At 40.9% G+C, this 51,269-nt stretch overlaps 1 protein-coding gene and 4 long non-coding RNA genes across 9 annotated transcripts; 1 reads left to right on the top strand and 4 right to left on the bottom strand.

Moving 5' to 3' along the window:
- Nucleotides 1–6,946: 6,946 nt before the first annotated feature.
- On the bottom strand, nt 6,947–8,696 carry LOC135430070 (dolichyl-diphosphooligosaccharide--protein glycosyltransferase subunit 1). The gene is made up of 2 exons (XM_064684608.1): nt 8,070–8,696; nt 6,947–8,016 (listed from the first exon to the last, which is right to left on the bottom strand). The coding sequence occupies exons 1-2, from the start codon at nt 8,629–8,631 to the stop codon at nt 7,226–7,228; spliced, it is 1,353 nt and encodes a 450-aa protein (XP_064540678.1). The 5' UTR covers nt 8,632–8,696; the 3' UTR covers nt 6,947–7,225.
- Nucleotides 8,697–16,992: 8,296 nt separating this feature from the next.
- On the top strand, nt 16,993–17,942 carry LOC135430071 (uncharacterized). 2 transcript variants are annotated; one of them, XR_010436547.1, is made up of 4 exons: nt 16,993–17,066; nt 17,135–17,301; nt 17,356–17,529; nt 17,594–17,942. It is a non-coding gene; the product is annotated as an uncharacterized LOC135430071 (long non-coding RNA). The 2 variants fall into 2 exon arrangements; XR_010436546.1 differs by having other exon boundaries at nt 17,610–17,942.
- An 835-nt stretch (nt 17,943–18,777) lies between these two features.
- Nucleotides 18,778–20,152, bottom strand: LOC135430069 (uncharacterized). Of its 2 annotated transcripts, none has more exons than XR_010436545.1 (5): nt 19,650–20,152; nt 19,523–19,576; nt 19,290–19,446; nt 19,190–19,220; nt 18,778–19,128 (listed from the first exon to the last, which is right to left on the bottom strand). It is a non-coding gene; the product is annotated as an uncharacterized LOC135430069 (long non-coding RNA). The 2 variants fall into 2 exon arrangements; XR_010436544.1 differs by having other exon boundaries at nt 19,523–19,588; nt 19,650–20,148.
- A 194-nt stretch (nt 20,153–20,346) lies between these two features.
- On the bottom strand, nt 20,347–21,150 carry LOC135430066 (uncharacterized). Of its 2 annotated transcripts, none has more exons than XR_010436541.1 (3): nt 21,045–21,150; nt 20,782–20,853; nt 20,347–20,708 (listed from the first exon to the last, which is right to left on the bottom strand). It is a non-coding gene; the product is annotated as an uncharacterized LOC135430066 (long non-coding RNA). The 2 variants fall into 2 exon arrangements; XR_010436540.1 differs by lacking the exon at nt 21,045–21,150 and adding an exon at nt 20,911–20,995 and having other exon boundaries at nt 20,348–20,708.
- Nucleotides 21,151–21,404: 254 nt separating this feature from the next.
- LOC135430067 (uncharacterized) lies at nt 21,405–22,316 on the bottom strand. 2 transcript variants are annotated; one of them, XR_010436542.1, is made up of 5 exons: nt 22,245–22,316; nt 22,023–22,162; nt 21,747–21,964; nt 21,523–21,688; nt 21,405–21,449 (listed from the first exon to the last, which is right to left on the bottom strand). It is a non-coding gene; the product is annotated as an uncharacterized LOC135430067 (long non-coding RNA). The 2 variants fall into 2 exon arrangements; XR_010436543.1 differs by lacking the exon at nt 22,023–22,162 and having other exon boundaries at nt 22,245–22,259.
- Between the last annotated feature and the right edge of the window lie 28,953 nt (nt 22,317–51,269).

Genomic DNA, 51,269 nt, shown 5'->3' on the forward strand with positions numbered 1-51,269 from the left:
AAGTAGCGCTTTCGCGCATCGGCTTGAATTAGAGTTTATATTTAAGGGCAATTTAAGCATTGGCAGGTTTGCAGCCCTTATTGCGTTGCTTCGCAAGAGTACGAAGTTGTTTATCAATGATTTCGAGATTCTTTATTTGTTCATTTCTCCTGGGGCGTTGTCGCTGTCTTGATAAGATCTTCTTCTTTTCCTTCTTCTGTTGTCGTGCCCGGTACTCAGCTATTGTGAGTGGGCGTGGTCCATCGTTGGGGTACACCTCTAAAGCCTCTTGCAGGCTGGGTGCATCCCTTTGCTCAACAGGAGCAGCCTCTTTCAGTCCAACGTTGCTCATTTACCTCCCGCGTTGGTGCAAAGGGCGGACTGCCTCTCACACGTTTGGTATCTGCTGCTGCTGTCCGGGGCCTATGGGCTCAGGCGGTGCAGGTCATCGCACAGGCTGTCTTTGGTTTACACGTTCGTGTCATCTGTTAAGTTGCTTCTGTTGTTGTTGTTAAATTTGCTTTCTCAGTTGTTGTCGTTGATTCAGATTTTGTTAGTTGTTGATGTTATTGATTGTCACTTTCGACATGTTTCACAATGTATATTGCAATTTTCGATCATTTCATTGGCGTCATTGAAAGTGTAAAACTAATCAATCTTTGTTTGACGCAATTCATTATGCATTATTATTAATTTATTTTAATTATTTTTTTTTTTCATTTTTTTTTTGTAACACAAACGGCAAACCACTGTCACGGTCGCCATGTAAAATTAATTAAACAGTTTTACTTTTATTGATAATTTATTGGCATACGTCCTAAGACGTTGATGATATTTTATGTTTGTTCTTAAGTCTAACATTAGAGTTTTGTATATAAGTCTCAGTCGCTGAGTACAGCGGCAGAGCGGGAGCATGTATATGTATATGCATACAGTTAAAGCATATACAGTGAGCATATATGTATATATCGTAAAACAAAGAAATGGTATTCGGCAGAATATGCAGACGTTGCATATTCTGCGATATGGTCACGCCACTTATGAGTGGACGATCATATTTCGAATGCACTTTGGTTTGCGATATGTTTAGAAACAAAGTGTCGCTAAATGGGTTATTGTTTATTTGATCTCATATACCCTTACATTGGTTGGGTATGTACAAGAGGCGGCGGTAAGTGGTGCGGACTGGTGCAAGTTCAACCCTACCGAGGAAACTTTTATTTTTTTTTCCACTTAGTTTTATTACCGTTAAAGCAAACGAGCTCGTAGCGCGAGCTGCATTTGGTATTGTTGAAAGAGGTTTCAGGGGATCCCCTAGTCGGGAACTCCCGACTAAAGCCTCTTACTTGCTCAGCTTATTCTTATTAAAATTTGCAGTCCATTTTCTTTATTCTTAGTTGAACGTCTCACTTAGATGGTTTTCCTTAGAACTACGCATGCTTCAGTCTCTTCTCTGTTTATCTTCTCTTCTCTGTTTATCTTCTCGGGACTTCAGTTGTTGATGATTTATTGATCAGCCCTCGAAGTTGCCTTGGTTTTGTCTCCGCTGACCGAAGAGCTAATGAGGCTTTGGTGTCAAATTTATGTGTGCGCTGCACTTGTTGTAGCGTTCTTCGTGGTTTTTCTTGATTTTACGTAGCGTTACAGTTTTGTCAAGTTCTTGACAATTATATGTGTCCTCACTTCACTTGTTCTTTGGTACGTTTTTTCTAATTTTTGTACGTTTTGGTTGTGTTTTTTGTGCAAAGTTGGGCGCCAATTAATCATTCACTTCGCGGTACCGGGAATATTATTAACGGTTGTGGAATGAGTCGTTTATTATACCAGGCGGACGTGCTCTGGTGTATATCAAAATCGAAACTAAAACTAAAGACAATTGATACTTAGAGCTAGAGTCGGCTGAGCCGTCTTCCGTGTCAGCATCGCTATTGCTTGCGCCTCGTGTGGCGTATCGGGCAGCTCTAAGAATTTTTGCTGGCCGATATTACGTAATGTCAGCATCGTAGGCCTCGTGGGGACGGAGCAGGAGTTCGTCGCCTCGGTTTCCCAGTTGAACTGCGGGGTGTTACTTGTTAACTTATATACTATTCAAGAAGCTACATGTCACGTTTGGTGACTCCAGCTATATGATATAGTGGTCCAAAGCAGAGGATTATGCATACACACGCGGAAAAAATATTTTGACAACACTTTTCATAATATGTTCTTTATTCCCATTCATAAACTGAGCTTAGCTAGACAAAATGATTTTGTCACTGTTTCTATTAAGTTCGCATAAATCAACTTTTAATTGAAAATCAGACCATTGTTGCGGCTTAGTTTAGTTGAGAGATTGTTGTAGCCGATAGAAATAATAGTGAAGTATTACTCTGGTATTTCACTGCAAGATATTAGTAAATAATACAATATTTCACGTCTAACGATCTATTACCAAATAAACAAATAAAGAACAAGTAAGAGGCTCTAGTCGGGAGCACCCGACTAGGAAATACCCTAAACCCTCTCCTACGAACACCAAATTAAGCTCGCGCTGCGCGCTCGTTTACTTCCGCAGTAATAAAAATACATTTAAAAGAATGCAATTTGCGCTAGCTGCTGCTAGGACATGCGCAGCCAAAACACATAACTTTTGTGTTTCTTAAACGATCTTGATAAAATTTTCGACAGTACATCTATTGTGCCATAGAAAATTTGTGCATTCTCAAAAGTCAATTGCATTCAAATTGTGTCTTAAATTGGTGGGTAATACAAGTTGGATTAGTAACTTGATTTATAGCTTTTTGGTGGTAGCGGGGAGGTGGCCATAGATATATATGCTATTTTAGAAGCTACATGTCAAGTTTGTGACTCTAGCTCTTATTATTTACCAAAATTGCTCAAAGAACTGGATTTCGATATCAAACTCGATCTGCGCGGGAAAAAGGAGGACCTACAGCTAAAATTTCAAGTCTCTAGCTCTTATAGGTTCTGAGATATTTGCGTTCATACATACGAACGGACGGACAGATAGGCGGATCAAGAATATATATCCTTTATGCGGTCGGAGATGCTTCCTTCTCCCTGTTACATACGATTGCACAAAAACATTATACACTTTTTACCCATTTTCAATGGGTTCAGGGTATAAAAATCCCCCACGAAAAAAGCATTACACGTTGTGAAAGACAACGGAAGCCAACCGATAAGACAGATATCTATATTTTGCGGCAGTTTAAACAGGATGTCTGATATTCTCTTTGATCAGTTGCCAAAGAATTAAAAGAAGCAGCAAATGTTGATGTCAGCAAAAGGACAATTCGTAGACGTCTAAAGGAAGCTGATCATGGTACATACATCTAAACATCTCTATAAAATGAAGCGCCTTGAGTTTGCCAAAATTAGAAGGAGATTTCATTGTGTTATATCCACAGCTTCGTGCAGTCTGTACTGAAACGGCTTCGAAAAATTAAGAAAGGGGATGATGTACATTTTATTGATTTATTATAAACAGTTGGTAAAAAATGTTGTTGTCAAATTAGTTATGCAACTTCATTTGCGAAAAATACATTTTCATTTTTCATATCTTACTGTTTGAATATGTTGTTAAAAGATAAATACTATACCTATCTTCCACAAGTAATAAAAGTTTCTTCATTGGACATATAAAAAGTTACGAAAGAAAATGTTCATTATTTTTGTCAAAATATTTATGCCGACGTCCGTATATATAAGGACCATCAGTCGCCGACTAACACTCGTCGCGAGCAGACGTCAGTTGCCAATCAATCGTGCTCTTATCAGTTCTTTTTCCATCTTCGCTCTGATCTTCTGTTTTGTGCCCACACTACATAACGAACCGTTTGTTTCACTTATAAAAACCCCTGCAAAACTCCACATTTTTTGGGTACCTATTCCCAAAGGTATTATTGGAAACGAGCTAGCCGATACTGCAGCTAAATCCATGTCGAAGTATCCCACCTTCACGGTAATCCCATCCGCTGCAAAATGCTATTCAACACCATATACGATCTCAAATAATCGGCAGCTGGTCATCTTTTCAACACGCTCGCCTGCTGACCGGAGACTGCAAACCTAATTGTCCGCTATGTGGTCATGAGCTATCGACCACCCATATTCTAAATACCTGCCGAAAACTGGAAAAGATAAGGAGAACCCACTTACCTACCACACTACTATCGACCTACCTATCCTTAGTCTCACCCTCCAATTTAGATAAGATTTACAACTTTATAAAAGAATGCAACTTAACCAGTCAAATCTAAAAGAAATTATTTTAAAGGAGAGCTGAAGGCCTGGACGCTAGCGCTCTTTTGTAGTAATTAATTATTGTATTATTTATAATATGAATGTATTTTAGTTAATCCTAATAACAATAATAAAAATATAAGGACCATAGTGAAACGTATAATCCTTCCTATAGCAGCTATATGATATAGTTGTTTACAACTGTTACTCCAGTTCGGGTAGAAACAGACGGTCGGAAATGGCTATATACACTGGGTTAATGATGCTGATCATTAATTGAAATACTGTTTGTCCTAAATTAATGAATTACTGCATAATTTTTAACATATATGTCAAGCGCATTATAGAGCATTCTGAGCCTTGATTGGCGCTTAATAAATTAAAAGATAAAAAATATAAGTACTTTATGGGGTCGGAGATGTCTCCTTCTTTGCGTTTCATTCTTTGGAAAAATTACAATACTCTCTACAAGAAAACAACTAAAATACGAGTACAAATGAAATACGAATTGAAATATTAACCTAACCACCGCAAAAAAGGACACCAAAATGTCAAGTTGAAAGAACTAATGCGAACTTTGAGAAAAAAGTTGCCAAACTCGATTTGGCAGTGTGCGAATACAAACATACTATTCATTCTACCACAAGGAAAAAATCAATTGACCTTTTTTGACAGATCCGTCCATTACCTTTAAAAAACAAGTAAGAGGTTCTATTCGGGAACTCCCTTCTAGGGGATACCCAACCCTCTTCTTCCGACACCAAATGCAGCTTGCGCAACGCGTTCATTTGCTATAGTAGCTATAGTATAAAGATAAATTAAAAAGGAAAAGTTCCCTTAACAGGGTTCGAACTCGCAACTTACCGCATTACGTGCTGCCGGTTCTACGCAATAGCCACACCAGCACGGTAGTGTTTGAACTCATAGCAGACCGCACTACTTGCAGCCGCCTCTTCCCAACATCCACACCAATAACTGAGTCTTCATGAAAAAAAATAGCAGCACAGAAAACAATACAATCGCAATTGCAATGCTGTTGATAGAATTCAAGGCAGACGCGCATGAATGTGTGTGTGTATACATGTATAAAGAAATTTCTGGCTAGCTGCTGCTAACACGTGCGCACTTAAAACATATAACTTTTGTGTTTCTTAACCGATCTTAACGAAATTTTTGACAGTACATCTAATTGTCCCATTGATTATTTGTGTATTCTCAAAAAGTCTATTGCTTTTAAATTGTGGCGAAAATTGATGGGCAATACATGTTGGATTATTAACTGGATTTAAAGTTATGAGGTAGTAGCGGGAAGGTGGTTATACCTATAAAATGAAAGATGCTTGATATATATGTATATACAATTCTAGAAGCTACATGTCAAGTTTGGTGACTCTACCTCTTATTATTTATCAAACTTGCTCAAAAAACAGTTTTCGATATCGAGTTTGGAAACGGGGCAAGTTATCGAATATCGGAAACAAACTCGATCTGCGCGGGCACTAGGAGGACCTACAGCTGAAATTTCAAGTCTCTAGCTCTTATAGATTGTGAGATCCTTGCGTTCATACATACGGACGGACGGAAGGACAGACAGACGGACATGGCTAGATCGACTCGGCTGTTGATGCTGATCAAGAATATATATACTTTATGGGGTCGGAGATGCTTCCTTCTCCATTTCAATGGGTATAGGGTATAAAAATGCATATGGATCTGCATATATAGATGTAATATACATTGACTGCATATACATATGAGCTTACCCACTTTAAGCTGGTATAAAAGTACAACAAAATTACATATTAACCTAAACCAAAAAATTAATGTGCATATTATCTGCATATATGTATATGCATATCTATATAGATGGCAAAAACATATGAGCTTATCCACCATAAGCAAATATAAAAGTACAACAATATTACAAATTTACCTTAACCTACAAAAATATAATTCATTTAGATCTGCATAAGATAGTACAACAATATTACACATTTTCCTAAACAAAAAAATAAATTTTCATACGGATCTGCATATATAGACGTCCAATCGATTGACTGCATAAGTACATTAGCTTACCCACCATAAGCTAGTTTAAAAGTTCAACAATATTAAACATTTACCTAAACCTACAGAAAATTTTCCTATGGATCTGCATATATAGATGTCCAATAGATTGACTGCATATATGTATATATGAGCCAACCCACTACAAGCAAATATAAAAGTACAATAAATTTACATATTTACCTAAACCAAAAAAAATTGTCATATGGATCTGCGTATAAAGATTTCCAATCGATTAACTGCATATGCATATGGGCTTACCCGCCATAAGCTAGGATAAAAATACAACAATAACAAACATTTGCCTAATCCAAAAAATAAATTTTCATATGGTCTTTAATAGGTTCTGATATTCTTGCGTTCATACATACGGACGGACGGACAGACAGACGGACATGGCTAGATCGACTCGGCTGTTGATGCTGATCAAGAATATATATATACATATATATATATATATATATATATATATATATATATCTCCGGGGTCGGAGATGCTTTCTTCTGCCTGTTACCTACATTTGTACAAATACATTATACGCTTTTTCCCATTTTTAATGGGTTCAGGGTATAAAAACATAATACAATCATTATAAAAAATCAAAACAAAGTAACACTAGTATTTAGATTACCATAACAATAATAAACGAGAAAGTAATGATAATCTTCGGTACGACCTTATTTATTTATTTTATTTTATTATTTTTATTTTTATTTTGCAGATATTTTCAGCCTGCAACAGAAGACCTTAGCAAAGTTTCATGACAACTTTGAAACTCACATACTAGTTTATAAGTTACACACTTTATGACAAACGATGATAATCTACAAGGGTATAATAAACAACCAAGTTACGTTATTGTTTTGCTTTTTATTTGCTTCTCGTAAATAAAAGGACATATTTTAGATATTAATGTCTTATAACGCATTATTTCTAATCTTTATGGAAATGAGATGTAAGAGAAAAGTCTAGCCGAAGCAGTACAATAGTAAAGAGAAATATAATGTAAATAAATAAAATAACTAAAAATGGTTCTTGTAGCAGTGATATCTTTGAAAATCTGTATGTAAGAGTGAATTGTGAAATGTGACTTTCCACTAAATTTTGTTGCGAGAAAGAAACGACAGGACGTCCCACAGTATCCAAATAGGTATGAATCAGGTCGTTTTGACGACGTTTTATGCTATATGGTGTTACAAGTTCAATATTTGATGAACCTTCTGGTAATATTATTGTTACAACGGCTTCATCGATTGACATATTGTCGTGAATATGGTCAATAAGATGCATTTTTAGCAAATATTCGTTGCCTGAGCTGAATAAATACTCATAAGAGGGTACATTGTAGCCAAGAATGTATTGAGTTTTCCATCCCCCAAATAATGGAAATCTAGGACGTAATTCTAGTTCAACCGAGTCCCGCAATAAATTCATATTTGATGTAGAAATGTTACCATTGGTATCACGATAGTATACACCAAATGCGGATGCTGGTAAATATGTTTTATATGACTTAACAGCTGATTGTCCAGATCGACCATCTTTTTGAAAATCATAACGCGAAAAAGATCCTTTAAGTTTAGCACCAGTGTGTGTCATATGAATTGACTCCTTGACGGCAATATTACCCCAATGTGATACTTCAATAGTACGACCCAATGTGTTAACAGTCAAAAATGGCGATTGATTTTCATAGTGAATAACCAACTCCTCTTCAGCTAATCCTAATAAATATTAAAAATTAGTCATGAAATTTAATCGAATATAGTGAACTTACTTTCGATGTTTTCATACGGTCCCAAGAATATTTTATTCGACGATACTAAAAACGGCTTTGTTTGGGTATGTGATAATATATTTGACGAACTGAGTATTACGTTGGTTTTTTGCGCAAATGTTGGGTATTTGGAATAAAGGTAAAGACTACCGACAAATTTGACTAATTGTTTATCATTTTGTTTTATATGTGATGGATATGCTAGTATATTTTTAGTAGAAACTGTTTCTATGAGTAATGTTTGCTTAGAAGAAAATTCGGAAAAAGTAAGATTAAATTTTAACAGGTTGCTTCCATCTTCATGATTCTCTTCAGTTCCAACTTTTTTATTAAATCCATCTTTGACAGAAATGTAAGATAAGTTTGGCTCTCTTACAATAAATTCATAATCCTTTATAGGTTTTCCGGATGTCTCTTCGACTGTTAATTTGTATGTTGTCTTTACGAGTTGTGAAGTAATATCTATAGTTCTTTCCACGTTTTTATTTATTACGTCAGCTCTTGTCGAATTTAAGACTAAAGATATAATCATCACAACATAGAAAATCCAATTCGTCTCCATTTTCACGATTTTTGACACGTATTGCTTAATGCGGCAAGATTATTTAGTGCATTTATACATACACAGCTCGTTGGTCGCAATCGACAATGTTCAATTGAACTGCTTTATTTAGTTCCGATTTAAACTAATTTCCACAAACCATGTGCGTCAAGTCAGCATCGCAGTGCCGAACTGTGTAAAGGGCTAGTTAACAGTTTTTGATAAGAATATCACTTAGAAGTAAAATCATATAAAAAAGGTCGGTTGATTAAAACTTAAAGTTAAATATGAATAAATTTAAAATGCATGTTAAAAACACTTAAAATAGTGGCTCCAAATTGAAAATTACTAATTATCTTCTTTAAATAAGTAAAAAGTGTACATTTTAAACAAAACTTGCGAAAAATAATCAAAAAGTGCAAACGTAGCCAATGGAAAGGTGACGTTTATTTTAAAAGCCCATTCCTTTTCCAGTTCTTTTAATCATTTTCAAACTTTAATTTTCAAATCTTATTATTTTTTTCTTTTCTCTTTTTATTCCATTTCTGTGCTGAATTTTGTTTTTATTTTTTTTGTTTTTAATTTAGTCTCACTTTGTCTTAATTAAAGAGTCTTTAATTTAGAATAAATAATGATATCACTTACGTACATACCTTCCATCTCCAAAAGCGCTTTCGTTGATGTACGGCGACGACTTGCTGAAAAAAACAACATGGCGATCATCACAACGGAGAATTGGACAAAAAAATTAATAAAAGGAGAGAAAAAAAAATTGAAAAAGAATGGACCAATTGAAAAATTGCAAGTGGTCTTTTGGAGATAGTAAAATTGTCAAATTTAAGACACTTTTAAAAGTTTTTAGCGTGATGCGCCTAAGCGATTTCAATAACGCACATGGCGATCATGATACCTTGATTTCTGGCTGTTACACTTGTATTTTTGAGACAAAACAAAAATTGAGTTGAATTAAAATAAAATTTGTCCTTTACACCGCGTTACTTATATGACGCAGCCAATAGAATTATCACCCTTAAGACGAAATTCCAAAATATATGCTGCTACACCGCCGACGTTTGCTGCTTAGGTGCGGAGTAGTGCTGATTTAGCGATAATGGAGCGATAATAGTCTCTCCTTGAAACTCCACTTTACGGCAAAGTCAACTTAATGCTGGCAGCGCATTAATTAATCTCCGGCGGGAACATCTGATCGGGGGTTCGCAAGCATCTTAGGCGAATTCAATGATTTTAAATATTTTTTTTCGGCAGCAATTTAGTCTGCACTACGTTCGATTGGTTCTTAACTTAGCCTGCTACTAAATTTAGGCGGGTAGCAGGCGTTAGTCCAGTACTTATTTTTTATCTCGTACTACGTTCTGAACTCCTACTGTATTTGGAGCTCATACTAAGGACCAATCCTGTAATTAGACAGGAATGCCAATCTTTCTAAGACTAAGAAAAAAACCTTGGCCAACTTACCGCTATTTGGGCTTGGCACTTTTTCAATATTTTACAAAAAATTGTATTTTCCGTAATCTGGTACTTATATGGGCGGCAAACAATATAGACGGCGCGATTAAAAGTTTTTCGCACTTGCTCTCGCGAGCACAACTGTCTTAACTGACGAACAGAATATAAAAAGGGTGCTGGTAGAAAAGTTCGGCTTAACAAAAACTATTAACATGGGATAGTGGAACATTCGCCATTTCTAATTTCTTAACATTATATGAAAACCACTCTCTCCATTTCCACTTTTTCCTAACTTGCACCGCCAATCCTGACTCATAGGTGGCGCTATATACATATACAATATTCGTTTTTGTTTTCTTCAACCGTAAAAGTGAACAAAATAGAGAGTTTCATATATTCAAATATATTTTATGTATTCATATATATTTTATGTATTTACATAGCCAAAAAAAATGTTCTTTCACTTCAAGCGTCACTACACACTCGACTAATGTCAACAAACTGTTTGTACCTACAAAAACTAACTAATAAACAAAAGATGCCGGCGAGATTTCAAATTATAAAGAAACTGCTGCCTCCTTGCGTCAGGAACTCCAAATATAGCTTTCGCTTAAATATAGCGTAAGCTAATTTTTGAATTCAGTCTTAATCAAGTAACTCAGTTGAATAAACGGAAAAATTCACAGCTCGTGTTTTTTTTGTTTTTTGTATTCGGAAAAATAATTATGGTTATGGCGCAGCCGGTATATCAAATATTTTTTGGTTAGAAATAAGTAAATGTTCGTGAGTGATATGATCAGTTTAAAAAAGGCATATCCATTTAACCGGTATCCATAAACCATATACATGGCACGGCTAGAAGAAAGGTTTGTGGCCATCCATTTTTCAACCCTGAACCCATTAAAATTGGGTAAAAAGGGTATAATGTATTTGTGCAAATGTATGTAACAGGCAGAAGAAAGCATCTCCGACCCCATAAAGTATATATAATCTTGATCAGCATCAACAGCCGAGTCGATCTAGCCATGTCCGTCTGTCCGTATGTATGAACGCAAGGATCTCAGATTCTATAAGAGCTATCAACAGCATTGCAATTTCGATTGTATTGTTTTCTGTGTTGCAATTTTAATTCGTTTTTTCTCATTAAGACTTAAATATTGGTGTGGCTGTTGAGTAGAGGCGGTGGCAAGTAGTGCGGTCTACTGCGAACTCGAACCCTACCGAGGAAACCATTTTTTATTAAATTTACTTGTATTACTACTAAAGCAAACGAGCACGTACGCGTGCTGCATTTGGTATTGGAAGAAGAGGGTTCAGGGTATCCCCTAGTCGGGAGCTCCCGACTAGAGCCTCTTACTTGTTTAGATTACTGGTCCAAACTGAATTTCGTTTATGTTCGGGTAGAACGACATTGCTGTTTTTTATTGCGCTCCCACTTCAGGAAACTTTGGCTTACTCTTAGTGCTCTCAATGCGTTCTCATTATGACTAGGGATCATTTAAATGTATGTGTGTGTACATATGTGTCCGCATACGAAACAATGCGCACAATTTGTATTTTTGTATTTCAAATTTTTGACGAATTTCTTTCCTTTTGAAGGAACGAGTAATATGGAATAATCAAAAGGTTAGCAACGTCGGAATTCTTGCCCTTTAGCTCGTTATTGTTGGTAAGGGTATCTAAGTGGTGGCATGTGTGCATTGAAACTTTTTGGATAATTTTGTATATGGTTAAAAGCATTTATGCTATGTGGTGGTAGCGGGGAGGTGGCAAAAGCTATAAAATGCAAGATAGCTGATATGTATGTACATATATATATATAGTGACATATTCACAACAACAGCATTTTGAACCACTGTTATTCATAAGCTACATTGCATGGCATAACCCACTGTGTGTTTACAAATTGAATAATCATAACAATAACATGCCTTCTGCATCCGAATTCAAATAACGCTAACAGCAGCAAAAATCCTAAGAGCAGAATGCCTTCTGCAGCCAAGCTCACATATTGTCAACAATCATTTATTAAAAAAAAATAAGCAACAGAATCTCTGCAGCCAAGCTCACATATTGTCAACAATCATTTATAAACAAAAACTGATCACAAGAAAGGCGCTAGCATAAACAAGCTGCAGCTGCTGTCCCTTTGCAAAAATCACGTACTCCAATTATTATTTAGTTTTAAATATAGCGTAAGCCAATTTTTTTACTTCAGTCTTAATCCAGATATTCAACATAATAAACTGATAAAAATTCACTCTCGTGAAATAAAGTCTTTTTATTCAAACTTATAACTACGTTATTATATATATATATAATAACGTAGTTATACGTTTGAATAAAAAGACATTAATAGGGTTAATATCTATAAACTGGTTATTACTTCCTGGTAATAGTGTTGACATCATTAGTGCCAGAAAAATGAATGTTATATGTCCTGTTTTGGAACTTCGTCCTCGTGTAAATATTATATATATATATATTTAATTTCTTTTGTTTTTGATAATTTGTTTTATAATGCTTAATTTTTCGACCTCTGTTAGTCTCCTCAAAATGATCTTCGTCAATTTGTTCTATTTTCCCAGTGGGTTTGTAAGGGTTATGTAATTTACCGTGAATTATGGGTGCTTTCCTAAACTTTGTATTTACTGCGAAATCATTTCGGTTTTTATTAAGATTATTTATTCTGGTCTCTTTTATAATTTGGGTATTATAATTAGGTGTACCTGCGTAAATGAAAATGTCAGCTGGAGTTCTGCCAGTAGAGTTATGTTTTGGCTTATGATTATAAGTGTATAAAATTACCTCAATTTTCATGAGTCTATTTTCTTCAATTTTGATGCGTGATAAAGCATCTGCTACGTGGTTTAATTTTCCTTCTAAGTATTTGATTGAGAAATTATATTCACTAAGTTTAATACGCCAACGTTGTAATTTCATGTTGGGTTCTTTAATGTTGTTTAGCCAAACGAGTGGCTTATGATCGCTTAAAATGTCAAATGGTCTGCCATATAAATATGAGCGAAAATATTTTACTGCCCACACTATTGCTAAAAGCTCTTTTTCTATTGTACTGTAATTTTGTTCATGATCGTTTAACGTTCTACTTGAGAAACTAATTGGCTTGTTATCTTGTGACAACACAGCTCCTATTGCAAAATTACTTGCGTCGGTTGTTACCTGAAACTTTTTATTAAAGTCTGGACATACTAATATTAGGTCGTTTATAATTAATATTTTTAATTTTTCAAAGGCTTTATTGTATTCAACATTTTTAATATCAATTTTTGCCGCTTTCTTTAGGTAAAGAGTCATGGGTTTTGCAATTTTTGCAAAATCTGGAATGAACTTTCGATAATAACCACATAAACCTAGAAATGATTTAATTTCCTTTGATGTTTTTGGCAAAGGAAATTCTTGTATTGCTTTTACTTTCAATTTGTTTGGCCGTATGCCTTCTGGACTTATAATATGGCCCAAGAATTCTGTTTCCTTTTTTAAAAACTCGCACTTATCTAATTGAAGTTTCAAATTTGCCTGTCTTAATTTTTCAAAAACTTTATTTATTGAATTTAAATGTTCTTCAAGTGATGTGGAGAAGACAATAATGTCGTCCAAATAAACAAGACAATGCTTGTTAATTAAATCACGAAGAACGTGATTCATGCACCTTTGGAATGTTGCTGGTGCATTTTTAAGTCCAAATGGCATTCGAGTATACTCGTAATGTCCGTATTTGGTAGAAAATGCTGTTTTATTAATTGAGTTCTTGTCCATCTCAATCTGATGGAAACCTTTTGCTAAATCTATTGTTGTAAAGTATGAACATCTTCCTAATTTTCCCAAAATCTCGTCCATGTTTGGAATGGGGAATTTATCATTGATTGTAATGTCGTTCAATCCTCTGTAATCGACCACTAATCTAAATTTTGCCTTTCCTGAGGCGTCTGCCTTTTTTGGTACGATCCATAAGGGACTACAATAAGGCGACTGGCTATGCCGAATAATACCTTGGGTTAACATATCTTTAATTTGCTTTTCGACTTCTTGTTCGAAAGCGAAAGGGTAACCGTATGGTTTCTTGTAAATTGGATTTTCATGATGTGTATTAATTTCGTGCTTAACAATGCTCGTGAAGGTCAAATTGTCACCTTCTCGATATTGAATGTCACTGAAATTTTTCAGTAATTTTAATAGTTTTGATTTTTCTTCAACGTTTAGATGATCAACTCGGTAATCTTCTCCCGATGTTATTTCATTACTTATTGCGTAATTAATTTCTAGTGTATAACTTTCTGGCTTTAAATATGCTTCGAAGTTTTTTTCTGAATTTGGATCCCAAACTAATTTCTTCTGATTGAACGATCTCTCGCTAATTATTATTCTGTCATGAGCGTAGTCAATTATGGCGTTGTTTGCCTTTAATAAATTTCTGCCTAAAAGTATATCATAATGAGGTGAAAAATCATGTATGTAAAATATCTGATCTTGCCTAAAGAGTTTATTAGGTGCAGTGGATACATAATGGTTTAGTTTTGATATCCCTGTCATGGTTCTAATCGAAGTAGGTCTTGTATAAACTGGTATATTAAGGAAGTTTTCCCTCATCATATTTATTGACGACCCAGTGTCAATGAGACATCTGTAGCGTCTGTTATTAATTTTAATTTCTATGTACTGGCTTGTCCCGAGGCTCCAATTGGAAAATTTTCGTCTTTTATATCATTATTCTGAAACACCTCATATTGGTTGTTCTGACAACCATACTCTTCTTGTACATAGTTACCCTGATAGTTTTCGGATTGTTGATAATTTTCATCAACCTGCATTTTTTGGGAACCACTAGTATTTTCTCGTATACGCTTGTACGGTTGATTTGGTATATATCTACCTTGAGAAATATTTTGATTTATGGGGTTATTTATTTGTGCTTGTTGTAAATTCTGTTTGAATTCTTGAGCTAGTTGCTTATTTTGGTTAAAATAAGTTTGGTTGTTCGGAGGGTGATGTGAAAAATTGTGGCTTTGATTATTGTTAGTTATGTAACTTGGGCTAAATTGAGGTTTAGTATTTCCTGTATAATTTATAGCATTGTTAGTATTTTGTTTTTTATTATTGTTATAATAATTTTCCTCATAGTAGCCCTCCATTTGAGCTACTTGTTTTAATTTTGAAATAGTGGATATATCATGTCTTGCGAGTGACATAAAGAGTCTATCTGGTAATTTTTTATTTATTAAGTTTTTTACAGTGTTATGCATAGCGTTTGTATACAATCTGGAATTATCTAAATTCCCTTCTAATTCTAACTTGTCAGTTATAATTATTATATTAGCCTCTACCTCACTACAAAATTTACGTAAATTACCTTGATAATTGGTATTATATAGTCTTCGCAGTAGTTCTTCCACGGGTGTTTGCGTCTTGTATTCGGAGATTACCTCAGTTGGGACCAGTTGTTGATTTGCAGCATTCTAGGAACCTTCTGGGCATCTCCGGATATCTGGAGCTCAATAGCCCCGAAAATGATGCATTGTTGTCGTTCATTGTGAGTAGAGTACAGTTGAAGCAGGTAATCCATCCTTCTGATAAATGGACCCAGGGTTATAGGGCCTCCCTCAAAGGCTGGCACGTTCCGTATTTGTTGAAGCAATTGGTTTAAATTTTGGTCGTTTAATTTATTCATTGCTGCAAGTACAGCCACATGAGAGCCTTCTGGTTGCTCCTTTATTTTTTTTTTTTTTATTTAGTTTGTGTCACGAAATTCACTTTGTTGCAACGACCGAATTGGATTTATACGTTGCTTGAATTGTTTTGACACGTTAAGTTCTTTTGCGAATAGCGAATTTTGGAGTTGAAATATATTCGATTTAGTTGTAATACTGTGCACAATTACACTTGTTGATCAGAGAAGACACCAGTTGTATGGATAAGCCTCTCTTTAATTGATCGTATCACTCACGAACTTTAATTTATTTCTTTTCACAAAATGCTATCCTACCGGCTGCGCCAATAACGTAGTTATAAGTTTGAATAAAAAGACATTATTTCACGAGAGTGAATTTTTATCAGTTTATTATGTTGAATATCTGGATTAAGACTGAAGTACAAAAATTGGCATACGCTATATTTAAAGCTAAATAATAATTGGAGTACGTGACTTTTTGCAAAGGGAGAGCGGCTGCAGCTTGTTTATGCTAGCGCTTTTCTGTTGATCAGTTTTTGTTTATAAATGATTGTTGACAATATGTGAGCTCGGCTGCAGAGATTCTGTTGGTCAGTTTTTGTTTATAAATGATTGTTGACAATATGTGAGCTTGGCTGCAGAAGGCATTCTGCTCTTAGGATTTTTGCTGCTGTTAGTGTTATTTGAATTCGGATGCAGAAGGCATGTTATTGTTATGATTATTCAATTTGTAAACACACAGTGGGTTATGCCATGCAATGGCGCTTATGAATAACAGTGGTTTAAAATGCTGTTGTTGTGAATATGTCACTATATATATATATATATACTATTAAACTACATGTCAAGTTTTCGATAACGATTCCTTTGGATTATTTGGAACCGGGGAAAGTTATCGATTATCGGTTAACTCGATTAGCTCGTACTGCGCGGACACTTGGGAACCTACGTTTCAAATTTCAAGTCTATAGCTCTTATAGGTTCTAAAGATCCTTGCTCATACATACGGACAGACAGATGGCTAGATCGACTCCGCTATTGATGCTAATTAAGAATATATATATTTCGGCTCTATAACGGTTAAAAGTAATGATAACCGAACCTGTATGTGTCAACTCAAAATTTAATGCAAAGAAAGCTCATTTGGAGATCAATAACGAAGTTATATTAAATTGACTGTCGTTGCGTCGGTGAAAATATATATGTCAAATTCGAAAGATATATTGAACTAAGTAATTTTTTTTTAATAGTAAGAAAAACAATTATTGTATATGAAATAGTTTTCCGAAAAGGTTAATAGGTGAGTAATTTTTAAAGTTGATTGTGAGCAATTGTGGTTATAAGATGGCATGTTCGCAAATTTTAAAGCTTACGGCTATAACAGACGCAATGCTAAAATATCAAACAACCTAAAAAAGAGATTTAAGCTACGACAAGCTGCACAAGATACTCTCCTTACTAAACATGCTCAAAGAAAAATGCACTTCCTCAGGAAGAACATCAAAGAGTTGATGAACAAATCATTGCGTTCAAAGGTATGCATCTATAAAAATTCGTATTATAAATCTTAGTACAACTTTTGGTTACAGGTCGATAAACTTACAAATAAAACAACCCAGCTAAACCGCACTAATGGGGTCTAAAAATATTAACGCGTGCTGGAACATCTGGATTAGAATATGATTTTTTGGCCGTCATATAGATTGGGAATATCTTCAGATGTAGTTTATATTTGGCATAGGGTCTTCCCAAACATAAAAACTGTAAGCTATATATATATATATATGTAACTGGTTTACGCCAGTGAGCCTCCTGATTTCTTTGAAGGAAATATTTATTACAGGTACTGTTCATAAAAATCGAATAAGCAACTTCGAGTTACTGTCAGACGCATTACTCAAAAAGCGAGTAGAAGGAGCTTTCGATTTGAAATGTTGTTTGATAATAAGCCAGTTCAACTTATATCTTCATGTGCAGACCATTAACCTGTTTGAATGTGTCATCGTTGGAGCCTAAAAGAAAAAGCTTACATTGATGGTGCAAGGCCTTCTTTTGCTTCGTACAATGGGGGAAGGTCAAGGCCAATAATCGCCCACAAAAAAATTTTATAAGAATCTTTTATTGGTGCTTAGGAACACCTAAAACAAAAGCTCAACTTCCGGTAGCGCCCAAACGGATGGGTGTGGCTTTTTGAAATTTTGGATAAATCCTTAAATAAATATAAATTTATTTACGACAAAATTTCCAAGCCATAGGTTAAATTTTGGGGTCTAAAGGGTTAAATAAGTTTGAATTAACCAGCCAATTAGTTGTTTCTCGGTGGGCAGCGCCGGCTGGCTCATCGCTTCTCTGGGTGTGGCCTACGTTGGGCTTTCTAATTAGCCGTCTGGGCGAACAGGTAGAAAATGCGCACGTAGATTAATTGTAAACACGTAAACCGTTGGCTTACAATAATTTGCGTGGTGATGTTGCATTTGACGTTATCGGCAGCACCGATTGTTTGCTTCGTTGGTTGCGTGCGATATTACCGGCCACGCCGATATCTCTTTGTCGCATGAGCATAGTAGCGGGGGTGAAACCGGGCACACAGCAGCGCCCAATTTATTGAAGAGTGGCAACGCCGGGCTTGCGATCCACGGCGCCGAAAGGGGCGATTGCTATTGGCCGCCCGATTCGCTCCTAAAGAGATTATAGGGAGAACGGATCGCCTGCCCTTGGATATGACCTTGGCCTTCATTTGGGCCGTTAACCCAAAAAAATGCAGCTGTGCAGATGGGCAGCAACAGTGACCGCCTCGTATATGTGTGCGTGTGCCAAAATTCGGCACCGATGATGATGCTGCCCAAATATACAGCAGAGAGTTGGATTTGATCAGCGGTCAACGGCGGGCGTGCCAGCTCGAAGCGAGCTTGAAGTTATTTTTTTTACATGTCGGCCCCAAAATAAAAAATTTCTGGAAAAGTTTTCCGCAAATTAAAGTTAAACAATGCATTTTTGTTTGCCGTTTAATAATAAAATCTGAATTTAAACATTGTGTCACAAAATACAAAAATTAGAAAAAACTTGAAACTTACGTGCGAATCGAGACGAACAAATAAAAACAATAAGACAATTAATAAAATAAACGGCACCGACAACGAAGGGACCAGCTCTCGGACCAGAGAGGCCAACAAAGTCACCCCCGGCCTGTTTTCGACGCAGCGGCGCACCTCAGCCATACCCCCGGCGCACGGTCCACGACGCTATCCAGAAGGACAGGCTAAGAAACGTGGCGATAGTCAAGTGAGTCCGTTCCAAGCACTCCCCTCCCAAGACTCAGCCCAGAGACGGCGTGCTGCTGACATCAAGCTGTAGTTGTTTTCCTGTTCATAGATTAGTTTTTTTTGTATAAATTAAGTCATATTTCTCCCTTAGGTATTTCACCTGGTAATAATAGCAATTAATCCGGTAACATCTAAGAAGAAAAAAAGAAAAAACGAAGTAATTTTGAATCTTTTTTTATATAAGCTTCTTTACAACATGCCATTTATTTCCAGCCTGGTAACATATATATATATATACGTGCGCGAACGTGGGGGGAGCCATTCGCTCAATTTAATATTTATAGTATTTGTTTTCACTTTGTTCCCAACGGCGGCTGGCATTAGCTTTCGGTGACGTCCTTTCTATGTGTTGTTCGGCTAGAAAAGAATTGCATATTTTTGAAATTTATACACATTGTCCATAATCATATGTATATTCAACAATTATACGCACCTGGTGAAGAAATGTCCACGTGCATGAGAACGTAAATAACTGAGTGGAGATAGCCTGCAGAAATACCTGCAATAGAAGTAATATTAATTGTCAATAATTATAAGAATACACGAATTATTATACGCACCTGTGAAGTTAATGAAAGGTCCGCTTGCATGAGATTGTAAGTGGCTGCAAAGTTAAATGCAGTAAGAAATGAGATTAATTGTTATTAATTTGTTGCATTTGACGTTATCGGCAGTACCGAGGGTTACTTAGTTGGTTGCGTGCGATATTATCGGCCACGCCGATATCTTTTTGTCATATGGTCAGAGTATGCGGGGTGAAGCTGGGCCCACGGCGGAGCCCAAATTTTTGAAGGGTGGCAACGCCAGACATGCGATCCACGGCGCCAAAAGCGACGATTGCTATTGGCCGCCCGGTTCGCTCTTAAAGAGACTATGAGGAGAGTGGATCGCATGCCCTTGGATATGCCCTTGGCCTTCATTTGGGCCATTGACCCAGAAAAATGCAGCTGTGCAGATGGGCAGCAGCGGTGCCCGCCTCGCAAATGTATGCGTGTGCCGAAATTCGGCACCGATGGTGTTGCTGCCCAAATGTACGAGGAGTTCGATTTGATCAGCGGTTAACGGCAGGCGTGCCAGCTCGAAGTGAGCATAAAAGTTTTATATTGCATATCGGCTCAAAAGATTCGAATTTTTTCCCATCTGGCAAGTTAAGCCGGCGCGTAATAACAAATAACTTAACAGACAAATACAATTTTTTGGTTTTGTTTTTTTTTTGCAATTTAATAAATATATATAAATTAAACCGCTCGAGTCACAAAAATATAAAAAATTAAAAGAGACTAAAAACTTAAGTGCGACGAGAGACGAACCAATAAAAAAACAAAAATTAACGGCTCCGGCAACAAAGGAACCAGCTCGCGCACCAGAGAGGCCCACGAAACATACCAAAGGCCAGGATTCGGCTCAGCGGCGCACACCAGCCATATCCGCGACGCCGCCAGCCAAGCGTCGGCGCAACCCTGAAGGCGACGAGACGAGCCACCAACGACCGGGCTCCAACAACGAAGAAGCGGCCACAGGCGAGACCACGCCCACATCTTCCGAGTGAGTCCGTTCCATTTTGCCCATCCTCGTTCGAGCCCTTGGCAGAGTCAGATGAAGACTCCTGATTGTACTCCCTGAAAAAGAGCAATTTTTTTTTTGTCGTTAAATTTAGTTTTTTTTGTATTTATAAATTATATCTATACATACTTAGGCACTTACGCCGAGCTTCACTTTAGAGTGCGAACGGTGAGGGAAACTCCAAAGGTGATGCATCTGCGCCTGTAAAATATAAAAATTTAAAATTAACACTTGCGCGAACTATGCTCACATACTTACCTAATTGGAATTTACCCATTTATATCGCCCCTTACCACCCCCAAAGAGCTCTTTAGGTAGGGTAAGGTAGAGTTAAGCGATTTAATACAGATCTATATCACCTACCTGTTGCACGAATGATTATAGTGACATACCCAGTTTTAAGTATTTGTGTGGGCCATTGTTCCTAAATCGGCGCAACGATTGCCTCTAAATTGACTCCTTGCGTGTTTCTTTTGCGGCGACTAGCAATATCTTTGTAGTATTTCGTCGCCTGTTCCATTTGGTACTGTTAAGATAAAAAAATGAATTCTATAAGATAAGAGAAAAATTTAGGAATTAATACACTTTGTCCATAAGTATAAATATATGCAACAATCATACGGACCCGGAGAAGAAGTGTTCACGTGCATGAATACTAATTTATCTGAATGGAGACCTCGTGCAAATTAGAAATAAATAAAAGAAATATTAATGCCAATAATTATAAGAATACACAAACCATTATACGCACCTCTGTGAAGTTAACGAAATATCCACTTGCATGAGATTCCAAATAGCTGCAAGATAAATGCCATAAGCGATGATTATAATTGTTATAAATTTTAAGAAAACGCAACCAATTATACGCACATATTGAAAGAAAGCATGTCCGGCTAAAGTAATATTGTTGGGGAGAGTGGGCATGATGGCCGACACGGGCTAATGTAGGCCATTTAGTGGCCAAAATGAGGGAGGCGAGTGTAGGTGATCGTCTCATGGCAGGGCGGGTACGCTGGGTCCGGAACCGGGGCCCGATCTGGAAGAGTAAGGTGGATAAATAGTGTTTTTTTGTTAATTTATATTGAGTGTCCCACCTTTGTTGTTTACATTTTCATAGTTGTTACAGCTGTTTATTTTGTTCATGAGTTAGCAGTTCCGAATATTTGTTATCGATTATGTGGTTCATTTTGAGTAGTGTTGTGTGAGTCTGTTTTGCTACAGACGTGTAGCTTTGTTGTTATCGATTGTGCGGACTGCGGGCCAGGGATGGGACTGCACCCAGAGAATCCGATGAGCCAGCCGGCGCTGCCCACTGAGAAACAAGCAGTTCCGTAACAAATTTTAAGAAAACGCCAACTAATTATACGCACATATTGAAGGAAAGAATGTCCGGCTAAGCTTAAATTGATGGGGAGAGTGGGCATGACAGCCGACACGGGCTGATGCAGGCCAACTAGTGGCCAAAATAAGGGGACGAGGTTAGGTGATCGTCTCAGGTAGGGAGGGTACGCTGGGTCCGGAACCAGGTCCCGATACGGAAGAGTAACGTGGATAAATAGTGTTTTTTTGATAATTTATATATAGCGTCTCACCTTTGTTGTTTATATTTTCTTGTTGTAACAGCTGTTAGTGCTGTTCATTTGTTAGAAGTTCCGACTGTTTGTTGTTATCGATTATGTGGATCATTTCAAATAGTGTTGTGTAGGTCTGTTTTGCTACAGACGTTGTAGCTTTATTGATATCGATTGTGCGGACTGCGGGCCAGGGATGGGACTACAACCAGAGAACCGATGAGCCAGCCGGCGCGGCCCACCGAGCAATAAGCAGTTCCGTAACAATATGGCGCCCAATTTGAAGAAGTACCCGGCTTCTTTGAAATCGGGGCGGAGAATCAATGCAGGTACAAGGAAAAGTTTCCCTTGTCTTTAGGATCCCCACCACTGTTGTGGCACGAGTAGGTGGCCCATAATAGCGCAGCGTGTAGTGGAATCCGAGAAGCACGACGGAGGCAGAGATTACTAGAATATCCCTGAGCATAAGAAGTTTTTCTTGTCGTGGTTGATGGCGGAAAGTCACTTTCGCATGTTGGCGAACGTTCGCGACCGTCCATCGTAGCCTGGTGGTAGCCGCCATGACAAAGGCTTCTTGTGATAAAAGGTGATATTAGGGTAGTTTTGTCAGATGTTATTTATTCAATTATTAGTTTTTTGTTTCATTTTGTGTTAATGTTGGATGTATGCTGACCGTAGTTATATGAGCTTCGGAGACAGGTGGCCCAGGACGATGTAGAATCGAGCCTGCGCCGCATCTGTCACACAGCATACCCCAAGAATAGCCAGAAGAGCGGTGTCCATCAACATGGGGAGTTTTCTGGTCGCAGTTAATGGCGGTAAGTCACGTTTGCATGTTGGCGAACGTTCGCGACCGTCCATCGTAGCCTGGTTGTAGCCGCCATGACAAAATAACTTGTTCACACAGGAACACGTGACACGGAGTCTAAATTTCACCCTCACTCTGTGTTTACGTTTGGTGTGTGCTGGCCGTAGTTATATGAGCTTCGGAGACAGGTGACCCAGGACGATATAGATTCGATCCTGCGCCGCACCTGTCGCACAGCATGCCCCAAAGGTTCCCAGAAGTGCGACAGAAGCCAAATAGACTTCAAGGTAGCGTTCCTTGAATGCCGTTCGTCAGTCAAACTGACGAACTGAGCATTTGACGAAAATTATTGTTGTGAGCTATTTCTGTTATCGATATTTATTTAATTCTTCAGTTATTATTATTTTTTGTAAGATTTGTTAGTGAAAGTGAGTTATTTTTGTAGGCGATAGTGAATATTGTGGTTATTTATTTATTTATTTATCTATTTATTTAAATTTAGGTAAATATTAGCAAGATTTGTCGTCGATAGGGAATTTGGTATAATTATTTATTCATTTATAAATACTTGTAGTGGTCGGTAAGATTAATATGAATTGGTGTTATTATAAGTAAGGTTAGTGCCTTGTGGTTAGGAGTCATTCATGGCTGAGGAACGGGGAGTTCCGGAGAGAGAGATCCCGGCGAAAGGGCATCTAGGGAACCTAGAGTTCCCAAAACCACCCATCGTTTGGCATCAGCGAGTCCATCCGAGATGAGACCCGGAAAAGTATCTACCCCCCAGACCGAGGTTTGTCGGGAGTCCTCAGGCTAGGAACGGGCGCAGCGCCAACAAGCGAAACTTTCGGGTGGAGGACCGAAGAGCTTGTGATTTTCCGCCGGAAGCGCACGATAAAGAATTTGAAGGGGCAACAGCGGGTTTGACGGCAAGGACGCCACGGATCCCGTCAAAGACTTCGGTTTCCGAACGGAACTCCTGCAGATACGTTAGCTGCGACCGTCCCGGTGCTGCATCTTAGGGTCGTGGGTTGGGCCTACGTTGGGCGTTCGCCGGCTGGGCGAACAAAGGTAGAAAATGCGCACGCAGATTAATTATAAACACGTAAACCGTTGGCTTACAATAACCTGCGTGGTGATGTTGCATTTGACGTTATCGGCAGCATCGATTGTTTGCTTCGTTGGTTGCGTGCGATATTACCGGCCACGCCGATATCTTTTTGTCGTATGAGCAGAGTAGCGGGGGTGAAACCGGGCACACAGCAGCGCCCAATTTATTGAAGAGTGGCAACGCCGGGCTTGCGATCCACGGCGCCGAAAGGGGCGATTGCTATTGGCCGCCCGATTCGCTCCTAAAGAGATTATAGGGAGAACGGATCGCCTGCCCTTGGATATGACCTTGGCCTTCATTTGGGCCGTCGATCAAAAAAAAAATCCAGCTGTGCAGATGGGCAGCAACTGTAACCGCCTCGTATATGTATGCGTGTGCCAAAATTCGGCACCGATGATGATGCTGCCCAAATGTACAGCAGAGAGTTGGATTTGATCAGCGGTCAACGGCGGGAGTGCAAGCTCGAAGCGAGCTTAAATTTATTTTTTTTAAATGTCGGCCCCAAAATTAAACAATGCATTTTTTTTGCCGTTTAATAATAAAATCTGAATTTAAACATTGTGTCACCAAATACAAAAATTAGAAAAAACTTGAAACTTACGTGCGAATCGAGACGAACAAATAAAAACAATAAGACAATTAATAAAATAAACGGCACCGGCAACGAAGGGACCAGCTCTCGGACCAGAGAGTCCAACAAAGTCACCCCCGGCCAGTTTTCGACGCAGCGGCGCACCTCAGCCATACCCTCGGCGCACGGTCCACGACGCTATCCAGAAGGACAGGCCAAAAAACGTGGCGATAGTCAAGTGAGTCCGTTCCAAGCACTCCCCTCCCAAGACTCAGCCAAGAGACGGCGTGCTGCTGACATCAAGCTGTAGTTGTTTTCCTGTTCATAGATTAGTTTTTTTGTATAAATTAAGTCATATTTCTCCCTTAGGTATTTCACCTGGTAAAACTAGCAATTAACCCTGTAACGGGGAACGTCATCAAACACTATTGCGTCTGCCATCTAAGAAGAAAAAAAGAAAAAACGAAGTAATTTTGAATCCAATCGATCCATAAATATATATATACAAAGAAATCATTTATTTCCATGGCCCCTGGCGCCCCAGAGATCTCTTTAGGTAGGCCAAGTGTACTTAAGCGATTTGATTCCTACAAATTTACCCTTTTATATAAGCTTTTTTACAACATACCATTTTTTTCCAGCTTGGTAATATATAAATATATATATATATATATATATATATATATAAATGCGCGAACGTGTGGGGAGCCAATTTTTTTTCCACGTTGTTCCCAACGGCGGTTGGCATTAGCTTTCGGTGACGTCCTTTCTTTGTGTTGTTCGGCTAGAAAATAATTGCATTTTTTTGAAATTTATACACACTGTCCATAATCATAAGTATATGCAACAATTATACGCACCTGGTGAAGAAATGTCCACGTGCATGAGAACGTAAATAACTGAGTGGAGATAGCCTGCAGAGATACCTGCAATAGAAGTAATATTAATTGTCAATAATTATAATTATATTATAATTATAAGGTCCGCTTGCATGAGATTGTAAGTGGCTGCAAAGATAAATGCAGTAAGAAATGAGATTAATTGTTATTAATTTTAAGAAAACGCAACTAATTATACGCACATATGGAAGGAAAGAATGTCCGGCTAAGCTTAAATTGATGGGGAGAGTGGGCATGACAGCCGACACGGGCTGATGCAGGCCAACTAGTGGCCAAAATAAGGGGACGAGGTTAGGTGATCGTCTCAGGTAGGGCGGGTACGCTGGGTCCGGAACCGGGTCCCGATACGGAAGAGTAACGTGGATAAATAGTGTTTTTTTGATAATTTATATTGAGCGTCTCACCTTTGTTGTTTACATTTTCTTGTTGTAACAGCTGTTAGTGCTGTTCATTTATTAGAAGTTCCAACTGTTTGTTGTTATCGATAATGTGGATCATTTCGAATAGTGTTGTGTAGGTCTGTTTTGCTACTGACGTTGTAGCTTTGTTAATATCGATTGTGCGGACTGCGGGCCAGGAATGGGACTACACCCAGAGAACCGATGAGCCAGTGTACTAAAGCGATTTGAGTTGTTATCGATTATGTGGATAATTTCGAATAGTGTTGTGTAGGTCTGTTTTGCTACAGACGTTGTAGCTTTGTTAATATCGATTGTGCGGACTGCGGGTCAGGGATAGGACTACACCCAGAGAACCGACGAGCCAGCCGGCGCGGCCCACCGAGAAACAAGCAGTTCCGTAACAATATGGCGCCCAATTTGAAGAAGTACCCGGCTTCTTTAAAGTGGGGGCGGAGATCAAAAAAATAAATAAAATATCAATGCAGGTACAAGGAAAGGTTTCCCTTGTTTTTAGGTGGGTATTAGGGTAGTTTTGTCAGATGTTATTTATTCAATTATTAGTTTTTCGTCTCATTTTGTGTTAATGTTGGATGTATGCTGACCGTAGTTATATGAGCTTCGGAGGCAGTTGACCCAGGACGATGTAGAATCGAGCCTGCGCACACAGCATACCCCAAGAATAGCCAGAAGAGCAACGGAGACGGATCTTGCCGTGGTGTCCATTAACATGGGGAGTTTTCTTGTCGCAGTTGATGGCGGTAAGTCACGTTTGCATGTTGGCGAACGATCGCGACCGTCCATCGTAGCCTAGATGGTAGCCACCATGACGAAATAACCTGTGATATTAGGGTAGATCTTGTTAGAGTTTATTTAATGTTTACTATTTGTTTTGTCTCACTCTGTGTTCGGAGACAGGTGGCCCAGGACGATATACATTCGATCCTGCGTCGCACCTGTCGCACAGCATGCCCCAAAGGTTCCCAGAAGTGCTACAGAAGCCAAATAGACTTCAATGTAGCGTTCCTTGAATGCCGTTCATCAGTCAAACTGACAAACTGAGCATTTGACGAATGCTTAAATGTTCTCCCCTGTCCAGATTATGCGGAGACAAGATAGCCTGTGTTATGATTTGTTTTCTCTCCCCCGAATTATATGAAACTTAATTAAAATATGGAAAATTATTGTTGTGAGTTATTTCTGTTGTCGATATTTATTTAATTCTTCAGTTATTATTATTTTTAAGATTTGTTATGGTGACATCACCCGACATCAAAATTTTTAGAGGGGATTGCCCTTGCTGGCCGAACCACAGAGACTTGCTTACGGTGGCTTATTTAAATATCCAAGACTGATGCCAGTGGAAAAATGTTTGCATATATATTCCGAAACCAGCGGCGAAGAAAAAGCAATTGTATACAAGTCCCCGCTCACGAATGACGGCTTTCAGTTAGCGTGGGCGAGCCTGACAGAGCGATCTGAAAATAAGAGACTATTAGTTAATAATCAACTGAAAATACTTTTAAATTATCCCTCAGCACCCAAAGAGTGTGGAGCCGCCCTTTAAGAGCTTTGAGGCACAATTCAGGGGTGTTTAACGGCTCTTGACCTATGCAATGTACATAATGTTAGCACCAAAAATTGGGATTGTCTGCGCATTTTTCTGTGCTCTTCTAAATTGCCTAAGCTCCCGCTTTCGTTATGGGAATAATCGCTCCACGATAAGGCAGAAATACCACAATGGTCCGAAATGATTTCGACCCGGATTGACCGATATCGCAGCTTAGAGACGATAGACGATAACCAACCTAGCTCAAATAGGCCATCCACGTCCAAACCCACGAAGGGTCCAACCATTTGAAAACTTTCAAAGCAACGGTGACCACAAGGTCCCAACATTGCAATCATTTCTAAGACCATTGCCAAATCTGCATCATCCTTTTCGACTCAGGTTTCGCTCAATCCACATACCACAAAATTTTTGGAGGTGGAGGATATCCCAATCAAGCTGGGAAAGGAATCCGGCCTATTTTGCGAGAACAACTTCCGGAAAACGACCAGGTTTGATGAAAATGGCGGTTACTTTGTCACACTGCCATTCAAGAATTCCAATCACATCCAGTTGGGCCAGTTAAGGTCCATCGCACTATCTCAATTCCTTCGAAAAGAAAACCGTTTGGCAAAAAATGACTCCCTAACAGAGAACTACGACGCAGTGATCCAGGAATACCTGGACTTAGATCATATGCGAAAAGTCCCTCTAAGCGATAGTTCCGATAACTTTTATCTTCCGCACCATGTTGTTCACAAGCCTGACAGCTCCGAGCTCCACCCGTCATTGAATGGCAAAAGTCTAAACGATGTACACCCAGGGCCCGTAGTGCAATCCGACTTAGCAATTAAATTCCTAAGATGGCGTTTCTTCCGATACGTCTTCACTGCCGACATTACAAAAATGTATCGCAATCATCGTGCATCCCAAACACACACCCTTTTAGAGAATTTTGTTCCGAATAAACGAAAAATAGCTCCGTGACTTCGAGCTCAACACAGTCACATTTGGTATTAAAAATGCTCTTTTCCTGGAAATGCGGATACTACATCAAATATTCGATGATGTTCGTTCTCTCTATCTCTTAGCACGTTACATTATCACAAATAATTTGTATGTCGACGATGTGTTGGAAGGAGCCCACTCCAAATCGATAACAGGTCGGGCGATTGTGGAATTCCGTAAAATTCTTGAATCTGTCGGGTTCCCCTTGCGAAAATGGACATCCAATGAAAAGGACTTGCTAAGAGCGATTCCAAAGAACCACCTGCTTCGGGCCGATTTCTTATAAATCGAGGAGGACTGTTCGGCGAAAACTCTCGTGATCAAATGGAAAGCTGACACCGACGAGAAATTATTTCCCTATTCGAGCTGACTACCAGGCAGTCCGTATCCAATCGTGAGGTCCTGTCACAGAAGGCCAAACTGTTCGATCCAGCAGGGTGGCTGGCTCCGCTTATTTTCCACGTGAAAATATTTATGCAGGATATCTGGCTGAAGAACTGCTCAATAAGTAGCATTTATTCCTCCAAGAATAGACGGGCCAAATTTAATTCGTTCCCTAGATGGGTCGAATGCTGCCCACGGGGAATAATTCAATACCACGGGCATTGTGACGCTTCACAGCGGTCATACGGAGCTGCCATTAATGTGTATAGTGAGATACATGATCGCATCTCAGTCCACTTCCTTACAGCAAAATGCGAGGGTCGCTCCAGTCAAGACAGTGTCCTTGCCACGCACAGCTCCAGTCGTGGCAAGCATTTCTGTCCGAGCTATCGGCCTCACTCATTCCCTACCTTCCACTGGCAGCGAGTTATTCTATTGGACAGATTCCACATTTCTGCTATCCTGGTTTCATAAGCGCCCATGCGCATGCACTATATTTGTAGCAAATAGAGTGGCGAAGATTACTCAAGCCACCGACTCCAGTAAATGGGCCCATGTATCCAAGTATCCAGCTGTCCTGAGGTGCCCATCACACGAGCTAGCTAACAACGAGCTGTGGTGGCCCGGGCGAGAATGGGTACGTCTACATCAAAACCAATGGCCCATTCCACCCGAACCCCTGCAACATACGATTAAAGTAACCCTCGCAAATAAGACTCCCTCAATCCCCTTTCTCGAACGCTTCTTCAAGTTCGACCGAGCCTTGCGAGTGTTGGCGTACATTTCTCGAAAAAGGGAAAGGAATCATTCGAGCATGTGGTCGCGTAAGAGCAACGGATATCCTTCCATGAAGGCAATCAGCTGAAGATGTGTCTAATATGATCGCAATACTGGATCCCAAAACTATAGGCCAAGGAAGAAGAAATTTCCAAACGAAGCTCTTCGGTGGCTTACCTGTGGAGAGAGTCTGGGGTCTCTGACCGATCGCACAGATTCTCCACAGAGCTCTATGACTGCTAGGTTCACTGTGGCAACACTGACCAGATACACTCTTCCCACGTGGCTATGCCAGCAACGCAATCGGATACGTCAACGCCGCTTCTAAAACTATAAGCTGCCCCAGTATTCTCCCTGGTTTGCTCACAGTGTGGCTAAAATAACCAGCTGTTGGCCCTTCGTAGATTTGCCTATGTCCAGATAGGCGTTCTGGATGTCCTGTAAAGTAGTGTTCTAGCCGGAGTTGTAAAACTCAATCTTACTTGGTCCACTTTACAAGAAATTTGCAGTTTGCCGCAGGGATCGCTCCGTCGCGGAATAAGGGGCTGAAAACAAATAATTCCTATTCGGTCGGGATCCCCAAATTGTTGACAAAAGAATATAAAATACCAAAGCACTTCAAGTTTAACTGCTCCTATTTATTTTGATAAAATCTTTTCCGTTTACACTCCCGTTCCGACTCTCCTACTGGCCCCCTGGACACCCTTTTCTTGTCCGGCCGCGCATCCAGGATTCGCTCCAAGGGACAGGCGGTCGCCTTCTGCCGAATCCGTATCTTAGCCTCCGGGATAATCCGCAGGGCAACCAGTCGCCCCTTCCCGAATCCCCGGTCTCTCCAAGTTCCTAGCGTCATCTCGCTGTCTCCACAGCGTATTTTCCTGCCTATCCCATGGAGAAAATCCAGGCCTAGGATCACCTGGTTTAGCATCGACGCCATTATCAGCAGAAGCACACAGATCGTCTGTCCCGATAAGCTTGTCTCCGCGTGCACCATACGTGCCCCATCTAACCCCGATCCGTCCACTAGCCGTATCCTAGTGCGTCGCTCCCTAATCTATTCGTTCTTCGCCTCCTTCGCCGCGCAGGCCCCACTGATAAAACATTGCGTGGCACCGGTGTCGATCGTCGCCACGTATTCGTCCTCACTTATTTTGACCGTCGCGACAACACGACCCCCCTCGACTCGCAAAACGTCTAATGATTACTCCGCTGACGTCGCTGCTCACCCGCTCCCGGTGCGGATGGCGCCGCTGCCCGTTTCCCAGAGCTGGCCGCCTACAACATTCCTGGCTGCTCACCCCTCTAGTACATTCTCTTCTAAAATGGTCCTCTTGTCCACACCGGTAGCAGACTGAACGTCGCCTGGCCGTTACTCTGGAATTTGCCCGATCATCCTGTTGGCGGCCTCTTCCTGTTGAATTGGCAACTATCCGGTGACTGTCCCACTGTCCCGACAATTGGTGGTAAGACCGCTCTGAACGGGTTGTTTAGCGCGTTCGTTGTTTGCTCTTGACCGACGCCTAGATACGTGCCCATGCTACCCCCTAGCCGAGATCGCGACCCTGGCGGGTACTGTTGACCCTGCTGCTATATGCCCTCATACTCGACGGCTAACTGATGAGCTTCGACAGAGATGAGAAATCTTGTCTCCGCACATACAATTTATATTCTGGGGCTGCGTTGTCGTAGATCCTGCTCAGTTCCCTCACAGTGCTGTAGCCAGCATGGCGCATTAACGCCCGCATGTCTACCACATACTGCTTGAAGCTCTTGCATCTTGTTGACGGCAGGTCCGGACTTCCGGTCTTCTAATAATTCGTAATAATTAATCCAAGTAATAATTATTACTTGGAAACGGGGCAAGTTATCGAATATCGGAAACAAACTCGATCTGCGCGGCCACTAGGAGGACCTACAGCTTAAATTTCAAGTCGGACGGACATGGCTAGATCGACTCAGCTGTTGATGCTGATCACAAATATATATCCTTATGGGGTCGGAGATGCTTCCTTCTGTCAGTTAAATACATTTGCACAAATACATTATACCCTTTTTTTCCATTTTCAATGGGTTCAGGGTATAAAACATTCAAACGCACTTTACCGTGACCACACAAAAGAAAATTGACTCTGCGTATTGGCCTTGCAGTACAGTAACCTTTTGTCGCTCTCACTCCACTCTTTTACCGTGATACTGCGTTTACGGTCATGTGCCACTCTCACTTTGCCATGTTTTGCACGGCGATTCGTTCCGCTGCGTGCTTAACTTCACTTAAGCGTCTTTTTTTTTGAGCGAGGTGACACACACAACAAAATAAAAAACAAATAAAAAAAAAAACCTTCAAAGCACTTTTCCGTTCCCGTTACCGTTCACTTTTTGTTTTAAATATGTCACTTTTTTATTCTCGTTTTTCTTTGTTGCTGTTGGCAGCTGTGACGTTTGCACACGCTCTGCCGACTCTCGACACACGCTTATGCGTGATAGCGAGAAACTTTTTTCCGTTTCTGTCCGCTCTTTTCGGGCCTCTACTTTCCTATCTGTCCACCTGTTTTCGGTCGCCGGTCCCCAGTTGGATTCTACTGCTTCCCTTTTCAATGCTGAGGGCAGCTAACTTTTCAGTTAGCGCCGCCTTTTAGGCCATAAAATCACTGTGGCGGCACTTTAATGGGTCTTTAGGCCAAGTTAATGCCACGCCTTTTCACGCCTCGCGTCCCTGCTCGGGCGCCACTTGTAAAGTAGTGTTCTAGCCGGGCTTGCAAAACTCAATCTCACCAAGTCCACTCTACAAGAAATTTGTAGTTTTCCGAGACGCAATGCTGAAAGGTGCGTAGAGAGCCCTAGGGATCGCTCCGCCACAGAGTGATTAATTTTATGGGAAAGGGGAGGGGAATCGCTGGGATCTTTCCGCCGCGGATAAGGTTGTGGTTGATCGGCGTGATGGGTGCTGCTGGGATCGCTCCGCCACAGAATAAGGGGCTGAAAACAAACAATTCCTATTCGGACGTGATGGCCGAATTGTTGACAAAGAAATACAAAATACCATGGCACTTTAAGTATAACTGCTCCTATATATTTTGTTAAAAACTATGGGTATGCTGCACCGTCAATACTGGATTACCCTTCCCTAACCACACGACCGCCTCGCGGTTTCTCTTAGTCGCTCTTTTGTTGTCGCGTTCACACGTATGACACTCACGCTTGCCAAACCAAAAAACGTTATTGACCAGTCTCAGCATCTTACGACCTAAGGGTCGAGATAAGTCTCGCCGTTCGGCGAAAACTCTCTACATAAGCCTATTCACTCCTCCGCTCCTCCTGTTTACATTTTTAGGAGCTAGAGTTGCCTATGATTAAGTTTAACTCGTAATCGGTCTCTCTTAACTTAACACCTCTTCTCTTAATGAATAGTTTTATTATATTTTAGACTACAATATCTTTCCTTAGCTTAATAATTAAATTATAACTCCATTAGTTTGACATGATAATAATAACAATCAATAAGATCATAATTTCATTTGTTTATACTCTCGCATGTTGGGTTACTATGGCTACTAGCGTTATGATTGCGACTCCGCGTCACAGTCCTTGTTGAACATCCTAGTCTTGCTCGGAGTCATTAGACGCTCACGTTTCTGGCACTCTTATCGACACGTAAGTCTTGTACTTGCTTATACTCATGTGGCACTTAACTGACACAGAGCAGTGTCGCCTTGAAGCTTTTATGTTATATCCCTTTGCAACTTTGCTTTCACCACAGTATCATTATCGTAGGCGCTTCTGTCCGTTTATTACTAGTGCGGCAGATCGCACTATATGTTGGTGTCACTGAAGCGTTGCCTGCGGCTATTGACCGGTGCTACGGTCGCCTTGTAGTTGTTGAATGCCTTAGTTAAGCAAGATTTTTGACTTCGTCAGAGACGACAGCTCGGATTGTATTTCTTTTTTAAAGCTGCTTGCTATGAATAGCATATAAGTTGAGGAATAGATTACCACTTAAAAAAATAATCAATAAAAGTATAACGATGCAAATTATATTCAAATCTTCGGTGTGGTCTATGAGCCTGGCCTTTTTTATAACATTTTTTGTTGGATTATTTAAGATCGAATTTTTTTATACTTTATATAATAAAATTTGAATGATTTTTCATACTTTTAATTAATTGACAAACCGCCACATTTAAAAAAGTTTGCGTTATTCTCTCAAGTTGAAAGAAATTGCGATTGCATTGTATACAACTATATCATAAGCTGCTACTCGTACCAGCCGAAAATTAACATTTTGTAAAAAAACATTTTCCTTGTTCAAAACATGTGAATCGGCCACTAAAGTAGCCACCCCACAGTTCATAATTAAAATTATAGGGTATAAACATTGTATAGTATAGCTTAAATTTGAATTAAATTGCCGGCCGCCGCAGCAACCGTGCGTTGTCGATCAGTTGCTCAACACCGTCTTCGATAGCGCAACTTCAATTCGGCGGCAAAGTTGCGAAAGCTCGCGGCGAAGTTGAGCGACCGGGGCATGCGCACGGCTCGCCTGCGAGTGTGCCGGCTTTTTGGAGCAACGATAAGAGTGAGTAGACGTGCATCGCGACTGAAAACACAGAGTGCATAGCGGAGTGCTGGGGCTCCAAGCAGTGCGGCAGGGCCCTAAGTTAGGTTACAGAGTAGAATAGCATTTGATTAATAAGGAACATATAAGTGAATAAAGATGAAGTTAGAAAAGAAAGTCTGCTAGTATTGATTTTTATCCCCGGTTAGCCTTATTCTCTAACATCGGGGCTTACTGATGTTCAGCATAACCTCCTTCCCTTAACCCGAAGTGCAGTGCATGTGGTGCGAGGTTGTTGCCCAGTAGTGAACGTGGGATGAGGCTACTGCCCAGTAGAGTGTGTTGCGAGGCGGTTGCCCGATAGTGTTAGCGGAACGAGGCTATGGCCCGAGAGTAGGTATTTCGAGTTTGCTGACTGGTAGTGTGAGCGGTACGAGGCTACGGCCCGAGTTCAGTTATTTGGAGTTTGCTGTCTGGTAGTGAGGGCGATACGATTCCACGGCCCGAGATCAGAAGTTTCGATTTGCTGTCTGGTGGCGTATGTGGTTCGAGGCCTCGGCCCGTCAGGTGCATGATTACCCCGGCTCAGTGTGTGTGCGTATTTCAGGCCCTACCCTGTAGAAGTAGCAGTAGTGACCGTTTAGTTGAAGCACTTACTTTCCCCCTCCAACCCACCCCCTCCACCTTAACTCTCCGGCCCAGCAAATTAACAAGTGTCTTGTAACTTGCTAGTCCTGGTAAGACTGAGAGTTGCACCCAGGCCAGTAGCTTCTTTACAAGTGGCGCCCGAGCAGGGACCTAGAGGCGTTTAGGGGCGTGGCATGTTAGCGGATTAAAGCCACGCAAGCGTGCCCAAATAAGTGTTATCCAAAAAAAAAAAGTAGCATACAGGGCATTATTAGTCGGGCATACCCTAGAGTGTAGGTACCCTAGCAGAGGATAAGAGGAAAATAATACTTCGTAAATGGGCAAGGTTTAAAACTAAGGCATTAAGTAATCGAGCATACCCTAGCGAACATTATCATACCCTGTGTTAGGCAAAGACAGAAAAATGAACACCTGCAAGATCTAGGCGACGAAAATGTGTGCAAAATCTAGCGCGCAAAGCAGAGATCCGCAAATATAACGGCTTGGGAACTTTTTTATACCCTGAAGCCATTAAAAATGGGGAAAAAGGGTATAATGTTTTTGTGCAAATGTATGTAACAGGCAGAAGGAAGCATCCCATTAAGTAATCGAGCATACCCTAGCGAACATTATCATACCCTGTGTTAGGCAAAGACAGAAAAATTAACACCTGCAAGATCTAGGCGACGAAAATGTTTGCAAAATCTAGCGCGCAAAGCAGAGATCCGCAAATATAACGGTCGGTCATAAAAGTACAGTATATGTATGTGCGCATATATATGGTCGCAAAATAAAAATAAAGAGAAAACGAATAAAGAAGAAAAAAAAGGAAAATAAACCAACAAGAAACATACAACAAAAGTGTATAAACAAGATAGAAATAAAAGGGACAGAGAAACCAAAATAAAATAAAATTAAATAAAGAGACCAACGGAACGCCTGAAGTAAAAAAAAAAGACAGGTGATTGCCAAAACCCGGGGGTAGGCGTGCGCTGGCTTCACCAGCGGCGCAAAGAGGAGCTGGTGGCGATCGCCCAGGAGTTTGGGCTGGAAAAGAAGGGGAGCGTGGAAGAGCTGCGTAGGTCGCTGTCCACCTACGTGCAGAATGGCGGCCATTCATCTGAAATTTGGGCTCGGCTTGCCGAGCTAGAATCTCAGTACGCTAAAACTCTGGTGACCCATCTTGGGGCGTCTCACCCGACTTTGGCGTACGGCCACGTCAAAACTCGGAGCCTGACCTTAGGAGCTCCCAATTGTACGGGCGTTCATGCATCTCATGCATCACGCCAGATATGAGCCGGCGCAGGAGCTGAATACAGGCTTTATGTGCGACGGCAGGATTTCTCGACCTTATCCCAGCTTACTCAGCTGGATGTGGAGTACGATACAGTCATATGGCAGAGGGCGGAGTATTCAGGAAGCCAATCAATGAGTCAGGTTGTCATGAATTCGAGTAGCGCAGAATGGGCGAGGACGGCACAGTGAATGTCCCAATGCACCCGTCTTATTTTGTTGGGTATGTGGGAACCGGGGTAGAAGTAGCCAGGATTGTTGTCGCCGCACGGAGGCGGGAAATGCGCAACGGCGTCGCCCAGGCCAGGCTCGCGTCGGCGCCGACACACAAGGGACTCGGTAGTTGGACACCCACTGAAGGTGGACGGTAGCCGGATCGTCGCTACGGTGGAGCTTGGCGGGCAAACGATGCCTGCCACCATCGACACTGGAGCCACTCGCAGCTTCATGAGTGAAGATTGCGTAAGCAAGTGGGCGATTTGGGGAAAAACGGAGGACGTTCAGGCGCGCATTCGTCTGGCAGATGAGTCCACACTAGAGGTAGGGAAACCATTGAGATTAGACGTCAGCCTAGCAGGAAAGATGATCAGTACGGTGATGCTCATTATGCCCTCGATGCTAGACCACGTCATCCTAGGGATGGATTTCCTGGGTGCAATGGGCACTACCATACTTTGCGGTAAGGCGGAACTGCTCCTAGGGACGGTAACGGCACCGGCCGCGGAACCAGGGGCCAGGAGGGAACCGAACGAAGGCCTCCCAGGTCATGGAAGGGGAGCACGTGCTCGGCAACAAGAAGGAGAGGATACCAAGAGGACCGAAGGAAGGCCTCCCAGATCAGGAAAGGGCATTGAAAAGGCATTGAGCCGTCGCGCAGTCCGCACAGCGCTCTAATCGTCTTAGTCAAAAAGAAGACTGGCGAGTGGCGCATGTGCATCGACTACCGACAACTCAATGCGCATTCCATTTCGCATGCTTATCCTGACAACCGGAACGGTTGCGTCACGCTCGGTTCATCTCCACTCTGGATTTGAAGCGCGGGTACTGGCAGATACCGATGGCAGCCGATAGCCGGGTGATGCCATTTGGTTTACATTCAGCGTGTGCGACCTTTCAGCGAGCCTTGGACACGGTAATAGGGCCGGAGAAGTAGCCACACGCTTTCGCCTATTAAGACGATATCGTGGTGATAGGGTAGACAAAGGAGCAACACGTAGGGAATTTGAGGGAGGTATTCCGCCGGTTAAGGGCGGCCAATCTCAGGAAAGAGAAAGGTTAGTCTATCTGGGGCATGTCATTTGTGGGGAAGGGATACGTACCGATCAGGAGAAGGTGGAGTCGATACGTAACCTTAGGGCCCCGACTAATTGTAAAGAGTTGCGTGGCGTCATGCGTGGCGTCATGGTACAGGTTTCGTTCCCAACTTCGCGACTCAGGTCCAGCCGCTAACGGCGCTCTTAAAGAAGGGGCGGAAATGGGCTTGGGATGAAGAACAGGAGGAGGCATTGCGTCAAATGAAGGATAGCTTGACGACTGTCCCTGTGTTGGCTTGTCCAGACTTTTCCGCCAAATTCGTCTTGCAGGCTGACGCGAGTGAGTATGGCCTCGGCGCAGTGCTGACGTAGACGATAGAGGGACAGGAGCGGGAGGGACAGGAGCTGAGGTGGTCGATCCGGAAGTTACGTTGCTACCTGGAGGGGTACCGGTTCGACGTGATAACGGAACATTTGGCGCTCAATGGGCTCAAGTCGATCGATAGCCCATCAGGAAGGATCGCGCGATCGAGCCCTGTACGATCAGGTGACTCCGGGGCTCCAAGCAGTGCGGCAGGGCCCTAAGTTAGGTTACAGAGTAGGATAGCATTTGATTAATAAGGAACATATAAGTGAATAAAGATGAAGTTAGAAAAGAAAGTCTGCTAGTATTGATTTTTATCCCCGGTTAGCCTTATTCTCTAACATCGGGGCTTACTGATGTTCAGCATAACCTCCTTCCCTTAACCCGAAGTGCAGTGCATGTGGTGCGAGGCTGTTGCCCAGTAGTGAACGTGGGATGAGGCTACTGCCCACTATAGTGAGGTGCGAGGCGGTTGCCCGATAGTGTTAGCGGAACGAGGCTATGACCCGAGAGTAGGTATTTCGAGTTTGCTGACTGGTAGTGTGAGCGGTACGAGGCTACGGCCCGAGTTCAGTTATTTGGAGTTTGCTGTCTGGTAGTGAGGGCGATACGATTCCACGGCCCGAGATCAGAAGTTTCGATTTGCTGTCTGGTAGCGTATGTGGTTCGAGGCCTCGGCCCGTCAGGTGCATGATTACCCCGGCTCAGTGTGTGTGCGTATTTCAGGCCCTACCCTGCAGAAGTAGCAGTAGGGCCCGTTTGGTTGAAGCACCGAATTTTGTGTCCTTATCAAGCAGTGTTTTATTTTGTTATTCATGTTTTTTTGCGAACCGACGGCTCTACTTATCGGTGTGTGAATTTTGTATCCTTATCAAGTCCAACCGACGATTTTTTAAAGCTTATCTGAATCAATACAATTCTTTGAGTTATGGTATTTTTTTGCGTAGGAAGCAGTCAGCTCAGAAATATTCTGTGTGTATGCAGACAATCAAGCACTCAGCACAGATTTATATTTGAAATATTTTCCTAAAACACTTTTATGACCTGAATCCATTAAAAATGGGTAAAAAGGGTATAATGTATTTGTGCAAATGTATGTAACAGCCAGGAGGAAGCATCTTCGACCCCATAAAGTATATATATTCTTGTAGTAATAAAAATAAATTTAAAAAAAATAAATAAAATATTATAGTTCTCTTAATAGGATTCGAACTCGTAACAGACCACGCTACTTGCCGCCACCTCTACTCAGCCACACCAATAATTGAGTCTTAATGATTAAAATAGTAGCACAGAAAACAATAAAATCCCAATTGCAATGCTGTTGATAGAATTCAAAAAAGACGCGCATAAATGTGCGTGTGTACATGTATACAGAAATTCTTGCAATTCGCTCTAGCTGCCGCAATCACGAAGCCAGCCAAAAGACGTTTTATTTAATAACTTTTGTGTATCTTAACCGATCTTTTTGAAATATTCAACAGTAGATCTTATTGTACTATAGAATATTTGTTTAAAAAGCCACTTGCATTTAAATTGTGGCTTGAATTGGTGGGCAGTACAAATTGGTTTATTTAATTGATTTATAGCTATATCGCGGCAGCGGGGAGGAGGCGATAGATATAAAATGAAAGATACTTGATATATATATATACTATTCTAGAATTTCGATATCGATTATTATCGATTACTTGGAAACGGGACAAGTTATCAATTAATCGATCGTTCATACATACGGACGGACAGACGGACATGGCTAGATCAACTCGGCTATTGTTTCTGATCAAGAATATATACATACTTTATGGGGTCGAAGATGCTTCCTCCTGGCTGTTACATACATTTGCACAAATAAATTATACCCTTTTTACCCATTTTAAATGGGCTTAGGGTATAAAAATACTAATCGGTTGCATAATTACGGTGATTAAACAAGGTAATTGCCAATACAAATAATTATAAATTGAAATAACATTGACCAACAATTGGCACAACATGCAATATAAAAGTCATGGTTGAAGGTACTTTAAGGCGATGAATATTGATATGTTCGCTAAGAAGTAGTGTCACGGTCCGAAAATGAATATTGTTACAGTACTAGTGGGTGCTTGTAGGGAAGATAAATGAAGGGTGACAGGCAAAGATTGATTTCGCTTTTTTGGCTTAAGCTCATTAGAAATCATGTGGGAAGGTTAAAATTAAGGATGACAGATTGGGAACAAATCATTGGAAACATTGGTTTTGAAAAAATATATTTAACGAGGAGACAGATACACTTGCAGTAGATTCACTAGTAATATGAGATCCCACTAATTCACAAGTAGTGCCACAATAAATTCAGCACACAACGATTTGCTTACGGGGGACAACAACAGTCAGAGAAAGAGCTGGTTGCGCTAAAGATGCAGCGTAATTGCTCGGCCAAAAACTAAGTGTGCTGCAATTTCGTTTATCACTTCAGCTTTCAGGACACTTGGATTATATAAGGAAAATGCCTAGGAGAAGGCGATAACATCAGCCAAGAGGGTATATTCAAAAATAAAACAAACCAACAATTAGATAGAGATGAAAATTTCTATTTGCTACGCAACTCAAAGCACGAGTTAAAGTAACTCAAGTGTCACAATATTTCTTGTTTGGTCAACAAAAAAAGATTGTGACAGTGCGATGCACAAGAAGCCAGTATTTACTTACAATTATAACATGGTTTTAATAACCTTAGCTGTATCCGCTCAAAAGCAGCAGTCTGGAATAATGTATTTTGATAATCAGTGTTAACTACATCAGATTTTTTTTTATATGCTAACGTCGGCACTATTTTGTGATGTCCAAGAGCTCACTGATTGCGGGTAAGAATTCATCCAGCAGCATATGAATCAGCTCGCCCATTTTCTAACGTTATTTCCAGGTATAGATTACAGTTGTCATTTATTAAGCAGTCGCTGCTCAGCGCTGGAGTTTTCTTAATAACCTCCGCGGAAAGCGTAGTGACGGCCCTAATGGTCAGAACGAACTTTAAGAGGGCATAAATATCTATAAATTTTTCCCAAAATTAGCAAGGGATTCTTTGTTGCACTTTGCTAATTTTAAAACATTAGATTCTCCTTCAATTTGTTATTTTAAATATTATAAGTGTGAAAGTGCTTCATACCCTTCTTGTTTATTATTTGAAATATTATAAGTTTTTGCTATAACGGGTAAATTTTTTGAACGAAATGTGGTTGACTTATTATATCTGGCCTTTTGCCTCTCGGATGGAACATAATATTAGGAAGAATATTATAAACATGCTTAATTAATTCTACTTCTTCTTGGTTCACTACATCAATAGACAGAGATTTCCAATTGTTGTATTTACGGGCCATTATTTTTCTTTTTTATAGCCTGAACCCATTGATAATGGGTAAAAAGGTAATTATGTACTTGTGCAAATGTATGTAACAGGCAGAAGGAAGCATCTCCGACCCTATAAAGTATAAATATTCTTGATCAGCATCAACTGCCGGGTCGATCTAGCCATGTCCATCTGTCTGACCGTCCGTCCGTCCGTCCGTCTGTCCGTATGTATGAACGCAAGGATCTCAGAACCTATAAGGGCTAGAAACTTGAATTTTAGCTGTAGGTCCTCCTAGTCCATGCGCAGTACGAGTTTGTTTCCGATAATCGATAACTTGCCCCGTTTCCAAGAAATCGATAAAAATCGATGTCGAAATCCTGTTTTTTGAGCAATTTCGGCAAATAATATGAGCTAGAGTTACCAAATTTGACATGTAGCTTCTAGAATAGTATATATATATCAAGTATCTTTCATTTTATACCTATCACCTGTTGGAAGAAGCGGGTTCAGCTCCCTAGTCGGGAGCTCCCGACTAGAACCTCTTACTAGTTTTATATTGAAACTTGCAATGTTTTCCCATTTTTCGATTGTTCATTTTATGAAATATAAATACAAAAAGTTGAGGTCTATTGTTAGTCATTCAGTCTGGGAGCGAATTCGCCTCGTTTCGCCAGCTGAATCCAGCCTTAAAAATTTTTGGTTTTTCAGTTGTCGTATTATACGAAACATACGAGCACAAAGCGCGCAAAATCTTTCTCTTTGAAAGCAATCAACAATTTGGTTTCTTGTTTGATATATAATTCATATAATTTTTCATGGCGCCCCGGACACTTTTGGACGCTTTTAAAGTAAATACAAATAAATAAAATAAACGCAAGCGGTTAATAGTGTTACAAGTTTTGTTGCTCGCGAGTTCATTTAATTTATAATAAAATTAAAATCGCGTTGGCCGTCGGCCAATCAATTGCTACCATCGTTGGACTATGCTAAGGCAAGTAACATCTAAAGTGAAAGGCCCATAACAAAGTTTGATTTGGATGCGCTAATAAAGACGTTTAACACATACAAATCTTAAACAAACTTCCTATATTTACTATAAATAATAAGTTCCATTTTTAGTTTAAATTAAACATGCCAACTAAAGAAGAATTGACAAATCATAGAAGAAATACAATATGTTTATTAAAAGCATAATTCATTTAAATTATCAGATGATTAAGGGAACCCAGAATGTACAAAATTCAAATATAGTTTAAAAATGTTGGCTTCACATATAGATAGAGCGTTAAAATATCAGTGTAGAAACTTTTGACCCAGATGATGATTGTCGTGCCGCGCTCGAAGAACTTGTTATAATGACAAAAGCTCGTATAAAGTGCGTTATAAGGTTTTTAAGACCTGCAACGCATGCAGGCATGCCCGTTGCGGCTCCACACACTCGTCTTGCGCATTGTGGCACTTCCAAAGTTAAGTCGAATATACTCCGAATTCAAGAGTAATATTAGCATGTTCGAAACTCTTGTTCAAAAAAATCATGCGATTCCTAGTATAGAGAAATTCAATCATCTGATCTCTTGTTCCTCTGATAAAGCTCTAGGCACTGTTAGAGCGTTTGAAGTCACCGAGGACAATTATAAGAAAGCAGTAGACAGTAGACAGCCTAAAGAAAGTATACGACATTGAATGTCTTATTCAATAAAAATATTTCGGCGCTATTTAGACTGCCAAAAATAACTCAACCTTCTGCTGCATCATTGAGATCTAGGATTGATGATGGCTTCGCAATCTGTGGCTTGCTCCTGTTAATAGGTGATGACAACAAGATTTCCAACGCGATTTTCATTCACCACACTATAAACAAAGTAGACCCAATGACTAGACAATAATGGGAGGATCAACTCGATTATGCAATCATTCCACGTGTTTAACAAAGCTAAGCGAAATGAGCGAGTCATCACACCCAAAAGCTGCTGACGATAGCAGGCACGATTTGACGGCTAGTGCTGCATGCGATGAGAACCTTCAGACGATTAAGTTTGAAGAGTCGCAAATACATCAAAGCGCAGATTTTCAACTAACCAAATGGTCTTCGAATTCTCCTGAGTTCTTCGCACCAAACGCAGCCAAGCCGATAACGATCTCAAAGTCTGAGACAACCAAAACACTTGGCGTGATGTGGTTGCGGAATGAATATGCTTTCCAATTCAAGCTAGACGATTCATTCAAGGGCCTCAGAGCGAGAAAACGAAACATTCTCTCGGTGGCATCGCGGCTATTTTACCCGCTTGGGCTGTTAAGCCAACTGATAATCAAGGTAAAAATCATACTGTAACAGCTCTGGCTTCACAAGTTAGACGGATAAATCTATGCCTCAGATTTTGGATAATTCATGGCAGCAACTGAAATTAAAATTGATTCAGTTGCAACGAATAAAAATCCCATCTATATATACAGAGCCAGCTTTACCGATCGAGATACATGGTTTCGCCGATGCTTCAATATGAGCGTTTGGCGCATGCGTATATATACGCAGCCATACTGCAGAGGATTGTCATATTTCGTTGTTGACATCCAAATTTAAAGTAGCCCTCAAGACGAAGATTCTTCCTTGACTTGAGTTGTGCGTGGCTAACCTTCTCACGGATCTTTGTCATCGAATCATAAATCTCATAAGATTACCGCTTGAACGGACGGTTCTTTGGTCTGATGTGTGATATGAGATCACGCTTCATAGGTTTCGGTCACATCCTTCGTCTGAAATCTGACAAAGAACGCTGAATGGCGTCATGTATCTACAAGGCAAAAACCAGCAGATATCGTTGTGAGAGGTTGCTGTTGTTCGATGGGCCTTTATTTTTTAAGAAACCAAAAGAATCCTTTCCGGTTAACCAGAATCTGATGACAGATGAGATGCGTACCTTAGAAGAACACAAAACTTTTGTTGACCTAGCAGCAATGGTAGACCGACCAGATATCTTGGAAACTATCGATAGTTTCTCATCGCATGCCAGGCTGCTGAGAGTGCTTTCTTGTGTGTTCCGTTTTATTGAAAAATGAAAAAATCGAGCAGTACAATTTGAGAGTATTCCTACGTAAGGAAAGAAGTTGTCGAGAAAATAGTTGAAGTCATCCAACATGTTGAATTCAAAGGTGACAGAGATATAGTTCGAAAGGAAACATGCGTGGGTCACAGCCTGCAGCGTCTCAATCCACTTATGCATGAGTATAATTAAATTTGGTAGGTAGTATGGAGACGACTTGCAAATGCTCCTCTTTCGCATGATTCCAAGTTTTCGCTACTTTTAAATAAAAGCTCGCAAATCGCTAGAAGCTTTATTAGATACCTGCATTTGAAAAACTGTCATGCTGGCCCAAGAGGACTCATGAGTCGTCTTTGTGAGCGACGTGGCTAATTAACGCTGAAGAGGTCTGTCGTCAGACAGTTAGATCATGCATCCGATGCTTTGAATGCAAGCCTCGTCTGCTAACACAAGTTATGGGAAATTTACCAGCAGATCAACTCCGAGAGCTCCGCCCATTATTTTATCTGTGGTGTCGATTTTTGTGGCCCAATTAGCCGACCTTACGAATGCGTGGAAATCCTACCATAAGTCGTTAAAAACTAGTATCAAACTTATCGACTTATACACTTTAAATGGCTTTTCAAATTTTCGGAGGCCGTCTAGGAAATCCACAGACCATACATTGCGAAAACGCGACGTTTTTCGTCTGAGAAAGTCGCCAGATTTAAGAGTTCCGGGCTCGATTCGAGAAAGAGGCGGACGCAATTCGCGAATTCGCATCAAAAAGCGGATGCAAATGTGCGTTTATACCGCCAAGAGCTCTGCTGTTTAGGAGTCTGTGGGAGGCAGGTGTAAAGTCTGCAAAGTACCTTCTCCTATGGATGGAAAGCAGCCAGCTGCTAACGGCCACTAATCACAGTAGAAGCCGTGCTCAATTCTAGGTCCTTGGGATCGAAGACCCAAGCGACAGCGAGAGTCTAACGCCAGGCCACCTACTGGCGGTAAGCCGATTAAGGGGTCTGCCGGCAGAGGGGACCCCGGACCGAAAGATTATCCCCTGCTTGAATAGATGGTGAGCTGTCTCGTCGCTCAACCAACAGTTCTCGGATTCCAAGCGCGAACTATGTGGGCTCGTGGGAGAGCTGATGGTTGTCGCCGAGGACATTCTGCCGCCCCAGCAGTGGTTAATTGACAGAGTGACGGCGGTGCACGCGGAAGGCGTCTTTAGGGCGGTAAAACTGCGCACAGCCAGTGGCGGAAATTTCATAAGGCCGATCCACTAGTTGGCACGGCTACCTGTCAAATGAAGTTTCCAGGTGCTTCATGGTGGCCGCGTTGGCGTTGCCGCAGATGTGCGCATTGAATAATATAATTGATTATGTCACTTTTTGGTGTTTAAGGTGAACGGACGTGCTCGCGGAAAACAATTAAAAACCAAAACTCGAGTGCGCGCCTAAACGGCCAAAGCGGCTATTGCAACTCCGCACAAAGAGTGCAAAGCACCAAAAATTTCTCAAAAACTACAACAAAACAAAAAATTAAAACAAAACTAATTGCTGACAAAGCAATTTGTTTATGTGGATCGAAACAAAATCAAACCTAAAATAAGGTGGTCAAAAATTGAGCACATCGAAACAAAATCAAACCTAAAATAAGGTAGTCAAAAATTGAGCAGTCGGCTGCGTTGCCGTGCTGACATGCACCCAACCAGCGGCAATGCCAATAGAGCTACCATGCCAGTGAGTGCTGACAACAGCAATGCACCCACAATTAGTAACAAGGCGCCGTCTCAAACTAATGAAGTAGGCCAAGTAAATGCTGACGCCGCTACGCCACCGAGCACCTCAATGCTGAAGAGCCGCTCAGCAACACATGCTAATAAATTCTCAGCGCTGATGTCTGGAAGAAGTACTTCAGTTTCACCTTCCTACCCCCTAATGGAATCCGAAGAACCCGGCAGCAGCCCACATGCTGGTGTTAGTGCAAATAGAGACCCCGTTGACGCCCTAGTGCGTATAATAAACCCAATTCGCACACCGCAGCCGCGGCTCGAATAATTCAAGCACAGGCGAGAAAAAACAAATGGTCAGCGCAAAGTCTTAGACAGCAGGTCCCCACCTGCCGCGCGGCGAAAACAGAACAAAACTAACACCAGTCCAGTTGGCACACATAGTTCCAATAGATGTGCACTCTTGGCCCCACCCAATAACGTCGAAGACATGGATACTGACGAATCTGAGGCCGAGCAGATAAACCCAGTCCAAGAAAGGAACTTGCATGCCTCAGAGACTCCCCAACGCTGTCGCACATGCCAGCACCAGCTCCTCCAAATGGCCCCACTGTAGGAAAGAAGCCACCCCCATCGTCCTAAATCGCATCGACGACATCAACGACGTGTGGCTCATACTATCCCAAGTAGCGGATAGCTTGACCATCAAATCCAACCTAGGTAGGACTATGCGACTCCTAGCCAATGATGTGCCCACATACAGGGCCATCATACAGATACTGGAAGAACATAAAATTGAGTTCTACTCATACTTGCTGCAGGAGGAGAAGCCCTGCCGCATAGTAGTCGAAGGCCTCCACCACTCCACACTTAACCGAGAGATCATCGACGACCTGCGGAGCCAGGGCCATACCGTTCTCCACGTGCACAATCCGAGCAGCAAAGCTACCAAGTAGCCCATGAATATCCACTTCATTAACTTGCAGCCAGCGGTCAACAACAAGGAGGCTCTTACCATCAGGAAGCTGTGCAAGCAGGTGGTCAAGGTTGAGACAGCTTGAAGAACTCAGGACGTGGTGCAATGCCATAGATGTCAGGAGCACGGGCACACGGCCACATACTGTAGAAAACAATACAAATGAGTTAAGTGCGGGCTCAATCATCGCTCTGCTGATTGCACACGGCCCGACACAGTTCCGGCAACATACGCCCACTGCGGTTGTAACCACCCTGCCAACTATGAGGGCTGCGAGTGGTTCTCCGAATATACAAAGCGTGCGGGAGCCCCAAAGCCCGCCAAAATAAAAAATCTCCCACCGACTCAAGCGAACCGAATCCGCAGCAATAAAGTTCATGGGCCTACACCTGTTGTCTTCCCCCGTACAGAACCCACTGAATAAGTAGAAGGGCTTTCATACGCCGGTGCCACCAAAAGAGGACTATCTGCATTCAGCAAAGAGAACAACGTCCCCAGCGCTAGTCAGCGAGAAGGACCAGCGCAAGCTAGGCTACATAGATTGCTGAGGGAACAGCAACAGAAGAGGCTGACAGCGCAACAACAGCAACAGCAGATACCTGGAAACGGGGAAGGACTTTCCTCTGCCATCAAGGACCTGAGCCGAACTATCGAGAGGGTGGCAGAAATGCAACAGCAGGTTTTGGGTATGCAACAGCATACTGCTGTTGCTATCCAAATGAACACACCACTGAAGGTGCTAATCTGGAATGCCAATGGCATTTCAGGTAAAGTACTAGAGCTGGAGGCCTTGGTACAAAAACACGCCATCGGAATAATTCTGCTGTCAGAAACTAGAACCAACAGTCCTACTTTCCCCAAAATCTTTGGCTTCGAGGCATACCCTGTACACTGGACTCAAAACCGCTCAGCTAGCGGTGGCTGTGCTGTCCTCGTCCGGAGTAACTTGGATCATTTCCCGCAATTGAGTATTACTAATCGTGTTAACCAATATTCGACTGTGAAAGTCTCCACTGATGCTGGTAACGTGGACTTTGGAGCAGTCTACTGCAGACCAAATGAGCAGACGTCGACTGATGACTTCAACGTCATACTCAGCTCGGCTGATATCTGATATAAGCAGATATCTGGTGGAAAGCGACTGGAATGCACATCGCTGGCTGTGGGGTGCAAATAACAGTAATGCACGCGGCCTTCAACTAGCTAGCAGCCATCGCATCGTCAAGCGAAGGTACTGGCCACAGGTTCTCCCACAAGATACCCGCACGGCAGCAGAGGCACTCCGCCTGTATAGATTTCGCCATCTACCAGTGGATCCCTGACCAGTGGCTCTCAATCGCTGACGATTGAGATCTCCCCAGCGACCACCTGGCCCTGATAGTTACCCTGGAGAGCAGGGCCAGGGTGGTGAGTGCAGTACCGAGGCTGATCAACGCACGCATTTATACGCCTTACTGAAGTCAGTGTAAATGACATCCGTTTGCATTTTCGAAAGGAAAGCATCATTTACCAAGGAAGGAAACTCAAGCAGATTGGTCGTAGTTGACCGATTCTTTACTAATCCATGTTGAACAGGGGAAACAACTGATTTGCAGAAATGCTGCAAGTTCGAAGTGATTATTTTTTCAAATAATTTAGGAATAGCGGACAGTTTTGCAATGCCCCTGTAATTTTGTATATCAGACTTTCCACCTTTCTTGTGGAGAGGAATGATATAAGATTCTTTCCAAAGAGATGGAAAGACAGAAGATTCAAGGGATAGATTAAAATGCTTTAGCAATGGACGAAGAAGCGAAGAACTACGCTCCTTGAGTAGACAACTAGGAATATTGTCAGGCCCAGGAGAGAAAGAAGATTTGAAAGAATTTAAAGCTAAAAGGAGATGTTAATGGGAAATAATAGGAGGAGGTATAGAACTTGAGGAAGAAATAGTATAAGGGTAAGAATTATTATTAGGACAGACTGAAGAGTAAGTTGATTGAACAAAATTAGCAAAGAGGTAGCAAAGATGGCAAACTTGAAGACTTACGCTTAAAGTTTACAAAATTGTAAATCTGTCTCGGATTTAGGGTAAATTGCCTTTTGTAATGAGTTAGATAATTCTCATAGCATTGAGAATTCAGAAGAAAGAAGTTCGACTTGTCTATGGAATATTTAGCCAAGTCTGTACACGAACCAGACTTATTAAACTTTTTAAAATATTTAGATTTTATATTTTTTAGATTTGATAATCTGGGAGTAAACCAAGGTGGCTTTGAAGAAGTAGTCGAAGGAATTGACTTGGGAATACACATATCTAAGAGGGAGTTTAAGGTGGTAACAATGGCATACAAATAAACGGTTAGTAATCACTTTAGGAAGCTAAATGAACGAACTATAGCCGTCCAATACCTGATGCCGATCATTCCGATGATTCTTGCGAATCTAGGAAAGGCAAAGTTTTTCACAACCCTAGACTTAAAGTCAGGGTACCATCAAATTTACCTAGCGGTACAGGACCGACATACGAGTTTTGCCGTCTACTTTTTGGATTTAAAAATGCGGGAAGCATATTTCAAAGAACCATTGAAGATATTTTGGGAGAACACATAGGAAATATATGTTACGTTTACGTCATAATTTTTTCTGGAAACGAGGGCAACCATGTAAAGCATATCGATACAATTTTAAAATGCTTATGCGATTCCAATATAAGGGTAGCACAAGAAAAAACGAAGTTCTTTAAAGAGAGCATCGAATTCTTGGGCTTGGTAGTAACCAAAAACGGGGCAAAAACTGACCCCGAAAAAGTTAGGGCCATACAGGAATATGTTGAGCCTAAAAACTTGTTCAGTTTACGATCATTCCTTAGCCTTCGAGATGCTTAACCACTGACGCCTCCATGGATGGCATCGGTGCAGTTCTGTCTCAAGGAGGAAAGGGAGTAATTAGCCATTGTCTGAGCTTTGGGTAAATTGCTAAAAAACCTATATGGGTCAAAAGAAATCAACATTTTTACAGACCACCAACCCCTTACTTTCGCTGTCTCCGACAGGAACACAAATGCGAAAATCAAAAGACGGAAATCATATATTGATGAACACAATGCAAAAGTGTTCTACAAACCCGGCAAAGAAAATTTCGTGGCAGATGCCCTGTCCAGGCAGAATGTAAACAATTTGGACGCTGCGACGATTCACAGCGAAATATCATTAACCTACACGATTGATTCGACAGAAAAGCCTTTAAATTGTTTCAAGAACCAGTTCGTTCTCGAAGAAGCCAAATTCCAGTTAAAAAGAGACAGCATACTTTTTGGCAGAAAAATAGAACACTTTGCATAGAGGAAACGGTTCAAGAAGACCTGGGAACGTCTGTTCCCATTAAAGGGAGGGTGGTCCATAAGGACATCCTTAAGAAGCATTTACTTACACGCGAGAAAATCGCACAGGTTAAGATTGATATTTAAGCGCACAACGATCTTTATTCCCACTTATTTTATCTTTTGCAGGATTCAACTTGCAGTTCTTCTATTGTTAGGGGTAGTACACTGTCGGATTGTCGACTACTCCCACTCCAACTACTATCCGGTAATAGACGGGAAAGTATTGGTATGGAAACAAAGGGACTATTTAAGGCATTCGAGCAACCTGACAGAATTTGCTAGTATGACAGAAGAGACCGCAAAATTTGCAAAAGTATTCCCCCAATCGCATATGCGAAAGTTGTTCGATGTGGATATAGAGCATATTAGAAGTTTGTTGTCCGTAGTAAAAGCGCACCATAGAATGGCAAGAAGTCTAGACATCCTAGGCTCAGCACTCAAGGTAATAGCTGGCATGCCAGATGCGGCCGATTTTCAAAAAGTTAGGTTGTCCGAATCAAAGTCAATTGATGCAAACAATAGGCAAATAGTGATTAATTCAGAAACACAGAAGCAAATTAGTAATCTCATAGATACGATAAATGAAATAATTAAAGCAAACAAGAATGAGTTAGTTGACACACCGCATTTATATGAAACATTATTACCGAGAAATAGAATGTTAATAAGCGAAATTTCAAAATGGATACTCACAATTACATTAGCTAAAGCTGATATAATAAATCCCACTATTTTTTTCTATGAATCAACATTCGCATCCGCTTGTAAGTTAACAGCACGCTAGTGGTGCAGCCTCCTGCCGCACGCAGCCAAGCCACCTAAAGCCTATTGCGCAAGTAGATGATGGAATCATAATTATCAACGAGAGCACAGCAAGGGTCAGTACAGACGATAACACAGAGGTCACTACAAACGGAACACACCTCGTTACCTTCCGTTTCTCCGCAATCATCAATGGCACAAAATATGTGAAGATATTAAATAAGACGCCAGGCATAGCGGTGTCAAAAGAAGTTCTCAGTTGAG

This window comes from Drosophila montana, unplaced genomic scaffold (assembly GCF_035044405.1).
Source record: "Drosophila montana isolate Dmon_TW-CO22-7 unplaced genomic scaffold, ASM3504440v1 contig_2876_1, whole genome shotgun sequence".
NCBI lineage: Eukaryota > Metazoa > Arthropoda > Insecta > Diptera > Drosophilidae > Drosophila > Drosophila montana.

Bases quoted from the DNA above. Each gene is read 5' to 3' on its own strand.
- LOC135430070 (XM_064684608.1), bottom strand. From the start codon at position 8,631: ATGGAGACGAATTGGATTTTCTATGTTGTGATGATTATATCTTTAGTC. The intron at 8,017-8,069 runs GTAAGTTCACTA...AATATTTATTAG, and splicing joins ACCGTATGAAAACATCGAAA to GATTAGCTGAAGAGGAGTTG.